The sequence below is a fragment of the Stegostoma tigrinum genome, chromosome 8, assembly GCF_030684315.1.
Source record: "Stegostoma tigrinum isolate sSteTig4 chromosome 8, sSteTig4.hap1, whole genome shotgun sequence".
NCBI lineage: Eukaryota > Metazoa > Chordata > Chondrichthyes > Orectolobiformes > Stegostomatidae > Stegostoma > Stegostoma tigrinum.
In genome coordinates this window covers 32,379,263-32,440,210 of record NC_081361.1, presented here as the reverse complement: position 1 = coordinate 32,440,210, position 60,948 = coordinate 32,379,263, and the positions used below count along the sequence as shown (strand labels likewise).

The window sequence follows — 60,948 nt, the reverse complement described above, 5'->3', positions numbered from 1 at the left end:
CAGAGCCAGTTTTTGATCCATCTTGGAAGCTCACCTCTGACCCTGTTCAACTTTACTTTCTCTATCAGTCTGCCATGTGGGACCTTGTCAAAAGCCTCACTGAAGTCCATGTAGACAACATCAACTGCCCACCCTCATTGGGTATATCCCATCAGGCCCTGAGGGCTTGTCTATGGTAATGTTTTTCAAGACCCCCAATACCTCCTCCCTTTTGATCTCAACATGACCTAAACTACCCACACACCCCTCCACCAAGTCCTTCTCTATGGTGAATACTGACGCAAAGAACTCATTTAATATCTCACCCATTTCTTCTCATTCCCTTCCCTGTCCTTGAGTAGGCCAACCCTCTGCCTGGCTACCCTCTTGCTCTTTATATATGTATAAAAAGCCTTGGCATTTTCCTTAATCCTGTTGGCCAATGACCTTTCATGACACTGCTTAGCCCTGCTGACTCCTTGCTGAAGTTTCTTTTGAATTTCCTTGTATTCCACCCTTGCTTCATGTGTTCCCAGCTTCCTCGCCTTGACAAATGCTTCTTTTTTTCTTTTTGACTAGGCTCACAATGGGATGCTAATGGGCTAACATCCCATTAATTTTTATGCTCCTTATCTTCTTAAACAAAGGTACGTGGAAACTGTTTTAAAATTCCTGCCTGAATAGGATTGGGTGGGAAACGTTTATAATGGTGTAAGACTTCTGTAATTCTGTAAGGGGCTGTCACTTTTTGAAAAGGTATGAAACTTCTGTTTCGATTGAAGTGGCCGGGTTAGTGACCTTTGTTCAAGCCAGACACATCACCGGTTGAAATTGCACCCTGTCATTATCAGTCACTTCACGAACGATCAGTGCTGTATCCTGTTGTCTTTATGTTCCAAATAATTGTTTTATGTATCAGCCAACTCATAGATTATAAAAAGCAGGGACTGTCCGCTGTTTGTGGAGAATCGCTTACGGAACTCAGCACTCTGTGCTGGGTTGAGTGCAGCGATCCTCCACAGCTTGTACTTGCTTCATAATAAAGGATTGTGTTTTTGTAGCCAGGTCAGTGTCTTGTCTTGCATCAAGTCTGTGAGGGTCTCCGAAAAACAAACCTAACAACAATATCTCTTGTTATCCAAGGTTCCCTAGACTTGCCATATTTATCCTTAATGCTTACAGGAATGTGCTGGGCCTAGCAACTTACCCTTGAAAGCCTCCCACATACCAGAAATTGATTTGCTTTCAAACATCTGCCTCCAATATACATTTAATCACTTCTTGTCTAATATTGTTGTAATTAGTCTTCCCCCAAATTATCACCTTCACCTGACAACTACACCTATCTTTATCCATCAGTACCTTAAAGCTTGCTGAATTGTGATCACTGTTCCCAAGCTGCTCCTCTACTGAGATGTTGACTACCTGGCCAGCTCACTCCCCAACATTAGGTCCAGTTTGGCCCCTTTTCTAGTTGGCTTATCTACATACTGTTCCAAGAAGCCGTCCTGGATGCTCTTTACAAACCCATCTGCACCCTTAGCACTAAGTGAGTCCCAGTCAAGATATGGGAAGTTAAAATCATCTATGACAGCAACTCTGTTACTTTTATATCTTGTCAAAATCTTCCTACATGTCTTATCTTCTATCTCCCACTAGCTGTTGGGAGGCTTATAGTAAATCCCAAACATTGTGATTGCATCCTTCTTGTTCCTAAGTACAATCCATATTGCCTTGCTGTATGAGCCATTCGAGGTGTCCTCCCGCAGTACAGCTGTGATATACTCTTTAACAAGTAGTGCAACTCCCCCCACCTCTTTTATATCCCCCTCAATCCTGTCAGAAACATCTGTATCCTGGAACATTAAGCTGCCAATCCCATCCCTCCCTTGGACAAGTCTCTGTAATAGCAACAATATCATAGTTCCAAGTACTAATCCAAGCTCTCAATTCATCTGTCTCACCCGTTACACTTCTTGCATTGAAACAGATGCACTCCAGTCCATCAAACCGACTTTGGTCAGCATCCACATGCTGCCTGCTCTTCCTCTGAGTCTTACTGGCCCATTTTTCTAGTTCCCTTTCAGTCAATTCACCTATGCTTCGGTTCCGACCCCCTGCCAAGCTAGTTTAAATACTCCCAAGTGACACCAGCAAATCTCCCAGCCGGAATATTTGTGTCTCTCCAGTTTAGATGCAACCTGTCCTTCTTGTGCAGGTCCCACCTGCCTGGAAGAGATCCCAAAGGTCCGGATATCTGAAACCCTCCCTCCTACATCATCTGCTTAGTTATGTGTTGGGCTGTACTATCCTCCTGTTTCTATGCTCACTGGCACGTGGTGCAGGGAGTAATCCCAGGATTACAACTTTGGAGGTGCTGCTTTTTAACTTCCTACCTATCTCCTTGAACTGCTGCTGCAGGACTTCATCACTCATCTTACCAAGTCATTGGTACCAGTATGTATCCACAACCTCTGGCTGTTCACCCCCTCCGTTCGGAATGCTTTCTGCCCGCTCAGAGGCATCCTGGACCCTGGCACCAGGGAGGCCAAATACCATCCTGTCATCTCTTTTACATCCACAGAAGTGCCTATCTGTACCCCTAACTATACAGTTCCTAAAACTACTGCTCTAGTGCTCTTCGTCTTTCCCTTCTTAAGAACAGAGCCATCTTGTAGCATCATTTAGAGGCACAATCTCCTATATGCTGGCATGCAAATGGAGTTAGTTACGCTGCAGCTAGAGACAATAAAAATTGAGGTGCTTGTCAGAAACAGATTGGCATCCACTTGGGGAAGTGGGTGGGGAATGATTTCAGGATCCGAGCTCCTGGAAACCCCGTAGGGTCTGATAGATGTATAGGTTAATCACAGGGAGCATGAATATCTTGGAAAATATGATCATAGTTATTTGGTGGGAGGACATGGAGAAATAATAGAGGGGAACAAAGTGGTAGTTACATGAAATGCAACTCTCAAAGGCTAAGATAACCTTTCAAAAGCCAGAATGGAAAGTGTCAAACTGTCTGGTAATTCAGGTGAAGAGATAATGCACTGCTATTCACCAACATGCCCTATTCACAAAAATAGTAGAAATCAGTTTTGTGAAGTCCTGATGGACATATATTAGGCTTTATTTCTTTAAGGTTTCTCTGTCCCTTTTCTCTTTTTCCATTAAGCTATGGCTGACAGCAGTCTTTGTAGGAGACTACTTAAATTTGACTTTATGCCTTAAATGAAACTCACATTCTACTTGTTAAAATTACCATTACTACATTAAAAGCATATTGTTACCTGATTTATTAAATTAATCCTTCTTCATTTGGATGCACTGGTTAATCAGGCAGTCATATTTCTATTTCGTTATATGATGCCCTCATTTCTGTTGATTGAACTTTATCTGTTGCAGATACAAACTGTTCTTTGTCCCAAGGACTCTCTCTCTTTCTCTCTCTCTCTATATTTTACAGGACGTTTGTTGTAATTTCAAGCTGAGCTATTCCAGAGTAACTGTAATTATCCAATTGGCATACTTCAATTGTTTTCTGTTCACATCAATCATCTTAACCAAGATAACAAAGTGTTGGGCTGGATGAACACAGCAGGCCGAGCAGCATCTCAGGAGCACAAAAGCTGATGTTTCGGCCCTAGACCCTTCATCAGAGAGGGGAATGGGGAGAGGGTTCTGAAATAAATAGGGAGAGAGGGGGAGGCGGACTGAAGATGGATAGAGGAGAAGATAGGTGGAGAGGAGAGTATAGGTGGGGGGGGATAGGTCAGTCCGGGGAGAACGGGTAGGTCAAGGAAGTGGGATGAGGTTAGTAGATGGGAAATGGAGGTGCGGCTTGAGTTGGGAGGAGGGGATAGGTGAGAGGAAGAACAGGTTAGGGAGGCAGGGACGAGCTGGGCTGGTTTTGGGATGCAGTGGGAGGAGGGGACGAGCTGGGCTGGTTTGGGGATGCAGTGGGGGGGAGGGGAGATTTTGAAGCTTGTGAAGTCCACATTGATATCATTGGGCTGCAGGGTTCCCTAGCGGAATATGAGTTGCTGTTTCTGCAACCTTCAGGTGGCATCATTGTGGCAGTGCAGGAGGCCCATGATGGACATGTCATCTAAGGAATGGGAGGGGGAGTTAAAATGGTTTGCGACTGGGAGGTGCAGTTGTTTATTGCGAACCAAGGGGAGGTATTCTGCAAAGCGGTCCCCAAGCCACCGTTTGGTTTCCCCAATGTAGAGGAGGCCACACCGGGTACAATGGATACAGTATACCACATTGGCAGATGTGCAGGTGAACCTCTGCTTAATGTGGAAAGTCATCTTGGGGCCTGGGATGGGGGTGAGGGAGGAGGTGTGGGGGCAAGTTTAGCACTTCCTGCAGTTGCAGGGGAAGGTGCCAGGTGTGGTGGGGTTGGAGGGGAGTGTGGAGCGGACAAAGGAGTCACGGAGAGAGTGGTCTCTCCGGAAAGCAGACAAGGGTGGGGATGGAAAAATGTCTTGGGTGGTGGGGTCGGATTGTAGATGGCAGAAGGGTCGGAGGATGATGCGTTGTATCCGGAGGTTGGTGGGGTGGTATGTGAGAACGAGGGGGATCCTCTTTGGGCGGTTGTGGCAGGGGTGGGGTGTGAAGGATGTGTTGCGGGAAATGCTGGAGACGCAGTCAAGGGCGTTCTCGACCACTGCAGGGGCGGAAGTTGCGGTCCTTAAAGAACTTGGACATCTGGGATGTGCGGGAGTGGAATACCTCATCCTGGGAGCAGATGCAGCGGAGACGATGGAATTGGGAATAGGGGATGGAATTTTTGCAGGGGGGGTGGGTGGGAGGAGGTGTATTCTTGGTTGCTGTGGGAGTCGGTGGGCTTGAAATGGTCATCAGTATCTTAACGACTTTCTTTGCAGAAATTTCAATTAGGGTAACTTTTCCACCTCCAATATCCAGTAATGAAATATTTGATTGATAGTTGCACTGATTCTAAGCTTTACACGAAATACCAAAATGGGAATAACTGTTTTCAAATTTAATTTTTTATATCTATATCGCTGAAAAGTAATACATTGTGCAAACTTTATCTTTCATGTGGGTCTATGTCAGTTTCACTGGTCAATACGAGTTCTAATTTTCTCACCCCAACTGTCTTAACCCAAACTTTTACAATCTGTACTGTGACCAGGGGTCAAAAGCTTATCCTTGATCAACATGACTTTTACCTCAACTAAATATTTGTCCTCAGACACTTTCTCAAGTAATTTTGAAGTATATATGAGGAGATAGTACTGGAAGCTTAAAAATAGCTTGGGAAAGCTGACTTATATTGATGCAGCTGGTAAATTAGGCGTACTTAGGTTGCAAATCCATCTCTCAGCATTACAGATCCAAGCTGAAATAGCAAATCAAAGCCAAGGCAAAAGGCTGTGGCCTTCAAGTACAAGGTTTACAGTCAACATAGAACCAATGGATGACTTTATTCCGGAAGCTAGATTTGAGATTTATTGTTGAACAAATCAACAGCCAACTGAGTGTGCCTTCTCAAGCAATGATCTTGGAACGAGGCCTACGTCTTTTATCAGACCTTACGTTGGAACACAGGGTACCTGTGCAGTTCAATAGGATCATAAAACTGTCATGTAAAGGCACTGAAGGCGTTCAAGAAACAGCTTTTAAAATCATTCTTGGTCTTTTACCATTGTTACTGTTGTAACTCAAGTGTTTCGATGGGCCAATGACCTAAGGAGTGGCAGATGTAGTTTAATTTTGATAAACAGGAGGTGCTATATTTTGCAAAGGCAAACCAGGGCAGGACTTATACTCTTAATTGTAAGGTCCTGGAGAGTATTGCTGAACAAAGAGACCTTAGAGTGCAGGTTCGTTGTTCCTTGAAAGTGGAGTCGCGGTTAGATAGGATAATGAAGAAGGTATTTGGTATGCTCGCATTTATTGCTCATTGTATTGAGCATAGGAGTTGGGAGGCTATGTTGCAACTGTATAGCATGTTGGTTAGGCCACTTTTGGAATACAGCATTCAGTTCTGGTCTCATCCTTCTGCTTTGAAGGATGTTGTGAAACTTGAAAGGGTTCAAAAAAAGATTAACAAGGATGTTGCAAAGGTTGGAGGGTTTGTGCTGTAGGGAGAGGATGAAGAGGTTGGGGCTATTTTCCCTGGAGGCTGAGGGGTGAACTTATAGAAGTTTATAAAATTATAAGGGGTGTAAATAGGGTAAATCGACAAGGTCTTTTCCATGCGGTGGGTGGGGGGGGGGGGGGGGTGGTTCAAAACCAGAGGGCATAGGTTAAAGGTGAGAGTGAAGAGATTTATAAAGGACCTAAGGGACAACCTTTTCATACAGAGGGTGGTGCGTGTATGGAATGAGCTGCCTGAGGAAGTGATGGAGGCTGTACAATGACAATATTCAAAAGGAATCTGGATAGGTACATGAATAGGAAGAGTTTAGACAGATATGGACCAAACACTGACAAATGGGGCTAGATTTATTGGTCGGCATGGACAAGTTGAACCGAACGGTTCCCATGTTGTACATCTCAATGACTCTATATCTTATCTGAAATCTTAAGAATAAACCAATCAACCATGCTTTCCTTTTGTGAGATTGCTACTGAACTCCAAACTTTTGGTTAGCCACAGGCAGATCTCACTGTCTACTAGGTGCTGTACTTGAAATAACTGCCTCAATTAAGATATAAAACAACAAGATTTAGGAATAGTCCAGTCCCATATTTCCTCTACACAATGTGCATACTCCAATGACTGTTAACATTTAAAACCTAACCACATAAAGTCCAAATATATGACACCAGGCAAGGACACAATTGAGAACAGCTATACTATTCAACAGGTTGAATAACCTACTAATGTGCATTGTCTAGGCCTAGACAAACAGAGCATTGCCTGCAGCTCCTCCTCAATGATCCGCATCTGGTGTTTTGAATGTTCCACATTTCCTACCAGTTTTGACTGATCAGGCCCAGGAAATGGTTGAAAGCCCAGGGAACCATAATGTCACAAAGAGGGAATGTCTCATCAAACTGACTAATACATGTGAGCCTGTTAAGAATCAGCAAGAAACATCTTTGCCATGGCTGCTGAACTCAAGCCTCTGCCAGGTGCCCATGGTACTTTTTATCCATTTCTCTAATTGGTTAGAGATTTTACTCAGGATCTTCTCCCAGCCTTTGTGTCAGCCAAATAACGGTACAGATTCAGATTCTGTTTGTTTTCAATCATCAACTAAATTAGTTCTCATGTGATATATTTTGAGATTCAATACCTTGAATGAGTGGGATTCTATCCACCTCTGGTTCAGCTGTCTCAATGGAAGAAACATTTCTCTAAGATCTAGCCTGCCAAGTGCAGATGCTTATTAAGGAACAAAATGTTCCATGAGGTGCTAACAATTAGTAATTTATAAACTACATGTTATTTTTTATTCATCAGTTATTAGCATGGCATTAATTAGAGTCAGGTGGATTATAAAAATATGAATTAAGGTTATATTTATTTAATAATGAATGGCAGTAAGGTGTTGCTATTGAAAATTTTCCATTGCAGTCAATTCCCGGTAAATATGGTTACAGTTTGATACAAAGGCAAAACACTGCAGAGGTTGGAAATCTGAAATAAGAACAAAAAGAGCTGGAAAAGTTCAGTAGGTCAGGGAGCATATCTGGAGAGAAACAGAGTTAGAGTTTCAGGTAGGTGGCCTTTAATTACACTGGGATGCCAATCAAGAGGGCTGCTTTGCACACAGCCGGGGTGATGGTGTTAAGATTCTGGACTTCTGATTTGTCCTTTGGAGATAGTGGAAGGCTTTGTAAAGAAAACCTAACAGTGTTTCCCTTCGCAGGCCCTGTTGGAGCTATTGAGTTTTACCAGTTTGTTCTTGGTTCTTGCCATTGTAGTAACTTATCTCTGACAAATGTGACCATGGAATGTGAGATAATATTGCTGCGTCAGAGTAAGGCAAAGATAAAGGACATTGGTGAAGACTCTTCTGGAGTACTGTGGGCAGTTCTGGTCACCCTGTAATAGGAAGGATATTATTAATCTGGAGAGGGTTCAGAGAAAATTTACCAGGATGTTGCCAGGAATTTAAAATTTGAGATATAAAAATAGATAGGAAAGGCTGGGACCTTTTTCATCGAAGCATGGAATGTTGAGGACTGACCTTATTGAGGTTTATAAAATCATGACCAGCTACATAACTGTTTGAGCGTATCCTGCCTGGAATTGTAATGATTTGGGAACTTTACCCAAACCCCGTCTGTAACATTTGAGTGGCTGAATCGGGTCATTTGAGTTAAAGCAATGGGAACCAAGAGAAGGTTTGGAGATGTGCAGGAGGCAGTAAGAGGGGTACATGTGAAGGGCCACCTGATTAAAATGGGGCTGGTGTCAAGCCATAAGTGTCAGAGATGATCAGAACAGATCTGGAAGCAGTTTAAAGGGCCCAGGCTAGTCTAATAGTCATAAAGGAAAGCATAAAGACCAGGAGAAGGTGAAGGTGAAAACTTACTTCATAGAAATACTTCCTGAGGCACAGCATAGCTGACAATCTAACCAATGACAGTAATGTTCCAGTGAGTTAAACATACAGTTATCCATTTGTAATTTGTAAATCCCAAGGAACAGGACCAAGACCTCAACCAGTCAAATCAGGTTGATATAAAGTTAAATGAAATTGGAGTATAGCATGCACGTTCAGATACCCTACAGGAGACAAACATCAAACAATGACCCATCAACTTCTAGACAGCAAAATTGTGCAATGTCTGAATCTAGTACATAGATTATAGATCTGTGCAGTTAAGGGTTAAAAGTCAGCAATCATGTTTGACTGCCATTTCCAAATCAGGCTTTGAACCCAGGTTAGGATAGAGTGTGAATGTGCAAATTGCATGTTTTTGTACAGTGTTTTCTCATATTGATCTTAAAATGGTACGCTCAATGTAAAAAAAATCAGGGAAATATAGTTTGCATCCATTATTCATGGTGGATAGGTCCTATGATTGGTGTAAAAATGCTAACATTCAGCACTTTAATTTAATACCTCAGATCTATCCTAGACACCGTGGACAATTAGCATGGCCAATCCATCTTACCTGTAAATCTTTGAACTGAGGGAGGAAACCAGAGCACAGAAAACCCACACAGTCACAAGGAGAACGTACAAACTCCAGACAGTCACTCAAGGCTAGAATTGAACCCACATCCCTAATGCTGTGGGGCAGCGGTGTGACATACTGAGCCACCATGGAAATCAGTTTTCACTCTTGCAACTCAAGGATTCTAAAAATTTAAATTGCGACTATGTTTATCTAAGCTGTCTGTGTAAAATCCGCCCCCCTTCCTTTTAAGCTTATTACCTGTGCCTGATTTACGTCAAGCTTTTATTACTTCTGTCATCGTTGTAGGTAATAAATTGTTTCTTTCTTTCAAGGTATGGAGGTGCCAGGGTTGAACTGGGGTGGACAAGGTCAAATATCAAATGACATCAGGTTGTAGTCCAACAGGTTTACTTGAAATCACAAGCTTTCACAGCGCTGCCCCTTCATCAGGTGAGATCAGCTCACTCGCTCTGAAAGCTTGTGATTTCAAATAAACCTGTTGGACCGAAATTTGATGTCATACGATTTCTGGCTGTTTCTTTCAGGGAGGTTTTTGAACTGGCTCGTTCATTTTGATCCAGTCGAGAAAGTTTTAATTTTAGTATCATAGCCATATTCTAAAAAATAAGTAAATTATTCGTTAAAACTGACTGAGAAGCTGTCAAAAAGAGAGGAGCTGACCACTCTGTATCACCTGGTTGTAAAACTAACTTCAATGAAATCTGTTAGGTTCACCATTTTCCTTTATCTGCAGATGCAAGTTAATCTACTGAGAATTGCCAGAATTCTTTTCTTTGGAGAACAAATGCTCTGCATTACAGAAACGATGTTCCTATTTACGTCTTAAAACAACTAAAACTCTGAGGAAGGGTCACTGGACCTGAAACATTAGCTCTGGTTTCTCTCCAGAGATGCTGCAAGATCTGCTGATACTTTCCAGCAATTTCTGTTTTTGTTTCAGATTTCCAGCGTCCGCAGTTCTTTTGTTTCTTTTTGAAACTTCATGTGATCTTTATTAAAATAAATGAAGTCCCAAGCTTGCCCTGGCCTCAGCAGCAGGGTGACTCTTTCAATATCCTTTTAAACAAAGTTCCTTCACAGAATCTCCTGCGCATCATTAGATGGAATTCCCATAGCAAAGAACCCTTTGGGACTGCCTTGGTCGTTAACTTACCACAAACATCATTTCTTTGCACAGGGATTTGTCCTAACCAGCTCTTTTCTTTGGGGTTAATTCAAAACAGTTGTCTCCTCTGAGGAGTATAGCAATACCTGGGTTGCGGGTCTTTGTTTCTAAAACTCATAATTCTTTGCAACTTGCATCACAGGTAGGTAGGGTGGTTAAGGGGACTTTTAAGCACGCTTGCCTTCATTGCTCAGACCTCTGAGTACTGGAATTGAGGTATCATATTAAGGTTGCACTCGACGTTGATGAGGCTCTTCTGGAGTACTGTGTACAGTTCTGGTTACCCTGTTATAGGAAGTATATTAAACTGGAGAGGGTTCAGAAAAGATTTACCATGATGTTGTCAGGAATGGATGGTTTGAGTTCTCAGAATAGATTGGTACGTTTTTGTCTGGCACCTGGGAGGTTGAGGGGTGAACTTATAGAATCATGAGGGGTATAGATAAGGTGAATAGCAAAGGTCTTTTCCCTAAGGTTGGTCAGTTCAAAACTATGGAGCATATTTTTAAGGTGAAAAGAGAAAGATTTAAAAAGGACATGAGGGGCAACTCTTTTACACAGAGAGTGATTAGTGTGTGGAGTAAACGCAGAGGAAATGTGGATGCAAGTACAGTTACAAAAGACATTTGGATAAGTTCATGAATAGGAAAGGTTTTGAAGAATATAGGCCAAATGCAGGCAGATAGAACGTAGAATGTAGAACATAGAACAATACAGCACAGAACAGGCCCTTCGGCCCTCGATGTTGCTCCAACCTGTGAACTAATCTAAGCCCCTCCCCCTACACTATCTCATCATTATCCATATCCAGTTGGTACTAGTTCAGCTTGGGAGCATAGTGGGCGTGGACTGGTTGGATCGAAAGGTCTGTTTCCATGCTATATGACTCTTATAAAGTCACCATTGCTGCAGAGAACCAATAAGACTGACTCTCATTAGACAGAGATGGCTGTTGGTGGTTTAACCTGAGGGTCATTGTGCCACCTCTAGTTAGTGTGAACTGAGAGGAATTAGCATACTATGGTAAACATTACATCCCATTGCACCCAGCGTGCGATTCCAGTTGACTGGAGTTGTCTTCTGCAAAACAAAACATGAAATGCTGCTGTTACATTTGAAACAAATGTTTAAAAGATTCTTATCTGTCTCAGTAGTCACACTATATTTGCCTGTGGTAATTACAAATTTGCAGACTAGATTCAGACACAGAAGTTAGAAAGATAACGAGCAGATACTTCATGGAAACTTTGTTTTATTACTCACGGAATATGACCAAAGCCAGCATACATTGCCCTCCCTTAAATACCCTTGAGAAGCTAATAGATATTACCTTCTATAACCATTGCAGTCCGACTGGCATAGATACACCTATAGTGCTGTCAGGGAGTTTCAGGATTTTGATTCAATGAGGATGTAGAAATGGTGCTGTATTTCCAAGTCAAGATGGTATGGAACTTGGCAAAGATTTGTAGGCAACAACATTCCCTTATCAGTGGTGTGTCTGCGGCTCTTGTTCTTTCACGCATCAGAAGACAAGTTTGGAAGGTACCATCTACCATGGTACCCACTGTTGCCACTGGAAACCACTGCTGGAGAAATTGAATATTTAAGGTTGTGGATGGGGTGCCTATCAATTGGGTTGCTTTGCACTTGGGTCGTGTTGTGCTTCTTAAGTGTTGTGGAGCTACACTCACCCAAACAATTGGTGAGTGTTCCACCACACTTATGACTTGTTCCTCAAAACTAATGGATGGCCTTTAGGATATCTGGAGGTGAGCCTCCTGCCACAGAATTCCCAGCCTCTGACCTGTCCTTGCTATCACAGCATTTAGGTGAATGATGCAGTTGCATTTTGTATCTAGCAATTAGTCCACACCAGATTCAAGCCTGATTTTAAAAAAAGACGCATTGCTGGAGAATTTCGGGAACTCTTGGTCCAAAACCACTCATTCCTTTCAGCAAGCTTTCCTTACCACAATTCAAGTCTCAAGTTGATTCACTAAATAACACTTCAAGATAAAGCATAGAATGAAATTGCATCAATTTGCATTTGAAAGGGTCGACACAATTTCCACAGTCCCTCCTTTGGTACTGTGTTCTATGTCTGGAGGGATTGAAAGTTCAATGCAGGTGGAGTGCCAATGAAGCTGTCTAAAATATTGTTTCTGCAGATTAGTTTTAATTCAAATAAAAACAAAATACTGTGGAAGCTGGGAATCAGAAATGTTAAAAAAACACAGAAAAGACTAGGGAAACTCAGCAGGTCTGGTGGCTTCTGAGGAGAGCGAAACAAGGTTAAATTTTGAGTCCTATTTGACTCATCAGAAGATCACTTCTTCATGGACTGCCGTGATTCAATAAATGCTGGCCCAGTGAGTATCACCCATGTCTCTTAAGTGAATAGAAAGAAGCGGCAGTCCTCTGCTCCTGGTTCCCTGTTCTGGTCAAGGTGAAGCGGTTTTGCATAGTTTAATTCATCTAGTCCTTTATTAAGATTAGATTCCCTACAGTGTGGAAACAGGCCCTTTGGCCCAACAAGTCCACACTGCCCCTTGGAGGATCCCACCCACACCCATCCCTCTATAACCCACACACCCCTGAACACTAATTTAGCATGGCCAATCCACCTAGCCTGCACATCTTTGGACTGTGGGAGGAAAACCACGCAGACGTGGGGAGAATGTGCAAACTCCACACAGAGAATTACCTGAGGCTGCAATCGCACATGGGTCCCTGGTGCTGTGAGGCTCCAGTGCTAACCACTAAGCCACCGTGCTGCCCCACCTTTAGAGTCTGAGAAACAGCAATGAAACAACCTCTTAACCATCTCCTCCACTGATCCCAAAGTGATTTGTTACTGTTGTATCCATGGGGCTGGAAAATCCCCTCAAAAGTTTAAATGTCAGAATAGCAGTACGGAGGGGAGAGACATTTCCTGACGGCGTTGTGTCACGAAATGAGCAAACACATGCCAGAAGAATAGGGTCAAAACCCGCCCCCGCCCCCCCCCCCCAACACATTGTGGGTCTACATACAACACATGGACGGCAGCGGTTCAGGAGGGCAGCTCACCACCACCTTCTGAAGGGGCAACTGGGAATGGGTGATAAATATTTGCCCAGCCAGTGACCATGAGTGAATACAAAGGAGACGTTAATTTACTTTTTAAAAAATGTTGTAAATTTACATTTGCTGTTTGAAAACTTGCTTCACAAAGTTACAAGTGTAAAGATTGACTGAAATAACCTAGATCATTTCCATTAGGACCGCCCAGATGGTGGAACGACATACAATATATGAGTGTTTAGAATTCTGAATGGGGAAGTATAGATTTGAAAACACAAAGGTCAGTGACTTCCAAGAGGGAGGAGACAGGGATTACTTTAAGCAAAGAATTCAGGGCGCAGTTCACTTCCCGCGAACTGTAGAAACAACGTCACATTCCAGGTTACAGTGGATAGAAAGAGTGAGTTGCATGGAGAACGATACAAATAAACAGGGTGAGTCAATGCGACGAGCAATGCTTCCGTGACGAGTCGACACTGACGGAAACTCTTAATCGCCAGTTCATTCGGATGCATTTTTGAGGAACTTTTTTTGGTGTGGCAAGTCCGTGAAGTAAATGTTGCCGCTGCAGTTTTCAATAGTGAAGTTACAGTCTCTGCAGCCTTTGTAAGAGTCACCCGGCTTGGAGTGCACTTAGAGAACTGAGAATACTTTTCATGTCTTTCTCTTATTGCTAAATCAGACCTTTTTTGTGCGTGTTAAGACTTAAAAAGATACATGTCCTACATTTGGTTCAGTCCGGCCTGACCGTGCGGATTCATTGGGCGAGTTTCCAGGCTGTAAGCTCAGAGTTTACAGAGACCGAGAGCGGCCGGAGAATGAGAGAGACAGTACGAACTGCTGATGCTGGAAGAACACTAGATAACAAGGTGTGGAGCTGGATGAACACAGCAGGCCAAGCAGCATCAGAGGAGCAAGAAAGCTGATGTTTCAGCCCTGGACGTTTCTGAAGCAGGGTCGAGGCCCGAAACGTCAGCTTTCCTGCTCCTCTGAGGCTGTCTGTTAATCCTGCTCTCCACCTCGTTATGTCGGAGAATGAGAGACCCAGGTTCGCCCCAGCCCCTACCAGTCTCGACTGTGGCTGACGTTTCTGCAGAGAAATACAAAACGGTTGCCAGGGTGGGAAACACGGAAACAAATGTGTCCGTCCACTCTACTGGGGAAAGACTGAAAGCTTGAGTAGAGAAATTGTACATCTTTAAGGCGTCTCCCTTTTTAACAAGCAAATTTAATGCCCTAAAACAGTAAGTCAAGTGCCAACGATCAAAGTTTTTGTACGCGACATGTGTTTTCTCGCTTTCAGACAAATTGTCTCAATTAAGCACTGGCATCAGCAAGCTGTTCTTAGTTTTACAAATAGAGGCTTTTTTGTGATCATACAGTCACCCCAGATATTTAAAACGTGACATTTAATGCACTCTTGCACATAACTCTCGTAAAGATTACATTCCAGATCAAGATAAAACAATGCAATTACAATTTATAAAATGTGAGGCTGGATGAACACAGCAGGCCAAGCAGCATCTCAGGAGCACAAAAGCTGACGTTTCGGGCCTAGACCCTTCATCAGAGAGCCCGAAACGTCAGCTTTTGTGCTCCTGAGATGCTGCTTGGCCTGCTGTGTTCATCCAGCCTCACATTTTATTATCTTGGAATCTCCAGCATCTGCAGTTCCCATTATCTCTGCAATTACAATTTATCTTTGCTTTTGTGGCAGGTCTGGCCTTCCTGAAATGAGCTGATACTTTAGTTGAAATGAACGTTTTGTGAATCTGAGGAGCCTCAGTAAGCTGTGAGGCTTCTTGTAGTTGAATTTCCAGGAGGTTGACTCTCAGGTGAACCGAGATTTTTGGGACAGGTTAGGGTGTGTCCTTCTCCCATGTTATAATCGTGGCTGTTGGATGCCTTGCGGTGGGGGGGGGGGTGAGGAGAGAGGCTTGGCGGGGGTTTGTTCATGGATTTTTGTGGGACTCTTGTTGTTGTAAGAAAAGGCTGTCTCATCGTGTGACCTCTTCCAAGTCCAAAGTCTTTCGGCAAATAAGTTGGATATTTGGATTGATTAGATAAGCTTTCCTGTGGATTTCACACCTTGAAGATTTAAGGTGGTCAGCGCCTTTGTATTTGAAAGACCCACTCAGCTGATAATAGATTTCTTTGTGAGTTGCAGGGAACGGTATTGAGTTAACATCTGCCTGGGACCTTCCTTCCGGAATAACATTCTATACAACAATTTGAAGTTGTAACCCCTATCCTCATTCTGTTCCTGTCATGTTTGTTTACTTTAGTTTCTTGTTTCCTTTTATTGCTTCTGTTTTCCACTTTAAATCGCCAGCTATGCGTGACACCTCCTCGAGAAACATCTTTTTGTTTATTTGTCCTTTTACCACTCTCTTTGGCCTCGCACCTTAAATCACTGACGGTACTTAATCTCCCGTGGCTGCACCAACTTGCCCTTTTGTTTTTTTTCTGACCCTCTACCCTTCCTCACAGTTTACAGAATTTTATATTTAGATTTCTGGCATCTGCAGTATTTTGCTTCAGTCTAGCTTTGGCCACTGCTGATGAAGGGTCACGGAGCTGAAATGTTAGCTCTTTCTGTTTCTCCACTGATGCTGTTATCAGACCTTCCGAGTTTAGTTCCACAACTTCCCCCTTTATTCCCACTCCCCCATCCAAGCTGTTCCAATACAGTTACAACAACAAGTATCTACCCAGCAGTGTGGAAAATTGCCTAAGCATGCTCTGTACACAAAAAGCAGGCTAAATCCAACCCAGCCAATTACTGCCCCATCAAGCTACTCTCAATCATCAGTAAAATGATTGAAGGCATCATCAACAGTGCCATCCAGCAGCATCTGTTCAGCAATAAGCTGCTCCTAGGGACACCCAGTTTGGGTTCTGCCAGGGCCACTCAGCTCCTGACCTCATTACAGCTTTGGTTCAAAGATGGACAAAAGAGCTGAATTCCAGAGGTGAGGTGAGAGTGACAGCCCTTGACATCAAGACTGCATCAACTGATTGTGGCATCAAGGAGCCCTGGCAAAACTGGAATCAATCGGTATTAGGGACAGACTGTCCAGTGGTTGGAGTCATACCTGACACATAGGAAGATGGTCGTGGTTGTTGGAGATCAATCATCTCAGCTCTAGGATATCTCTGCAGGAGTTCCTCAGGGTTGTGTCCTTGGCCCAACCATCTTCAGCTGCTTCACCAATGACCTTTCCTCCATCATAAGGTCAGAAGTGGGAATGTTCACTGATGATTGCACAGTGTTCAGCATCATTCATGATTCCTCAGATCCTGAAGCAGCCCGTGTTCAAATGCAACAAGATCTGGACTATATCCAGGCTCGGGCTGACAAGTGGCAAGTGACATTTCTGCCATGCAAATGCCACGCTATGAGCATCACCAATAAGAGACAATCTAACCACCACACCTTGACATTCAATGGTATTACCATCACTATCAACATCCTGGGGGTTATCATTGACCAGAAACTCAACTGGATTCACCGCATAAACACAGTGGCTACAAAAGCAGGTCAGAAGCTGGGAATACTGTGGCGAGTAACTCACCCCCTGACTCCTCAAAGCCTGTCCACCATCTACAAGATACAAGTCAGGAGTGTGATGGAATACTCCTCACTTGCCTGGATGAGTGTAGCCCCAGCAACACTCAAGAAGCTTGACACCATCCAGGACAAAGCACCCCGCTTGATTGGCACTACATCCACAAGCACCCACTCTTACACCACCGACACTCAATTGCAGAAGCATATACTATCTACAAGATACACTGCAGAAATTCACCAAAAATCCTCAGACAGCATCTTCCAAATCTACAACCACTTCCATCCAGAAGGACAAGGGAAGCAGATATGTGGGAACACCACCTCCTCCAAATTCTCCTGCAAGCCACTCACCATCCTGACTTGGAAATATATTGCTGTTCCTTCACTGTCACTGGGTTAAAATCCTGGAATTCTTTCCACTGATGGCATTGTGGGTCAACCTACATCGTGACCTGCAGCGGTTCAAGAAGGCAGCTCACCACCACCTTCTCAAGGGCAACCAGGGATGGGAAAGAAATGCTGGCCAGCCAGTGACACCCACATTCCACAAAATGAATAAGAAAAAATTTGGATTCTATGTATTAAAACTTAATTGTTTAAAGCCACTCAGGCCTGAATCTGAGCACTAGTTACTGTTGCTAGATTGATAACATTTTGCTGTAAGTGTGTCTTTTGAGAATTCAACTAACATGCTCCAAACAAACAAATTGCATTTGTGTAAAATACTATTCATTGTCCCAAACATTTCAATGCGCTTCAATGTTCATGAATTATTTGTGATGTGTAATCACTGTTGTAATGTTGGAAAGCTAGAAGACCATTTTCTGAACGGCAAACAACAGTAAGAACAGTGACTAGGTTATCTGTTTTACTGATGTTTGCTGGTATTATCTCTGTAAATGCTTCTTACTATTCACCATTCAAATTAGAATTTTTAGATTTATTTGCTGTTTGCATTTTACATGACCAGGTCTCTTTCTTTCTGCACCTGACCTTAAAATTAGTGTTACGCTACCTGTCTTCATTCATCCTTCCGAACTGTATCACTGCACACTCCTCTGCGTTACACTCCATCTGTCTGTTTCACCAGTCAATGTATTCCTGAAGCCTGTGACTATCTTTGTTTATTATACTTCCGAGCTCACATTGCTCACCACTTCCTACGGTTAAAAACTGGCAAGAGCTCTATTCTTCTCTTTGAATTCTATGTAAATTCAGGTTTAGTAAAATTCTGGTCCAATCACTGATTGCAAAAAGCCTTCTGGCCCCTTTTTTTAGGCTCCCTACAGTGTGGGGACAGGCCCTTTAGCCCAACAAGTCCACACCACCCCTTGGACCATCCCACCCAGACCCAACCCCCTATAACCCACACACCCCTGAACACTATGGGCAATTTAGCATGGCTGATCCACTTGGCCTGCACATCTTTTGACTATGGGAGGAAACTGGAGCATCTGGAGGAAACCCACGCAGACACAGGGAGAATGTGCAAACTCTGCACAGTTATCCGAGGCTGGAATCGAACCCGGACCCTTGGTGCTCTGAGGCTGCAGTGCTAACCACTGAGCCACTATGCCACCCCTTCTTGATTCATTTTTCATATACAGTTTTAAGAGAAGAAAGTATATCTTAACTCATTGATATTTACATACTATTTAAAGCAACAAATGGCAGTATTTGCTGAACTTACAGCCTGGTTAATTGTGGCTCCAGTCTCCTGTTCAGTCAATAAGTGGCTAAGTTCCAAGTTTCAATCCAAATAAAACTGAAAACCCAAACACACACTTTGGACTTTGTTAATGAATTTCGAAGGTTTAACAGTGATCAAATGTTAGCAGTCAGCAAGTTTACCCTAACTGCAGAATTGTTGTACTGACAAGAAGATGGACTTCACTGATCATTTTAAAAATAAAATCCTCTGTCTGTGTGGGAGTTGCTGACATGGCAGATTGATTGCATTGTAATTCCATTGAAAATGTAGTGGAACAGGGGCTTCTAAGTCAAATTATAGACATTCTCAACATTCCTTCAATTTTGAAGGAAAATAACAAATAAAAGTCTGGTTAGAAAAGAATATGAAGGCCTAAGATTTATTTTCTTCAGGACAGGGTCAAGGATCACGATCACAGAAAATATTGATTAATTTTTGGATTAATACATTCCATGGTTAGAATAAGTTTGGGAAATAGCTTATTTTATTTTCCAGCAGCAATTGCTCAATTTCTTGAAAAACTGCCCTCCCTTTCTTTCAGAAATGATTTTTCTTAATATTTTAAGTTATTTTGAAAATCATTTTGGAATCTAAGAACAGGCATGGGCTATTTATGCATGACCCATTATATTCAATACAATCATGATGGATTTTGAAGTGGATAAGAAGTTCCCTGACTGGCTCCAACCAAGTGAAGAATTTTTGTCTGCGATATTACTAATCTAAGTTATTTTCTTGTTCAATGTCTCTCAAGGTACTAAGATCAACTTTATGCAGAGACAATGCCCAATTTTGCAATGTATGTTCATCATGGAATATATACAGGTTGCCTCTACGTGTATATGTGGTGCAATTTGTTGGACTTGCTATACCACAACTTCCCAAAATGGGGATGAGGACTCAAAGGTGTCAGGAGAACAACAGCCATCAAACAGCTGTAATCTGCTTCCTTTCATTCTCTCAGAAGAAATTATTTCTATACCTGGGATCAGCTCACTGAACCTTCCCTGGACTTCTTCCAATGCCTTAGATAAGAGGAACACAACTTTTCACAATATTCCAGTTGTGATCTAACTAGTGCCTTGTATAGTTTTCTGCAGGGCTTCTCCTCTTATACTGCGTTCCCTCTGAAATAAAAAACCAAAGCTCACAACTTCAGTCAGAAAATGTGCTGTCAGGGGGCCAAATAGCAGAATGGCTCGCAAATTGGCTACAAAACAGAACTGGAATGAAGGCTATCTCTTCAGACTGACAAAAGATGGGAAATCCTTCACTGTCACTAGGCCAAAATCTTGGAAAATCCCTTCCAAATGCTGATGAATGAATAATTAAAATAATCGTGCTTCGCGAGTGTTGGCGTTAGGATCACTGTTGCTCACTGCTTAGTTTAGTAATTGGAGATTTTGTGAATAATACCAGAATGTGGGCATGGTCACTAATGTGGAAGATTGCAACAAAACACAAGAAGATATTTTATCACAGAATGTGGGGGGTGTTGACAAATTATGGCACTGACACCGTGCGACTCCTTGCAAACTCCCTACAGCAGATCTAACATTTTTTACAACCATTCAACATGTTTAAACTTAAATTCAAAGTTTTTTTTTCACTTGACCATCTATATCTCCTTGTTATTATGATCTGCCTGTACTGCTCGTAAAGAAAGCTTTGGACTGTACATAGGTACATGTGGCAATAAATAAATCAAATCAAATCAAGTTGGGAGGCAATATCTTTTGAAAGAAAGAATATGGAGAATGTGTCCTTCTTGTTCCTCTACCTTATTAAGAGTTCGTTTCCCAAACAAAAGTAAGTTACAGGCACACAATGACTAAAAGAGGTTAACAAGACCACTTAAAAAAAAACAAAGCACTGCACATCCGTAGAGATCATTTTTCACAAAAAAACAAAAATTACATTATCTTAAATAGACCAAAAATTTAAAGCACTGTGCACAATTCTGAACACCAAGTTATAGAAAAGATGTAGACACACTGGAGAAATTACATAAACAATTTGCAAGGCTAATGCCACAAGTTATATCTATCAGGGAAAACTGAATAGATTCATTCCTATTTTGCAAGAAAATGGAAGTTGAAGAGGTGGGAGTGACCTGATGAATAAATGTGTGAAAGGGCAGCAGTTTGTAAGGCAAAGCAGAATCAACAGATAAGACAGGAAAAGAATAGACTGTTACACTGATGGAGTTGGTTGAGTAGAAATGAGATGACCCTGAAGTGAAGCCATTGACATAGATCAGTTCAACTAAATGGTCTGCTCATGTGCTGTAATTTCTCATGTGATGCTTTGAAATAAAGGAATTTACATTTCAAACCAATCTTGGACTGCCCAAATCTTAACATCACCCAGCTTCAGAGTAATTGGAGGTCAACACATAAGATTTAAAAATCCCAGATAATAAGGAAATTTTGTTAGAGATAATGGGAACTGCAGATGCTGGAGAAACCGAGATAACAAGGTGTAGTGCTGGATGAACACGTGTTGTCAGTTAGTTACAATTAATGACTGTCTTAGAAGTATGGAGAGGTGGCTTGGATTTTATTTTCTCTCAGAGTTAATACTATGCTAGTGCGTGGCTTGAAGTGACTCATGAGAAGTGAGGAAAGAGCATTGGTTTATATTACTGTGCTGTATGGGAATTTGGTGATCAGGAAATGTGGAGGCCTGGAGTATAACAGCCTGGATTAAAGAGCTCTGGCGTAAATGGCCTGGTGCTGACAAGGGATGGAGTTCTGAGATATATTGCTTTGCTTCAGATCGAGTGTAATGATAAAGGACACTAGAGTTACAGAGTACATATCTCTGCTATGGAGGGACACTTAATGAATCTGAGGAACAAACTCGGGAATGTAGAAATCTGCTGTAAAAAGAGTTTGATGAAGCTAAATGACCTGATTGTCCTCCGTTGCCGCACACATTTCTAGTTTGAATTATGTGTAGTGCTGCTCTTGTGATAGTTTTCTTTATTTCCCTGTCTGCTCTCTTTCTTCCTCCCCTCCGTTGACTCAATAGGCTCCTTATGCTTTTGATTGCTACCACATGACACAGAGAGTGGGCTGCAGAACGGTGATTGATTAATAGTGCGACCTGTTGGGACCTTCAAAATGTGGCCTGATGAAATATAAATGGTAGTGTCTCAGGATTCTTGTCACATTCTGTGATTCATGACACAGCAGCAAACATATTTGAACAGTGCAGCTGGTGGTATTTGTACAGCACAGCTGGTGCTCCTAGTAATGTATTATTACAAGAGCTCTGAAATATTGCCTTGTGTATGTCGCATGGAAAGGAACAATTAATGCTTTGGTGCCAGTGCCTAATGCTGACTCATTTCAATGTTGTTTGTCTTGCTTGGTTTACCCCTTACTGGGATGAATCGCATTGTGCTGCTCACCTGATATGTTGTAGACTTCCATGGCTTTCTTCTTAAGAGAGAAGAAGGAGCCATCACCCTGATCCAACTTTAATACATTATAACATTAACTAAATGTTGCACAATCTGCAGTCAACTGATACATAAGTAATAGCAGCCCTGATATACTGTTGCAGATATCACTGCCTATGAAACAGATACTCCCTGAAACAACATTCTCACTAGCATTGTTCATATTACAACAGGAACAAATTCTATTTACACAGTGCCTTTAAAGCAATAAAGCATCCAAAGGTGCTTTACTGGAGGATTATCAAGCTAAATTTCACACCAAATGACACAAAAAATTGTTTTGGCAATGAACAAAAACTAAACGCCCTCAACTCTATCTACCGCATTTCCCGCAACTCATCCCTCACACCCCGTCCCCGCGATAACTGCCAAAAGAGAATCCACCTCGTCCTCACATACCACCCCACCAACCTCTGGATACAGCACATCATCCTCCAACACTTCCACCATCTACAATCTGACCCCACCACCAAAGACATTTTCCATCCTCACCCTTGTCTGCCTTCTGGAGAGACCACTCTCTCCGGGACTCCCTTATCTGCTCCACACCCCCCTCCAACCCCACCAAACCCAGCACTTTGCCCTGCAACCGCAGGAAGTGCTACACTTGCCCCCATACCTCCTCCCTCACCCCCATCCCAGGTCCCAAGATGACTTTCCAAAGCAAGCAGATGTTCACCTGCACATCTGCCAATGTGGTATACTGTATTCACTGTACCCGTTGTGGCTTCCTCTACATCGGGGAAACCAAGTGGAGGCTTGGGAACTGCTTTGCAGAACCTACACTCGGTTCGCAAAAATCAACTGCACCTCCCAGTCACAAACCATTTCAACTCCCCCTCCCATTCCTTAGATGACATGTCCATCCTGGACCTCCTGCATTGCCACACGATGCTTCCTGAAGGTTGTACGAACAGCAACTCATATTCCGCTTGGGAACCCTGAAGCCCAATGATATCAACGTGGACTTCACAAGCTTCAAAATCTCCCCTCCCCCACCGCATCCCAAAACCAGCCCAGCTCATCCCCACCTCCCTAACCTGTTCTTCCTCTCACCTATCCCCTCCTACCACCTCAAGCCGCACCTCCATTTCCTACCTACTAACATCATCCCACCCCCTTGACCTGTCCATCCTCCCCGGACTGACCCATCCCCTCCCTACCTCCCCACCTATACTCACCTTCTCAGGCTCCATCCCCGCCCCTTTAACTTGTCTGTCTCCTCTCCACCTATCTTCTCCTCTATCCATCTTCGTTCCGCCTCCCCCTCTCTCCCTATTTATTTTGGAACCCTCTCCCCATCCCCCTTTTCTGATGAAGGGTCCAGGCCCGAAACATCAACTTTTGTGCTCCTAAGATGCTGCTTGGCCTGCTGTGTTTGTCCAGCTCCACACTTTGTTATCTTTTGATCCAGTTGTAGTCTTTACTGAGTGTATTATCAAAGAAAGTCTGAGTTTGAGCAGATTCCAGAGTTTAGCACTTAGGCAGTTGAAGATGAACTAACTCCAGTATCCTATCATCAAGTCACCCTTTATTTATACATGCTTAGTACATGACACTGACCCAGCTAGCTCAGAGCTGGCTATGAGAGTGAACAGATCTCCTGACACTCCTGTTTGTATCTGTCAGCCAGGGCTCCCTGATTGGATCAGGTTAACACCCCTAATCAGGGAACTCATATTCTTATGAGGTCCACCTGGTTGACCTCATTCCAATCGCTACAGAAGGCACAACCAACTGTTAGTGGAGCAACAAGAATATTGGATGCTGAAGAAGTCAGAATCACAGATATCTCACAGCTGGAATGTTTATGGAGATAAGGACAGGTGAGATATTAGATGGATTTGGAAACAAGGAGGAGAATCTTAAAATTGAGGTACATCTTCACTGTGAGGCAGTGTAATTCAGAAAACAAAGGGTGGGGGAATGGGTGAAAAGGACGTGGTCTGAGTAAGTACATGGACAGCAGCATTTTGGATGAACTGAAGTTTGCAAAGGGTAGAATGTAGGAGGCTGGCCACCGGTGCGCTAAAATGGTTAAATCTAGAAATAATAGTGCCAGATGAGGGAGAGTTAGGGTGAGGCAAGGACAGGGTTTGGTGATGCTGCAGAGGTGGAAATGGGCAGGCTTAGTGATGGCATGCTGAGGCCCAACTCAATTTGCAGCCATGTGAGGTTGATTCTTGTCCAAGTTTGGAAAGCTGTGCAGGAAAATGCACGGTTAAGGAGAAAGACGGGGAAAGTGAAAGGAATTGAGGCCTTTTAAGGCAGCGGTAGCAGGAGAGCACGAGCCAGCTATTCGAAATGGCGGCACCAGCACAGCATGCCTGTAACACTCCAGGCCTGTTGCATTCTTTCTTTTCCTTCTCTCCCCTTCTTGTCATTGTTTACTTACCTTCTGGAGTTCTGGAGAGAGAGGTGGCAGCAGTTATGGCATGGGAGGAGGTGGGGGAGTTTGGTGGCGGCTGAGGGCCTGGAGCTGTGTTGGCTGGAAGTCCAAAGCAGGGAGGGACTTTGGGCCCGAACCCAACGTGGTTAGAGCAGGCCTGAAGTGTTGCTGAGAGAGGACACCCAGCATCTGCGGTGTCGAAAGTGAAAACGCAAGGTTCCCCAGAGAACAGGCCAAACAGGAGGAGACTAAGCCCTTGCAGGAAGTTCGCTCAAGAAAGATTGTTGAACCTTTACCTTTGTCACTTTATTGTTCCACTTCATGCTATAAAGAACTATAATGTTAAGTTTTTAAGTTTATTTGCTTATTTTTCTACTTATATTAATAACAGTGGTATCATTTTACTTTCAGTTTTGTTTCTCTATGTTACCATTTGTGCCTAAGTTTTGTACCTGGCTACCTTCCTACCTAAGATGGTGCCATGTGTGGTGATGTTGTACACTTTCACAACACAACTCCTACTCCTGTACTTCTGTACTTGAGTACACAAGACAATGAAGTTTAAATCAAATCAAATCAAATCAAGGTGGTAGGGAACCCTTCTTGGGGTTAAATATGACATCAAGGTTGCAAAAAGCATAGTTCAGTCTCAATCAGTTACTGGGGAGAGGGATAGAATTGATAGCTAGAGAACTGAGATGCCCGAATAACCAAAGACAATAACTTTATTGTCATCCCAATATTTAATTGCAGGGATTTGCTTCTGAATATGTTCTGACTACTGCAGGTAGACTAATCATTTAGCACCAAGGAAGAGTCAAAAGACATGGTGAATGAGGTAGAACCGGGTGTCAGCGATACACATGTGAAAATGAATATCTTTATTTCCATGATGTCACAAAGGGACAGGATGTAACTGAGAACTAGGAGGAGACCCAAGTTGGAGCCTTGAAAAACACCACAAAAATTCAGGAGGAAGGGAAGAGAGGCCATTAGCTTTGCACTGGCTATAATCAGGTCGATCAAAATGTACCTGAGCAAGTGAATGTCACAAAGAGAATTGTCTCGGTATATTCAAACATGTACAAACAGGTTGATTAAGAAATAACTTAACGAATGCAATGTGTGGGGTGGGGGGGGTAGCATGGTTAAATTATGACAGACTTCTGAAGCTCTTCATTTTCAACCCAAAATTCAATCTCTAATGGTCTCTTTAAATTTGAGGCATTGTGCACTGGCATTGTCACCCAGAGAGAATTGGACACATCACTGCACTGCACTGGATGAAGACTTGGAGCCTGTCTGCTCTCATTTAGATTTCAGTCCATCTCCTGTTGGCCCACTGTTTGTTGAATCGTGATGAACACCCTCAAATGTTTTCAATACAGCGAAATTTCAGAAACATTTTTGTTCAAAACGTTGTGATGACATGTGAAAGGGATGGTTGAAGGATAGAAAGAAGATCGAAAGTAGTGGATTGCTGCTTTGGTTGTGTAGGTATGACTTGTGGTGTGGCTGGGGCACAATATTGATCTCTTTTCTGTTATCTATTTGCAACAGTATCAATTTTTTCACAACAACAAATAAATGCAAATTGTGGGCCATGTTCTGTTGTCTCTAAAGATAATAATCTTGTGCCTTGGATAATAGTTAAAAAAACTCATGCCACCAAAATATTTTTAATGGTTTCATTAACAGAAGAGCAAAATCAAAGTACAGAAATAATATCGTTGCCCATCCTAGGACAAATAATAATAATAAGACAGCCTTGAAACTGCATTCAGCTCTGTTCTAGCTATCTGTCTGCTATCCTTAAAAAAAAAACCCAAAGACCTGTGGATGCTGGAAATCTAAAAGAAAAGCTGAGATTTCTGGAAAAACTCAGCAGGTCTGGCAGCATCAGTGGAGAGAAGCTGCCGGACCTGCTGTGGTTCTCCAATAATGTCTGTTTTTGTACCTGCTAATCATTGATGTGTTGATACTTGCTCTCAATTATTCCAGTTAACATTCTAATCTTGCTTGAGGATAGCCCTTTACTGCAGTTATAGTTCCTACATGATTGTCTGAAAAAACATCTATTTTAATGTCTCTTCTAATTGCGGGCTCAGCTACAGTTTTCCCAGACAAGTGCACTAGTTTCCCTTTCTTATGTCAACACAGTTAAGACACATTGGGCTGATTAGTTTGAACAGATTTATTCTACTTAAGGATGTTCGTAGCCGACATAGTTGAAGCAAATAGTGAACGAGGTAGTTAGACACACAAGTGTAACCTAAGTTAGAAAGCAGGCAGCTGCAGTTTGTATCAAAGGTTGCCTTTTGTTCAAACATCCAGTATCTGCTACCTCAGCAGACCTATAAAACAGTGACCTCCTTTCAATATAAACATGTTATATCAGTAATACTGATACATAGTATTGTTGAGTAACACGTGCTTTTCAAGAACTCTTAGGTATGTATGCTACGTAACATCCCACACACAATTGACAAACTGATCTAAACACTATCATTGTACGCTGGCGTCTGTCGTTCCATGTAAGTTCTGTTCAGCTCTGCTCACATGCATTATGGACTCAATGTTCCACCCTGTTGTACTTTTTTTTTCAGTGCAATTCCCCCAGTGTTGGCATAATCTGCGTTCCAATTTTATTTTTGTAACATTTAGCACACCTCTGGTTTCCATGACCTTTTGCACTAGCCGACTCACATTTTCTGGGCTCTGGATCATCACACAGATCAAGTTGTGGAGGTCCTGTTGTGCTGGTCTCCAAAAATTGCGTGGGACATTTGAACTTCTGACAGGCAATTCCTCTTCTTCTCAGGCCCCTCCGAGTTAGAGTACAGTTCTAACATAGTTATCCAAGGTACGTCAGAGGGAAGGAAACCCAGTTTAACTCCTGGTTAACAACACAACTGACCACTCCACATTTACTCATACTGTCTCCAGCCTACTTTGCAGACCTAGATCAAACTTCCTTCCTCCCCACCACTGCAACCTCAGCACTTGACTTTCCTCCCTGACCAGTCCTCTCAACCACCTGCCAGACCAGCTGACCATTGCCCCAGCTACCTGACTACCCACTAGACCCAGCTGCTGTCCCACGCACCTGGTATCATGCCCATCTGCTGCCTCACCCACTATCCAACTCACCCGTCCTATCTCCACCTACATTGCTACCCATCCCATTCATTAATTCATCCTTTCCCCCACTTACTAACATTCACTCTGGCCTTTAAAGTTTACCGCTTGATAGATGATGCTGTCCTGGTGTATCCTGTCTCCCCATGACTCTACTCCAGTCTAAAAGGGCTCTTTGAGGAATAGTTGCACTCCTTATTTCTGGGGAAGACTTGGAAGGTCTTAGGAGAAATGCAGTGCAGTGTTCAATCTGTGGGATGGGGTAAGGCAGGCCAGCATGGACATAATGAGTTGAATGGTCTTCTCATCTGCAAGGACTACAACTTTCTTTTGGTGTCTTGATACATTTTTATCCGATGGAATTTTGAACTAGTGGCTGTTTGCTTTGATAGGTGAAAATGACGAAGCGAGTTGCCATAATTGGGGCTGGTTCTAGTGGCCTAGCCTGTATAAAGTGCTGTCTGGATGAAGACTTGGAGCCTATCTGCTTTGAGAGGAGCAATGATATTGGAGGACTGTGGAACTTCCAGGTATGTTCTTGTGTTTTCTGGGGTTTCATTTGGTGCGATTGAAAGTCGCAATGTTCCAACATAATTTCTTTCTGTTGTTGCCACTTCATTCAAAGTGGAAGTGACCCCAAATAAAAAGATAATTCTATTTGTGTGCACTTAGTCTTACCTTCTCTACATTTGGCCCACCATGGTGCTTCATTCGACCAAAAGGGAATAAGTGCTGGACTTTGTTACACTGTCCCTTGGATATTACAAGGATATAAATCCTGCTTTGGATACTGATCCAAATCTGAAAGTCATTTGATAGAAGTGGATGCTCCCTTACACTGTCACGCCTTGGCACAGCTTGCTGTGTAGCACCAATGGGGTGTTGGTCAAGGTTTAACTAGACCTCAAGGGTGCATAAGATTTCCTCAGCTCAACTTGTGCACTCTGCAGTCGAGATTTTATTTTGTAATAGTGGACATTTGCAAAACTTGTGTCAGCAGAGATCCAGTGACTGCACAATACATCCCCTTCGCCTCATCACACATTATGAAGCAGTATTATTTTAGCCGTCAAGTATTTCATTAGTATCACCCGCACCATTTCATGCAGCAAAAGACAAAATCCTAGGTGTTAAGAAATTGACTGATGAGTTTTTAAATTTATTTCAAGCGTAAGCCAATATTGAATGACAATTAGTTAAGAAATTGACTGATGAGTTTTTAAATTTATTTCAAGCATAAGCCAATATTGAATGACAATTAGTTATATATAACTGGATAGCTTTAAAACCAACTGTCAGAACTTTTACAAAAAAATCTTTTACATCATCTAAAAGTGCTTTACAAAAAATAATTTGGGACATTAGACTACTGATGTATATTAATGTTTCTGCTCCACACAAGCCTCCTCCCTCTTCAGCTCGTACAATTAGCATATGATAGTATTTCTTTCTGTCTCGACCTTCACTTAAATACAGTTTGATTATTCACCCCAGTCACGCTGTGCAGTAGGTGAGTTGCAAATTCTAACCACTGTCTGGGCAAAGGCATTTCTCTTGAAACCCCTTTTGGATTTACTGGTGGCGAACTTGTCTTTTTGATCTCTAGCTTTGGTGGGCCTCCACACATGGGAACATCCTTTCTATGTATAACCTCTTAAATATCTTGACAACCTCAAAGATATCTGTACAGTCATCCCCTCAGCATCCCCTTATGTGCGCACGCTCAATGCGACCACTACTGCTCAGCAGGAGACTGTAAAGACAATAGGATGCTAAGTTGCAAAGACAGTACACTGGAGGAAAAGAGATAATGGGAACTGCAGATGCTGGAGAATCCAAGATAATAAAGTGTGAAGCTGGGTGAACACAGCAGGCCAAGCAGCATCTCAGGAGCACAAAAGCTGACGTTTCGGGCCTAGACCCTTCATCAGAAGGCCTCAAACATCAGCTTTTGTGCTCCTGAGATGCTGCTTGGCCTGCTGTGTTCGTCCAGCTTCACACTTTGTTATCTTACACTGGAGGAAAAGCTTCAGTTTAAACTCTGCTGTGTTCCTCAGAGACTACACCTTGTGGGTTCACTGAGAGATACATGGATTGAAACATTGCAGGCAGATCAGAGAAGAATTAGGAGGTTGCGGCTTGGTGTTTGAGGTATGGGGAAGTGTACAGAGATCTCAAATGTGACTTTACTGAGGCATGTAAGACTGGTAAGTAATGGGTAGGTGGCAAATTGGGAAAATATTTTAAAATTGTGTTAAGACAAAAATTCTCCGATTCAAATTAGTCAGTCAAATTTAGGACTGCCCTTCTCAAAAATAAGCTAAGGGAGGATTTTAGAATGTTAATATTCATGCAAAAATCTCCTATAAGATTATGTTTTAATCTTTTTTTGTTCAGGAAAATATAACAGATGGTAGAGCCAGCATTTATAAATCACTGATCATTAATACCTCCAAAGAGATGATGTGCTACAGTGACTTTCCAATTCCTGATGATTACCCAAACTACATGCATAACTCTCGGATTCTGGAGTACTTCCGCCTTTATGCCAAGCATTTCAACCTGTTGAATTACATACGGTTCAAGGTATGATTTCGATCTGACTTTGCAAAGTTGCAGCATGTGTCATTTTGAGGCTGATTCTATTTGGGGAACTAAAAGACCTGTTCAATCTTAGAATAGTGCACGGTTCGATCGAAGCATTTGTACACAGTTGTTTGGCTGCAGGTGATCCAACTGTTCTTGCTATCTCCGCAGCCTTTGACAAGGTTGACCACACTATCCTCCTTTAACACCATTCCATTCCATTGTCATGTAACCGGATGGAACCATACTTAACTGGTCCCATTCTTGTCCATCCAATAGTAGCCAGAGTACCATTCCAATGGATTCTCTTCAAGTTTGTAGACCATTGCTGCTGGTATCCTCAGGGATCTATCCTTGGTCTTCTCCTGTTTATTTTTGTTATCTATTTACTGACACTGAGCAAGAGCACCTGAAAGCACAGGCTTTAGTACTCACATTACTGCTGAAGCCACTCATCTCACTTATCTCACCTCCAACTCCATCGTGCTCCATTCCTTATCTGATATCCAGCACTGGAGGAGCAGAAAACTCCTCAAATCCAACCTTAGAAATATCAACCCTCAGTTTGCAATCCCTGCTTTAAAATCCACTCCTCTCATCTGGAAATTGTCTGAAAATAGACTTGACTGTTTTCAAACTTAGTGCTAGATTTGACCCTGAAACAAGTTTCTAATTACATAGTTGTGCTTTCCCTAATGTAAAGTATCTGTGCGCTATCTATATGTGACACAAGTGAGGTATGTAGGGCTGATTCTTATGTAGTTCTGGCTAAATCTGAGTTCAATGAATTTTTTGGATGGTTTTTGCTACAAGGCCTAGCGATTTTTTTTGCTGTATCTTACCAAACTCACCACATTAATTGCCTACTCTGCCTCTGTGGAATCCCTCAAGTCTGATTCTAGCCCCATCCTACCATGTGCTGTTTCTAGAAAAGTCTGCCGCTCAGCAGTTACCCACGGAAAGGCCAGCATGCTGAGTGTCTATGTCATCTTTAAAGTCCTGCTGTGTGCGCAGATGAGCATTGGCATTCTGAAGCTGCCCTACTCAGTCAAGGACAGAGTCGAAACATGATGGAGAATGGGGATATGGCAGAGGCAGAAACATGGAGATCCTGGTATACTTGGTGGTTTGCAACAGGGTAGAGGAGAACACTGAGTGTGCTAGGGTTGTAAAAATGGAGGCCAGGTGAAATATGCAAGCCTAGATACCGAAAGGATGAAGGGCATGGAGGAATTTGAAGATGTGCACCAGAACATAAAATTATCTGGGAGTGGATGTTTGTTTGAAGCTATGACAGTAAACGTCAACACTCTTTTCAGACATTATCCTTTCAGCTCCCTCTGTAGACAGATGGTAACTGTATCGTTGGGCTTAGTACAGTATTTTCTGGAGCTTGAGAGTGCGCAACTCAGAGAAAGGTTTAAGCATTTCAAGCTGTCTAGATCCAATGTGATTTTGACTCAGAAGCAGATGTTCCAAATATAACACGTAGAAATAGTTTTGGTTTTCCTGTTCTAATTGCCCCAGTCTGGTCCATGGCAATATGTGCAGATGCTGGAAAGATGCAAAAAAAAGTTGCTAGGTATATTCAGCAACTGATCAATGGGGAGAGAAATACAATTGGTACTTTAGATTGATGACCTTGGGAATATCCATACTAGTCTGACTTGTCTTGTATACCTGAAACTGGAACTCGAGTGCATTCATGTTCCAGTTTTACTGCTCTTTTCAACTGTTTATTTTTCCCTCTGCCTATTCTGCTTTCAGGCATGGGGAAGAGCAAACCATCTTCACAGAATTGCAGCGGTTACTATGAAAGTGGGAATAAAGCCAGCAAGGTGTTTGCAGATATGAAATGTCCATCAAAGTTCACATTCTTTGATGTTACATAATTTCCAGGGACTGCGACTACTTGTATTCCTGAGGTGCTGGTCTTAGCTGGAAAACCAGGGAGTTGCTGAGCAGCCCACAGTGCTGTCTCACATCACCACCTTCTGGGAAGAGATCCAATAGACATTTGTCACTGAAAACAGGGTTGGAGGTGTCACCTGCTTAACTAACAAATATAGAGCAGGGAAACACATTAATATTCGCTTTGCTGCTGATGGAAAATCATTGAAAATGTTTCATCTTCTCAGTCAGTTGGTGTGTTCATTAGAGAGTTTCATTCAGGAGATGAGGGAATCGATGGCTGGGCCAGTATTTATTGCATTTTCCTAATTACACTTGAGGAGGTGGTGGTTAGTTGCCTTTTGGAGCCACAGCAGTCCATGGCGTAAAGGGACATCCACAGTGCGGTCGGAGAGGGAGTACCAAGACGTTGATCCAACAATACTGAAACAAACAGGGATATATTTCCAAGCCAGGACGATTTGTGGATTTGAAGGGAACTTGCAGTTCGTGATGTCGTCACATATCAGCTACACTTGGAAGCAAAATAGGGGAGCAAATAGACTCTGTTTTAAAATGAAATAAATGACTTTTGCTATCTTGTGCATATTTCGGGAAGTTAATCATCAAACCCAAAAGATAGACTGTGTGGATCAAACATAGACGACTGGACAGTGTCATCAAGTCATTTACTAAGGGAATGAAGCACATCTTGGGAGAATCCAAAGAAAGACAAAGACTGAGAAGATGAAGTCTAGAAAATTAACAGCTTGATATTATTCATCTCAAAAAGCCATGTTAAAGTCTCAATTTGATCTGTGCCTAGTTCCAGTCTCAGAGAGTACTATAGGAATTGAAAGGGTACATTTCGTTAGATCTCCTAAACTATTCTCTCTTCATTCCATTTCCGCAGACTATGGTGTGCAGCGTAAGTAAACGAGATGATTTCTCCATGACGGGGCAATGGGATGTTGTGACAAGAGATGCAGAGGACAATTTGGAATCAACTGTTTTCGATGGCATTCTGGTCTGTGTTGGTCATCATGTCAATGCCCATTTGCCTCTGGATTCTTTTCCTGGTGAGTTGATACTGAGTTTGGTCAGTAAATAAGTTGCATGTTGTGAGTAATTAGCATAAAAAGATTTTTTTTTATATAGAGATTATAGTACATTCCATGACATGTTACAGGTCAACTCAACTTCTTTTTACACAGCACCTTGCATGACTTTAACCTGACAATTATGTTTTTCTTTGGAGAAATATGGTCACTGTTGCAATGAAGGAAATACAATAGACAGTTTGGTCACTATTGGTGATAGGAAAGTGACCAAACTGCAGTGACTGGAACAGCCAGGTAGAATTTATAGAATGTGAGTTCCCCGATTGAGGTTGTTAACCTGGTACAATCAGGGAGCCCTGGCTGACAGATGTAAACAGGAGTGTCAAGGGTTCTTCTCACTCTCGGAGCCATCTCTGAGCTAGTTGGGCCAGTGTCACGTACTATGTATGTGGAAATAAAGAGTGATTTGGTGACGGGATACTGGCCTCTGTGGAGTTATTTCATCGACTTTCGATAAGGTGCACCATAACATATAAGTGAAATAAGCACAAAGAATGTGGAGTCATTAGAATGGACAGTTAGGTGCCTGTAAGACAGGAAGCAGAGAGCAAGAGTAAAGGGTGTTTACAGTGACAGAACATTGGAAGTGGTATCTTGCAAGAAGCAATGTTAGGAACATAGTCGCTCCCAATTTATATCAATGGTTGAGACGTTGGAATCAAAATTACAATTTATTATATAGCAGGTGACAAGTTGGGAGTGGGTGTCATAATGAGGAAGGCTGAAAGAAGAAAAGAATCTGCAGAAGGACATGTCATTGCAAATGAATTTAAACGCTGATAGGTGGGAGGTGTTTCAGTTTTCTTATACAAAGGTCACCCACCTTACTTGGAAGATAAGGACTTGGATAAGCAAGAGCAACAAAAGAATCTAGGGATGTAAATCAGGGTGAAAGTTGTAACCTGTAGTCATTAGGTCATAACAAAAGCAAACTGAGAACAAGTGTTTATTTCTGAGGGTAGACTAGATCAGATCTTGTGAATTTACAAACAGTCTGTGTTTACCCACATTTGGAGCAATCTGTACAGTTTTGGTCATAATGTTATAAGAAGAATGTTATAGACATACTGCAAGGTGTCAAAGCAGATTGGCAAAGCTGAAGGAAGAACTGGACCTTATATCCATGAGTAAAGGATGAAGAGCCAGGGTCTTTCCTTCCTTGAAATGGAAGAGTGACTTAATAGAGCTCTTCAGAATTATGATCGGATTAGATACTAAGGGAGGGGTTCCACTTGTTTGGAAGAACAAAGCTAGAGATCAGTAAATTAGATAACCACGAAGAAATCAAACAGGTAATTCAGAAGAAATGTGTTTATCCAGAATGTGCTGTGACAAGTTGGAAATCAATGTCATGGAGAGGTGATAGTGTGGAGAAATTTAAGGTGAATACACATCCACCCCACAGTTGCCAAATGATGACGTCTCCGACAAGAGAGAACCTGACCATCACTGCTTTAACATTTAATGGCATTATCGACACTGAATTCCCCACTATCAACATGCTGGGGGTTACCATTGTCCAGAAATAGAACTGGACTGTCCATATAAATTCTGTAGCTACAAGAACAGGTCAGAGGCTCAGAATACAGCAGCGAATAATTCATCTCCTGACTCCCCAAAGAGTGGCCTGTCCTAGCCTACTGGGCACAAGTGAGGTGTGTGATGGAATACTCCACATTTGCCTGGATGGGTGCAGTTCTAACAACACTCTAGAACCTGGCCACCATCCAGGTTGATTGGCACCACATCCTCAAGCATCTACTCCCTCCACCACCGATGCTCAGTGGCAGCAGTGTGTACTATCTATGAGATGCACTGCAGAAATTCACCAAAGATCCTCAGATGGCACCTTCCAAACCCACAATCACTTCTGTCCAGAAGGATAAAAGCAGCAAATACGTGAGAGCACAACCAGCTGCAGGCTTCTCTCCGAGCCACGCACCACCCTGTGTTGGAAATACACTGCTCTTGTTTTGCTTCAACTCCCTCCATAATAATATTGTGAGGTTATAGGGACTGCAGAGGTTCAAGCTCACCACCAACTTCTGAAGGACAGGCAATAAATGTTGGCCAACCATTGATGCTCACATCCCATGAATGAATTTTAAAGAAAGGAAATCAGATTCATGTTGATTATGTTGAATAAGGAAGGCTGAGAGGAAACTTGGATGAAGTAGAAATTACTCAAGGCTATTTAACCTTGGATTACATTTCTCTCATGACTTAGTTACTCTTTGGGATTTTCCAAAAAAAAGCGGCATGCCCTTAATTTGCACAGAGAAGGATTCCCTGTGCAAATAGAGGTGGGAAGATAGGCTCATGGAAGGCCGGGCATAAACTTACTACCTTGACAGGAGTGAGGGGCTACAGCTGGTAAGTCACTTTAACATGAAGGCATCCTTTTTAAAGCTCCACATATTGTACACTCAATGGTTACACCTCCCACGCAGGCAGACAGGACCTTCAGTTGGCCTGCATGTTCAGTACTGGAGCACTGGCCCTGAACTGACCTGACCCTCGACAGCTTCTGTTGGCAGGCCAGCACAATCTCCATTCTCAACATGGGCGGGCTGGAAATTTCAGTCCAAGGTTACACATGTTCATCTCCAGCTTTGTGAATACCTGAATAGTAAGAGGAGGGATCTCTTTTCACCTCAAATACACACCCAGAATGTGGTAACCATGAATAAAATGCTTGGTGATTTCTTTTTTTCTCCCCCACCCCCCCCGTATTTTTGATTGTCGGTAAAATTTCACAGGCATTGATGAGGGAGTTATTATACCTTCTGCTCTCTGTAACTGTTTAGACAATGAATGTGGAATGTCCCACTAGCTCCCATAGTAACAAAGTTAAGCTTGCATTTTTAAAGCTGGGTCCAATCACACATTACCCCGGCACTTGCTTGCTTTGTGAACATCGCCCTCTGTGTTTGGGTTTGTTTTCCCTACTCTAACACAGGTCTTATAGTTCTTGATATGCACGTTCTCAAATGCTCTGTTGTCTCCAACAAGTATTTGCAGTTGACGGAAGTGACAGATTTTCAATGGGAGACATTTTTGGTGCTATCTCCATTTATATGAATGAACAATTTGAAATAAACAGATTGAATGAAAATTAGCAGATTCATGCAGAACAATAAGGTGCCAGACTTGATTTGATTTGTTGTAGTCACGTGGACCTAAGTACAATGAAAAGCTTTGTTTGCAAGCAGTACAGGCAGATCATATAAACAACTTGCTTCTGGGTGAAGGACAGGAAACTGAGAATTACGATGTAGGTTTCAAAAATCTGTCCAGTTGTAAAATTGGACTTGCACGTAATATAATGGATGTAGCTCGCAGATGAATTGTTGTGTAGTGGCATTATTGCGGAGATATTATTTTAAATCCTACCAAGGCAGATGGTGAAACTTGAGTTCAATGAAATCTGGAATTAAAAGCTAGCCTGATGGTGACTGTGTAACCGTTCTCAATTGCCTGCACACACCTTGGAAAGCAGTGAATTCCCGATACTAAATACTAGTTGCATAAAAAATTATCTTCCTCATTTCACCAAAATTTTGTTGTCTATCACCTTAAATCAGTGCCATGTAATCTCAACTCTTTTGCCAAAGTTCAGGTCTTGACGTCTCATGATTTTGAATATCTCTATCAAATGTCCTGTAAACCTGCCCTCAACAATGTTGTCAACAAACAATGCTTGTAGTGCGGCAACAGCATTTGTCACTATCCTCAAAGTTTTTTTTGGCCTGTAATCGTCTAACAGTCTCCATGGCATGCTATCACATTTCCTGGCTTCAGTTTGGATCTGGTGCAAAGCTGAGGAAATCTCCAGGCATACCTCCATCAATGATGTCTTCAAGCAAGTTAAGCAGCCAATCATAGTGAAGTATGTTCACAGACAGCAACGCTGGAAGGAAATATCATTAAAATCTTCCACTTTAATTATTAAATGATACAGATTCTGGAAAAATGGTTAGGACATGCACATGGGATTAAGGTAGAAGCTATAATCTACTAAATTGACTTTAACTTTTAAATAAATATAAAAATACAAGGAGATATTTGACATTTAATCTGCAAAATAACTCTTTCAAAGGTAGTGAGGCTGTTTAAGAGTAAGTAAGAGCATGGTGTGCTGTCAAAAGCCCAGTTACATCGCATTAAACAAGATGTAACTTCTCCAAAAAGTAACAGAGAGACTACAAGCATAGGAATAGAAATTTTCATCAGCTCAGTAATTTCTAATTGTTAAGCATTCTTGGGGTGTGCCACAAAAGTGAACTCTGTGAAGAAATTTCAAATCATTGACAGCAACTTCTGTGTTTCTGCATTTAATTGTGCACACAGGGTTCAGAAGTTGTTACTATTTTCAGAATTGTGAACCAGCATACAAAAATGATTTCTATTAGAGAGGAATATTATAAATTTAACGTTGGCAATTCAGAAGAAAACCAGGAGAAAAATATAAGAATAAGACAGGGAAGAGAAGCAAATCAAGAAGATTAGAAGACAAAAAATGAGGAATATGAAAAAGACTGATGATCAAGACAAGTTTAATAGTAAAGATAGTATACTAAAGTAGTATAATAAAAATAGTAAAGGGTTCTGAGGAAGGGTCACCAGACGCGAAATGATAACTGATTTTCTCTTCACACATGTTGTCAGACCTGCTGAGCTTTTCCAGCAACTTCTGTTTTTGTTCCGAATAGTAAAGATAGCAAGAACTGCAGATTCTGGAGTCAGAAACAACACAGTGTGGAGCTGGAGGAACACAGCAGGTCAAGCAGCAACAGATGAGCAGGAAAGTTGACATTTTGGGTCAGGACCTTTCTTCAGAAATAGTAAAGCTTTTGAAAGCAGATAGGTCATTTTAAACAGTGGAACAGGATTGTATAAAATGCAGAATATCAAGACATATCTGACACATTTTTGATCTTAATTTCATGGGTAGTTGCAGGAAAAAAGCAGAGAGACAAGAGAACAATGTTGGGAAGTGAAGCATGAAAGGAACTATTTGAGGTATCCCAAATGAATTTCAGATTGAGAAGTCATCGAACGAGGATAGGTCTCCCACAGACGAGTTGGGTAGGAATTAGATAAGGACCAAAAATAACAAATTGACAGGATCAGAGTAGGCCATTTGAATTGGAATGATAGAGAAGCCATGAGCAATGAGCTAAATAACTTGCTCCTGTGCTGAAATTACTATGACACAATGATTATTTCGTACATTAATTAAAACACATATGCACAAATTATTTTAGTCTTTCTATATGATAATTGATTTTTGAGCAAATAACATTCCTTTTCTCTTTCCTGTTTCGCTAGGCATAGAAAAGTTCAAGGGTCAATACATGCACAGTAAGGAATATAAAGGTCCGATGGTATTTGAAGGAAAGCGAGTGGTAGTAATTGGAATTGGAAACTCTGGAAGTGACCTTGCAGTTGAAATCAGCCGACATGCTGAACAGGTAAGGGCTAGCACAAAATAAGGTATCTTGCTCTTAGGAATTGCTGAAAATATGATGGTGAGCAACTGAATTGATTAATTTTCACTGAAATATTATCTGTCTGTCACGTAGATCTTCTCCAAACCTGATCTGGTGCAGTCTGCAACAGCAGAATGTCTTCTGTATCTCCCCACAATGCTACTTAGTAAACAATGCAATCATAATGTGATGACAAATAATTATGGACAAATATACAGGAACTGAGACGTGCAATTCAGTTGCTCAAGCCTGTACATGATCTTGTGAGATTATGGCTGCCACTCTCTTCTGAACCCCATCATTTCGCTGAGGCTCCATATTCTTCGGTTAATCCTCATCTTACAAAACGTGGGTCAATTTCCAATGTTAAATTCTCACTATAGCTGTTTTTACTTTTGTGGATGAGTTCTACCAATGACTTCTACCGGTATTTACATGAAAAAAAATGTTTCCTGAGTTCACTCCTGATTGACCAGGTTCTAATTTTAGGGTTATGTCCCCTTCCTTTTGGCTCTACCCTGACCAGAAAAATATTTTCTCTCTCTTTCCCGTCAGTTCCTTTCAAAATCTTGAATACCTCAATCAATTCATAAGGCCTGTTTATATAATCTCTTCTCTAACCATCAGATTTAACCTTCTCTGTGTGGGCAAAGGGCTGTAAGGCAATTGGAAATGTGCCCAGCAAAGGACAAATATTATGTGAACAAGCTGCGGTTCTTTGAAGGTACATGCAGCATTGTGGTGGGGCAATCTTAAAGGGACAGGTACAAACAAGCTTATTTGGTGATCGCAATCCTTCCATGACCAATGTGCAATTGGTAAGCAATAGAGCGCACATGTGCACAGAGTACTCCAGATGTAATCTAACCATTGCAGATGTAATGAGAAACCATTAGATCTAAAACTCTGCAGTTAAAAGTAGAAAGAACGTAATGACCAAAATGGCTGCTGGCTTTGTGTTGTCTTGTGCTCACACCATAAAATGAGGTAGCTACCGTTTATCCAGATTCAGAAAAGTAAGGATTGCTAGGAATTGGTTTGGCTTAGAAATTGTAAAGAAAGTAGGCAAATACTAGTAGTCTGAGGTAAAAGCATAAGATGAGAGAAATGAGGAGCAAGTTTGAACCAGTTCCTACTTCTCTACAACCACTGTTGTAAAAAAATTACTCTTTTTCTCAATTTGATTACAGTGGTATTTTCAAAAATCCATTTGCCAAGTGTTTGGTATTTCTGACAGTCCACCATCCTGGCAAACTACTGTCCCCTCTCTGAACCACAGTCCCCTTCAAAGCCTCGATGCTCCCATATCAAAGCCCACATTTCTTGAATCTGTATGTTTGATTCCCTCCAATCTGGTTTCTGCCTTTTCCACAGTTCCAAAACAGCTCTTTTCAAAGTCATAAATGACTCCCAATGTGTCTGAGACCAGATAAATAGTCCCACTTCATCCTTCCCAATTTGACATCTTTGGCTATACAATGCTTCTTTAATGCCTCTTCACAGTTGTTCAATGGCATTCACCTAGTTTGTTTCTAAAGAGAGTTAGACAGTTATTTGGGAAGGAACAATGTGCGGGGTTAAGGGCCAAAAACAGGAGAATGGTATTAAGTCATTGAGAGAGTTTTATTTATTTATTCGTGGAATGTGGGTATCAATGACTAGGCCAGCATTTATTGCCCACCTCTAATTGCCCAGACAGCAGTTAAGAGTCAACCACATCACTGCGGGTCTAGAGTCACAAATAGGACAGACCACGTAAGGATGGCAGTTTCCTTCCCTAAAGGACATTAGTGGACCAGATGCAGTTTTCCAACAATTGACAATGGATTCACGGTCATCATTAGATTCTTAATTCCGGATATTCATTGGATTCAAATTCCACCATCTTCCTTGATGGGATTTGAACCCAGGTCCCCCAGACATTAACTGAATTTCTAGATTAATAGTCTTGTGATAACACCAGTAGGCCATCACCTCCCCAGGTCAGGTAGAAATACAGGGGTCTGAGCTGCCTCCTTCTCCATTGTAATAATTCTGTGATTCCATGACCTAGTTGAACTGTTTTTCCTTTCCCCCTTAATCTACTGTATCAACTATTACATAGAGATATATGTATATATATATTTGTGCACGGGAATAGGAGTTGGCCATTCAGCAGAGAATTTATTGAAATTAAATTCTTGAAAATAAAATGCAGTACTGATATTTACCTGTGCATTTAGATATGAATGTACAAATACGGAGGAGTGGGCTGTTTGACCATTCATGTCAGCTCTGTCAATCAATAAGATCATGGCTGATCTGTTTGCCTTCCAAATCCCACATGCCCATCTTGCTCTTGATTACCTTTGATTCTCTCGCCTTACAAGAATCTGTCCACCTCAGCTTTAACAAAATTCAACAGTCCCACTTCTCCCACCTTTTGTGGCTGAGTGTTCCAAAAGACACACAACCATCTGAGAGAAAAAAAATTCCTGTAATTTCTGACCTAAAAGGACCACTAATTTTAAAACAGTGCTGCCTGCCTCAAGACTGACGTGCAATCATAGAATCTGTACAGTGTGGAAGCAGACCATTTGGCCCATCAAGTTGACACTGACCTTCCCAAGCACATCCCACTCAGGCCTGCTCCCACTACCCCATCCTCATAACCCTACATTTCCCATGACCAATCCACCTATCCTGGGCACAATGGGCAATTCAGCATGGCCAATCTCCCTAATTGCACAGTGGGAGGAAACTGGAGCATCTGGAGGAAACCCACACAGATGCAGGGAGAACATGTACTCTCCCTGCAGACAGTAACCTGAGGGTGGAATTGAACCCATGTCCCTGGTGCTGTGATGCAATGGTGCTGACCACTGAACCACCATGTTGCTCCCGCGTAAACATCATTTCTACATCAACAACAAAATCAGAAATTGCTGGAAAAGCTCAGCAGATTCGGCAGCATCTGCGAAGGGAAAAAAACAACAGTTAACGTTTCAGGTCCCTCCTCAGAAATCTTTCAGTTCTTATAGTTTCTATATCACTTGTTAAGACCTTTCAGGGTTTTATAACCATCACTCCTTGTTTTTCTAAACTTCACTTGAGAACAAACCAATCTGTCCAACCTGTCATGAGAAGATAATCTGCTCATTTCATGTTCCCATCTAGTAAGCCTCCCTGGACCACCTCCAACGTAATTACATGCTTGCATTAAAAAATGGAGACCAAAGCTGCAAAAACGTGGAGCAGAATTTAAAGCTTGCTGTCTTTATGTTTTTGGAATGTCCTGTAGGTATTCCTCAGTACGAGACGAGGTGCCTGGGTAGCAAACCGTGTGGCTAGCAGAGGATTACCAGCTGACATGCTGTTCAACTGTCGCATTTATAACTTTCTTCCGACATCTGTTCTTAGCTGGTTTGCTGAAAGGAATGTGAACCACCGATTCAATCATGCAAACTATGGTCTGCAGCCTAGCCACAGGTTTGTAGAACCCAGTGACATTCTGTTCCAAGAGTCTGAACATGTCGTGTAATTGTCTCTCACTCCATGCTCTAAAACCTACTACTTTGACCAAGCTTGTGGTGACCTATCTTAATGGACCAGATTTTGTGGTAAATGAATGGCATTTATAGTAAGCTTCATACAGTCAGGAAGGATTGATTGTGTTCGGAGTTAGGCGCAGCCTGAGTGATTATATATTTCTGGGATTTTCGAGCAGTGGGGTGAGTTCAGTGGAGAGGGCAAGATGTGCTTTTTGCTTGCATTTTTGGCTTACAATTTGTAAGATTTTTTTTTAAATTGAAGCCCATGATTAGAAGCCCAGCAGAAAACAGAAAGTGAAATTTGGAAGAAAACACAAATTAAGAACTAAGTCAATAAAATAGAGGTGCAAGGCCAGGAGGTTTGTTGTACAGCATGTATGTCACAGAGTCATACAGCATAGAAACAGGCCCCTTGGTCCATCATGTCTACACCGACCAACAAACTCCAAACTACGCTAATCCCATTAACCTGCACTTGGTGCGTAACCTACTGTGCCCTGGCCATTTTAAGTGCTCATCCAGATGCTTCTCAAATGTTGCAAAAGTACCTGCCTCCCCTGCCCTCTCAGGCAGCGCGTTCCATATGTCTACCACCCTCTGGGTGAAAAATCTTTTCCTTAGACATCCTCTGAACCACTTATTCCTCACCTTTAAACTTACGCCCTCTGGCCTTAGACATGTCTGCTACGGGGGCAAGATTCTCATGATTTGCCCTATCTGTGCCTCTTGTAATTTTGTACACATCAGTTGGATTCTCCACTCTGCCTCCTGTGCTCCAGGGAAAACAAAGTGGAGCTGTAGTGATTGCAAGGCAATCAGCCAGCTAGGCCTCATAGAATATGGGTTCCCTAATTGGCGCTGTTAATCTGGTCCCAATCAGGGAACCTGACTGATGTAGAAAAAGGGTGAGTGTCGGTGATATCGACTCTGTATGAGGCATAACTATAGTCAAGGACTGTTCATGTCAAAATAACAGGTGACTTGGTAACGTGATATTGGCCTCAGTGAATATATTTCACCAGGCTACCCAGTTTCACCTCATAACTAAGACTTTTCATCCCAGGCAACATCTTGGTAAATTCTCTCTGCACTCTCTCCAGTGCAGTCACATCCTTTTGACAGTGTGGTGTCTCGAACTGCACACAGTATTCCATCTGGGGCCTAACCACTATTTTGTAAAGTTGTAACATGATTTCCTTTATCCTATTGACTGTGCCCTGGCTAAGGAAGGCAAGCATCTGTATGCCTTCGTCACCACCCTGTCTACACCTTCAGGGACCTACAGATTTGTACACCAAGGTCCCTTTGTTCCTCAGTACTCCATAGGGAGCTACAATTCATGCTGTAAATCCTTCCCTTAATAGCTCACCCAAAATGCATCGCCTCGCACTTTATCAGGATTGAACTCCATCTTCCGTTGCACCCAGTTTACCAGCTGCTCAATATCAGACTGTAGACTGCGACCATCCTCACTGTCAACAATTTTCATGTTCTCTGCAAACTTACTAATTATACCCTTTACATTCGCATCCAAGTCATTAATGTATATAACATATAGCTAGGGTCCCAGCACCAATCCCTGTGGTGCACCACTGGTCATAGGCTTCCAACTACAAAAACAATGATCCACCATCACACTTTGCTTCCTAGTTGTAAGCCAGTTTTGGATCCAGTTTGCCAACTTGCCATGGAACCCATGACCTCCTACCTTGTGGACTATTTCCATGTAGAACCATGTCAAAGGCTTTGTAAACTACATTGTCTTCACTATCCTCATCAATATATTTAGTCACCATTTTAAAAAAATCTCAACTAAATTAGTCAGACAGGATCAGCTTCTAACAAATCTGTGTTGACTATCCCTAATCAATTCCTATCTTTCCGAGTATTGATTAATCCAGTCCGTTAGAATTTTTTCCAATAATTTCCCTACCACTGATGCCAGACTAACTGATCTATAATTACCTGGACTATCCCTGCCATCCTTCTTGAACACAAGGAACCACATTAGCTATCTTCCAGGCATCTGGCACTTAAACTGTGGCCAATGAAGTATTAAATATCTCTGATAATTAGAACTGCAGATGCTGGAGACTCCAAGTGCCACAATGATGCCACCCGAAGGCTGCAGGAACAGCAACTCATATTCCGCTTGGGAACCCTGCAGCCCAATGGTATCAATGTGGACTTCACCAGCTTCAAAATCTCCCCTTCCCCCACCGCATCCCAAAACCAGCCCAGTTCGTCCCCTCCCCCCACTGCACCACACAACCATCCCAGCTCTTCCCCTCCACCCACTGCATCCCAAAACCAGTCCAACCTGTCTCTGCCTCCCTAACCTGTTCTTCCTCTCACCCATCCCTTCCTCCCACCCCAAGCCGCACCTCCATCTCCTACCTACAAACCTCATCCCAACTCCTTGACCTGTCCATCTTCCCTGGACTGACTTATCCCCTCCCTACCTCCCCACCTATACTCTCCCCTCCACCTATCTTCTTTTCTCTCCATCTTCGGTCCGCCTCCCCCTCTCTCCCTATTTATTCCAGAACCCTCACCCCATTCCCCTCTCTGATGAAGGGTCTAGGCCCGAAACGTCAGCTTTTGTGTTCCTGAGATGCTGCTTGGCCTGCTGTGTTCATCCAGCCTCACATTTCATTATATTAAATATCTCTATCAGGTTACTAGCAATCTCCTCCATTAACTCCCATAGCAGCCTGGGATACATCCCATTAGGCCCTGGGGATTTATGCATCTGTATTCCCACAAAAAAATCTAATCTTTCCTCTTTATTAATCTTAACATGTTCTTGAGCCTCACCGTCCCACCCAAAATCTCCAGCTACAATGTCTTTTTCCTTTATGAAATACAAATGAGAAATATTCACTTAAGACCTCACCCACATTCTTTTGCTCCACATAGATTATCCCTTTGGTCGCTAACAGGTCCCACTCTTTCCCTGGTAATCCTGTTGCTGTCAAAATGCTGACAAATGCCTTGGGGTTTTCCTTAATCCTATCTTCCAAAAATATTTCATGACCCCTCATTGGCCTCCTAATTTATTTTTTAAACACCCCTTACACTCTATACTTGTTAAGGGGCCTCCCCTGTTTTTTAATGCTCAGTACCTGACATATGCTACCTTTTTTTTCTTTATTAATTTCAATATCCCTTGACATCCAATTTTCCAGGACTTGCTGCCCTTGCCCTTCAGAAGCACGCTGGCCCTGAACTTTCGCTATATTAAAAGATTTCCACTCTCCAAGTGTACACATACCTGCAAGTAGCTGCTTCCAGTCTCTGTTTGCCAAATCCTGTCGAATGATATTGTAATCAGACTTCCTCCAGTTTAGGCACTATTTGAATCCCTTTCCATAATTACCTTGACATTTGCAAAGTTATGGTCAAAATGCTCACCCGCTAACTCTCTAACTTCCTGTTGCAGGACCTCCTTTTTTAAAAACTGATATACTTAGCACTGACATGTACCACAGCTGCTGGCTGTTCATCCTTCCCCTTCAGATTACTCTGCAGCTGCTCAGAGACACCCCTGACCCTGGCACCAAAGAAGCACCACACCATTGAAGAGTCTCATTTGTGGCCATAGAACTGCCAGTCAATCCCCTTTACAACTGAGTCCGCCATCACAACGTGGGAGTTGATAGATCCCCACTGTGGTTCATAGTGACTGCAACTGTTGGTGCTTTGAGGAGTTTATGAGCTCACAGTTTATGAGCTGGAGTCTGAGTTTTGAACACTGCGAACATCAGGGATAACATCAGTTATCCGGACATTGCGTTTCAGGATGCAGTCGCACCCCATAGACTAACTACCTCAAATTTGGTCAGTGTTGGGGGACAGGAGGATGTGATCACGAGTGAAGCAGGTAGAGGGATCCAGGAGGTAACTTTGAGAAACACTGAAGGAGCCTCAGCCCTTGATGTTTTGAGATTCTTGCTCCTTGTGTGGATGAGAGTGGGGAGTGTGGGGAGAAAGGGAAAACTGACCTTAACACCACAGTACAAGGAGTCTTCCAAAAGTTGGGAGAAAAGAGAAATGTAGTTGTAATTGGTGATAGTATAGTCAGGGGAATAGACACCTGTGGCCAGGATCAAGAATCTTGGTGGCTGTGTTGCCTGCCTGGGTTCAGGACATCTTATCTGGGCTGCAGTGGAACTTGGAGCTAGAGGGGAAAGTTCCAGTTGTCATGGTCCACGTAGATACCAATGATATAGGTAGAATGAGGAAAGAGGTTCTGCTGAGGGAATATGAACAAGTAGGAGCTAAATAAAAAACAGATCCAAAAAGGTAGTAATCTCCAGATTAATGCCTGAGCCACGAGCAAAGGGACAAGATTAAGACATAAATACGTGGCTTAGAAATTAGTGTAGGAGGAATGGTTTCAAATTCATAGACCAGTACTGGGGAAGGAGGGAGCTGTTCCAGTACAATGGACTTCATCTGGATGATGTTAGTGAATAGCATAATGAGAGCTGTGAATAGGGCATTCAACTAAATAGTGGGGGGTGTTCAGTAGTATGGAAAATTAGAAAATCAAATGTATAGGCGAAGGTGGGATTTCAGTTTAGTGTTGGGGCTGATTGTTACCAGAAAATTAAAAGAAGGGACAGAATGTGTGAATGTGATATTGCACCAAACAGCCATAAAAGTATAGGAAAATTTGATAATGGAACAAACTTAAAGGCTTTGTGTTTTAATGCATGAAATATTTGCAATAAGGTAGATGAACTGGTAACATAAGACAAAGTAAATGAATACAATCTTACAGTCATTATAGAAACATAGTTGTATTGCTTCCACACCAATGCTTTCCACCTCTGGCTGCAAGGAGCAGGACTCCACAATTTCATTACAGAAGGGTCCTATTTAGGACTTTCTAGAGCATAAGTCATCAAAATGTGATTTCATGTTTTTATCGGGCTGGTCAAAGTTGAAAATAAGGTATCCAACCCTAAAGCAAATTTCTGACCCCATATATTTTTAAAATCTCAAATAATTAATATCTGAAGGAATGACACTCCATATTTGTTAAAGTAATTATTCACTGCCAGAGATGTTCTTGCAGAGTGTATCTTGTAAGTATTGCAAATTCACGCCCTCATGCATTTTAATGCAATATCCATTGGCAAAGTGTTGGTATAGCAAAACCTGTGATGGAGTAGGGCAAGTCAGACACTTTTGCTGTCACCAGAGGTTGGTGTCTGAGTTACGTTGCGATGAAGCTGAATGCTGATATCCTTAACATAAAATCCAGACCATTGTTTCCTTTTGTGAGTCAGGGCCAGATATTATCCAGCACCAGGGATCACTGTCTAAGGATATGGGTAGGTTGCGTAGGACTGAGATGAGGAAACATTTCTTCACCCAGAGAATGGTGTGAGCCTGTAGAATTCTGTGCCGCAGAAAGCAGTTAAGGGAGAAGCATTGAATGCTTTCATTGTTTAATCAATGCAGTGTGGAGCTGGAGGAATGCAGCAGGTCAGGCAGCATCAGAGGAGCAGCAAAATCAATGTGTCAGTTGTTGACTCTGACTCCATCATCTGCAGTTCTTGCTATCTCCAAGGCGCATTTAGTTATAGGTTTTAGAGATAAAGGGTATGGGGAGAGCGAGGGAACAGGATATTGGGTTGGGTGATCAGCCATGGATCATAGTGAACAGAGGAGCAGCCTAGACGGGCCAAATGACCTCCTCCTGATCCTATTTTTCATGTTACTATGTTTAACACTCTTAGAAAATAGTCTGGACGTTTTGCTATGTTAAAGATGGTATACCAGTGCTACTTGTCATGGAGATAGATTTTGTTCAGCGATTACTGACATGTTTATCATGCTTTTTGCAGGATCTCAGCTTTAGTCATCCTGCCAGTTGCATTCTTGGTTAATTCCATTTTTTCACATGCTTCTCCGTGCTGCTTTTGAGAGTGTTTCCTCTGACTCATGGTGATGTCCCATAAATCTTTAGTACCTGGAATCATGGGTACATCATAGCAAAGACCATCCTTGTGCATGTTTCCATCTAGGACAGGAACTCTGACTATACGTCTCCTTAATCCAAAGCCACTGCTGCAAATGTGGCCCTATTACTCTGGCTCAAAATCAAGCAAATTCTACATAGACCTTGGATTGTATTTAGGAACTTATATATAAATCGAGTCCTGACCAAATAAACTCGCAAACCTTGAGCACATAGTTTTCTGAAAAATAATTAGCCGTATGACAGTTATGTCTTTCACCAGAGCAGATTTAGTCAATGTATTTCACTTGTCAGACTACGAGTGAGACTGCATAACATGTGAAATTCAATGCCTTACCTTACTTTGCTTCTCAGTTTATCCTCGTTTATCCTCTTCAAATTTTCATCTTTCCGTATGTGCTAATATGACATCTGTTCTCTTTACACCACCTGGGGAAAACACATTAAAGGAACCTGCACCCTGGTGACCTCCCAGTGACCAAATTTGGTTACATTTTTTGTAATTGGCATCACTCTGTACACCCACAAGCCCGTTCGCTATTATTTTGTAAACTTGGACTGTAATTTCTGAACGTTTGATGACCCGAGCATACTCCAATCATAATTGATGGGGTGTCATTTCAATTGCAGGTTTTTCAGCCAACATCCGACAATCAATGATGATTTACCAAATCGCATTATATCTGGAACTGTACGTGTGAAACCTAATGTGAAGCAATTTACCGAAACTGCAGCTGTCTTTGAGGATGATACAGTGGAAAACATCGATGTGGTTATTTTTGCAACAGGATACAATGTCTCTTTCCCATTTCTGGATGAGTCTGTTGTTAATGTCAACAAAAATCATGTTTCTCTGTATAAATACGTCTTTCCACCCCAACTGGAGCAGCCAACTCTGGCCATCATTGGCCTTGTCCAGCCATTAGGAGCCATTATGCCGATATCTGAACTTCAAGCGCGTTGGGTCACAAGGGTCTTTAAAGGTCTGAAAATCTTATCCTTCATACTTTTTCGCCCTCATTTTAATTATGTGATTTCCAAAGAGCTAAGCAAGTAATATAGAGTGTGTTGCTGAGGCAATGTCACCGTCCACGTGAAGATGCACACCTCCTTAAGTTTGATTCCTTGCTAGATACTAAGAAACTTGCAGGATCAATCCCCAGCATGAGCTGAATTAAATTTAATCTCTTTGAATGATTTTTTTTTGCTTTCTCTGTTGGAGAATGCAAATACCTTCAGATTATGAAGAGACATAATTAGCCAACAGTCCTTCCTGTAAGTTTGCTAATTGAAAACTCAGAAAGGACTTTGCATGGATGCTGAATAAGAATATTGATGATGTGGAGGTGTCAGTGTTGGACTGGGGTGGACAAGGTCAGAAGTTACATGACACCAGGTTATAGCCAGCAGGTTTATTTCAAATGACAAGTTTACGGAACGCTGGAGTCCACCTGACAAAGGAGCAGCGCTCCCAAAGCTTGTCATTTCAAATAAATCTGTTGGTCTATAAACTGGTGCCAGGTGACTTCTGACCAAAGAATATTGAGGTCACCGTGCTGGCCTGCAAAGTAATCCACAAGTAATTACTTGTCTCAAATAAAACATGAAGAAAGCCCCTCCTGTTTGAAGCTCCAGTGGACCAGCAACAGTAATGCACTTCAAAAGGGAGATTAAGGAGGAAAAGAAGTGATTGTTAGCATCCCACCCTGACCATTCCCTATAACCCCCAAGTCTACCCATCCCTGAACACTATGGGCAATTTAGATGACCAATCCACCCAGCCTGCACATCTTTGGACTGTGGGAGGAAACCCATGCAGACACGGGGAGAATGTGCAAACTCCACACAGATAGTCAAACCTAGGTCCCTGGTGCTGCGAGACAGCAGTGCTAACCGCTGAGCCGTCATTCCTCCCAAACGATAGCACGTGAGATAAGTGGAAACAAGGAATCTTCAACAGAAAGCCAAGATACCACCATGATTCGAACCCAGGATTCCCTGCTTATAAACCAATTGATTTAACAAATCAGCCACAACAGCACACAGGGTCTCAGTTTGCTTCCAAAACTTACTAGACTTTTAGATAATAGTCCTCTGTCCTTCGATCAATACATTACAAAGGAACGAAAACAAGCAAAAGAGAAGTACAGCACAGGAACAGGCTCTTTGACCCTCCAAGCCTGTGCTGACTAGCATGCCCTGACTAAACTAAAAAACAACTAATATCAGTCTCTCTTACACTTTTCAACTGTAGTTTGTCCTACATCATGTACTTTCGCCATTCATGCTTGTTTCTGATTTTTTTTGAGAAAGCTTAGCAGTTAATCTAGTAAATTCGAACAGATCCTTTATTGATCCCCATCATTAAATCAGTTCTGGATGATTCAATCGCTGGTCAAGCAGCAAGTTAAAATGTACTAATTTCTGCCAAAGCTGAAACTGCATGTGCTTTTATGAGATTAATGAGGTAAACCTAACCCATAAATTCCATATGGGATTTACTTTTACTTTTGTGTTTCAGGTTTGGCTAAACTGCCTTCTGTCAATGCCATGATGGCAGACTTAGTAGAGAAGAAAACAAAAATGGCCAAAAGGTAATGTAGTACAAAGAATTTGCAGCATGAAAGACACCATTTGGCCCAACATGCTTATGCCTGCATTTTGCCCCATCCTAACCTCTTCCTTTGCTTTCTCCACTAACACTGTAGCAAGACTATCCATTCCCTTCACTTGCATTTGTTTATGTAATGACTTCTTAAATAGAACTCCTACATTTGTCTCAACCACTCTTCGTGATGGCTCCCGTCACATCACATCACACTCTGGGGAAAGATGTGTCCCTTAAATTCTCCAGAGAATTTATTAGTGACTATCTCATATTGATAGAATCTTTATAGTGCGGAAGCAGGCCAATGAGTCCACACCGACCCTCCGTACAACAACCTTCCCCGACCCACCCCCTACCCTATTCCTTTAATTCTGCCTCTCCCATGATTAACTCACCTAGCCTGCACCTCCCTGGAAACCACAGGGCAATTTCCCATGGCCGGTCCACCTAACCTGCACATCTGTGGACTCTGGAGGAAACTGGGTCACTCGGAGGAAACCCACACAGACGCAGAGAGAATATGCAAACTCCAGACAGATCGTTGCCTGAGGGTGATATCAAACCGTGGTCCCTATTGCTGTGATTTAGCAGTACCACCCAGTTAGCCACTGTGCTGCCCCATTTATGTCTTCAAGTCTTAGACTCCTTCATAAATGGAAAGATATTCCCTCAATGGCCTTCCCAAACCCTTTCATAATCTTAACAGATCTGTATCAGATCACCACATAGCCTTCCTCTTTCTAGATAAGAGCTTTTTTCTGGTAATTACATGCTCCCACTTTTGGTGTTATTGTCTAGTCTTTTTTCTTTTCTATTGTCAGTGATCCTTCATAAAATGTGGAGACTGTACTGTGGGGAAATTACAACAGTTGGGGAAGAAATTACTTAGCATGCAAGAAGTAGCAGCATGTTTGAACACATTGTCAATTTTGTATGCCAGTTAGCTTGACATCTGTTAATGGGAAATTCTATGATAAAGGATGTGAAAGCAGAGCATTTAGAAATACATAATATGACCAAACAGAGTCAGCATGGTTTCAAGAAGGGAAATTAATGGCTGAAAAGTTATTAGAATTTTTGAGGAGACACCAAGCAGCATTACGGGGAACCAGTAGGTGTAATGTATTTGGATTTCCAGAAGGCATTTGATAAGGTACCCGTAAGGCTACTTAATAAGACAAGAGCTCATGATTTGGGGGTTAGTATATTAACATGCATAAAGGGTGTGCTGACTAATAGGAGGAAGAGAGTTAGAATAAGGGGGTGCAATCTATAACTAGTGGAGTGCCACTGGGATCAGTGCTGGGCAATGTTCCCTCTAAGTTGCGCAGCCACTGGGAAACTCCACGCTTGCTGTTTGGCATGCCACTGAATGGCTTCCACTTCCACAAGCCACTGCCTTGCACGGACCTTGGAGGTTGGTGCAACAGCAATTGGGGAATGTTGGTACTGGGGCTGCTAATATTTATCATCTATATTGGATGAGGAAAATGAATGTACTATAGCCAAGCGTGCAGATGACACAAAAATAGTTGGCAAGGCAAGTGATGAGGACGGCATTAAGAGCCTACAGACAGATATAGGCAGGTCAATGAAGTGGGCAACAGCTTGACAGGTGGAATATAACATGGGTAATGTGAGCTTTTGCACTTTGGTGGGAAGAATAAAGCAGCACAAGACATAGACAAAGGCTGCAGAAAGCTGCAGCACAGGGATTTGGGCATTCTTGTCCATGAATGACAAAAATCTAGTGTCGAAGTTTAGCAGTTAATATGCAAGCAGAATGGACAGTTGTCTTTATTTTGTAGAGCATAAAAATAGAGAAGTCTTGCTCAAACTATGCAATGTATTAATGAGAACACAACTAGAATGTTGTGAACAGTTTTGGTCCCTTTGTCTAAGGAAAGATATACTAGCATTGGAAACAGTCCAAAAAAATTCTCTAGTTTGATCCTGGGTATAGAGGGATTGTCTTGTGAGGAGTGGTTGAGCAGGTTGGATCTATATTCATCGGGGTTTAGAGGAATGAGAAGACAGCCTATAGAAACTTACAAGACTCATAGGGGCCTTGGCAGGATGGATGCTAACAGGATGTTTTTCCATGTGGAAGAGTCGAAGACCAGAGGGCGTATCTCAGGGTAAGGACCGAGATGAGGAGGAAAATCTTCTCTGATGGTAATAAATCTGTGGAATTCTGGACCTCAGAGGGCTATAAGGGTTGAGTCACTTAAGTATATTCAAGGTAGAGACGAACAGATTTTTAGTAAGTAAGGGCTCAAGGGTTATTGAGTAAAGGCGAGAAATTAGAGTCATGGATCATAAAATCTGGCACGACCTCATTGAAATGCAGAGCAAATTTGATGGGCTGAATAGCCTACTTTTGCTCCTATGTCTTATGGTTTAGTAGGGCACCAAGTGTGATCTAACTAAGGTTAGTATTCTATTTGCTTTCCAATTCTATGTTTATGTACATCACTACTGAAGATATTCCACTTGATTTACCATGTTCACTCATTGTTATTTTATTTTACAAAATATTGTTGAAATATCTATTTTCCCTTGCTTTTTTGTTGTTCATGACACATAATAGAACACAATGAAATAAAGTCATGGGAGAAAAATAACCCATTGGACTTGTCAAACATCTGAATCATAACAGATTAGACTATTGGATGGGGGTAGAAGATCTGTCAAGGGTCAAATGTTGAGATTAAACACAATCATCAACCATTTAAATAGCATAATATAAAGAAAATGCAATTTCTGAAAGTAACATTTTCAGCTTTTTTCTGAGCATACAATGAGGAACAAGTAATTATCAAATGCTTTATTCTCAGTGGAATATTGTGTCAACTTGTCAGAGTTATGCATTCCCTAAGGATGCTGCCACAGTTGGGGGGTTTCAGCTATACAGAGAAGTTGAATAGGCTGGGTCTATTTTCCCTGGAGTGTTAGAGGCTGAGGGATTACTTTATAGAGGTTTACAAAATCATGAGCGGCATGGATAGGGTAAATAGACACGGTCTTTTTCCCAGGGAGGGAAGTCCAAAAGGAGAGGGTATAGGTTTAGGTGACAGGGGAAAGATTTAAAAGGGACGAAGGGTCAAGTCTTTGATATAGAGAGTAGTGTGTATATGAAATGAACTGCCAGAGGAAGTGGTGAATGCTGGTACAATTGTGACATTTAGAAGGGATCTAGATGAGTACATGGATAGGAAAGGCCTAGAGGGCCAAATGCTGGCAAATGAGACTGGATTAATTTAGGCTATCTAGTCGGCATGGACGAGTTAGACTGAAGGGTCTGATTCCATGCTGTACAAACCCATGACCCTATGAGTGTCATTCCTCAGCTCTTCTGACTCTCTGGTAGGTTTCTCATGCCCACCTCCAATTTGCACATTTTGTATAACTGTTCTTTCAGATTAAAGATGGTAAAGTATAAAAATATTTTCTTTGAAATAAGCAGATTTAAAGACACTCCATTATGCTTTCCATTGAATAACGTACATTTACACTACTTGATCCCAGTAGCATCAGGAAAAATCACAATAGATTCAGGTAGAAAAGGACTGAGATTTAACCTAATCCCAGTTTTCTTCTGGCTTACCACAATTACAGCCATGAATTGTCCTCCTAGTAATGATATAAAAACAGGAGAGAACGTAGGACTTTAAATGAAGGTGGCTAATATCTGAATGCCATTGTCTAATTAACTGTTGTGCGATAAACTTGCTTCAACGAACCTTGTGTTTTAGCATATTGCGTTATATTAAATGTTGTCGATCATCTTAAGCTCACCAAATCACAGCTCGCATTGCCAATGTTACAGAATCTCAACTAATAGTTTTCATATCTGAGAAAATATTGATTGTTCCTGTCTTGAAAATTACGTCATCTTTAAAAACACTTATGACTACAGGAGTTTGTTACTGTTTGTGACCAAGATCATTTTGTGTTAATGTTGGAGCCTGTAACATAAAGGTTCGATCAGAATGCTTGCTTGTTGATCATATACAAAGGAGCGGTGGACATGAAAACTAGTGGAAAATGCTCACTGCCCAGTGACAAATGTTGGAAGATGAGTACATATGTGCACATCTGAGTGAGGATAAGAGTTGGACTTGGCTGTGATACCTTTGTGACGTACACTGCCAAAGATCACATAGCACGGATCCCCATTGCATTGAAGGCTGGCAGCACTTTTGGAACAATACTGTAATATGAGACTGACCTTCAGGGAGGTGGGGCTTTGAGGTAAACTCAAGCATTTTGTTTCTAAAGTTGGCGTGTCTTTCTCACTCTCCTATATAAGGTATGTCAGCTCCCAAAGGCACACTATTCAAGTTGATTACGTACCCTACATGGATGAATTGGCAGAGCAGATTGGTGTGAAACCCAGCCTGAAGGAGCTCCTCTTCAGGGATCCACAGCTGGCATTTAAGATCTTGTTTGGCCCCTGCTCACCATACCAGTTTCGATTGACTGGGCCCGGGAAATGGTCAAAAGCTCGGGAAACCATTTTCACACAGTGGGAGCGCATCATCAAACCAACTAAAACACGTTTGCCTGCTAAGAATCAGCAAGAAATGTCTCTGTCAGTGCTGCTGAAACTCATAGCTGTGCTAGTCACCCTTGGTGCTGTCTATCTGTTTCTGTAATTGGGTGGAAGATTTTCCTTAGGGGATCCTTACAGCCTTTTGGTCAGCCAAATGATGATTGATTTCAATGTTAATTTTAATTACCCTTCACATGATATATCATAAATTCATTGAGTTTTACGGGACAGAAATAGGCCCTTCAGCCTTTGGTGTCCATACAAGTCATTATGCTCCTGTCTACTCTAATGCCATTTCCAGCACTTGGTCCTTAGCCTTGTATGAATGGCACTTCAAGTGATCATCTAAACACTTCTTAAATGTTGTGATGTTTCCCAGCTCTGCTGCTGTTGCAATACCTACCACATTCTGGACGAAAAATATCTTAAATTTCTCTAAACTCCATTACATCCTTTACTTTAAATCTTTGCTTCCAGGTTATTGTTCCTTTGATGAAGGAGAAATGTTTCTTTCTATCTTTCTACGCCCCTCAAGTTCGTACATCTCAATCAGGTGCCTCTGTTCTGCCTTCTCTGCTCTAAGGAAAACAACTCCAGCCTATCTAGCCACTCTTCATAGCAGAAATGCTCCAGCCCAGGAAACATCCTGGTGATCTCCTCTACACCCTCTCTAGAGCATTCACATTCTTGCTATTGTGTGGCAACCAGAACTGCACACAGTATTCCAGATGTGGCCTTAGTAATGTCTTATATAGCTTGATCATAATTTTCTGTGAATTTCAGTGTTGTGACTAACTTATCCAAGTATTCTGTAGCCTTCAAGGGTCTGTGGACATGCACACTGAGATCCCTCTGATCCTCTGTACCTTCCAATGTCCTACCATTCATCATATAATCTTTTGCCTGTAAATCCTCCCAAAATGTAGTATGTTATACATTGCAGAATTAAATTGCATTTCCCATTGCTCTACCCATTTGACCAGTCTATGTTATTCTGTTGTCAAATACTTCCTTCCTCACTATTTACCACACCATTAGTTTCCATGTGATCTGCAAACTTACTGATCTAACCATCAACATTCATGTCTAGATAATTAACGTACACTACAAGCAGCGAGGGACCCACCACTGAACTGAGTGGTACCACACTGGACACAGGGTTCCATCGCTCTCTGCCACCTGCCACTAAGCCGATTTTGGTTCCAATTTGCCAAATTGCTCTGGATCCCTTGGGCTGTAATCTTCTTGACCAGTCTCTTGTGCATGACCTTATCAAAGGCCTTACTAAGGTCCACGGAGCCAAGCGTCCACTTCTTGTTTCATGTGGAAATTATTCTTCAAGATTCAATACCTTGAATGAATCAAGTTCTGTCTATATTTGGTTCAGCTGTTGTGTTAGACTTAAGGAATATTTTGTCAAAAAGCAGCCTGCCAAGTTTGGGTGCTTTAATTAACAAAATGTGCCAGTATGGTGTGTTTTGTGACATTTATGTCCAGACTGATGAGGATAGTCACTTTGCTGACTCTCGGGTGCTTGTGAATCTGCCTTCCATCCGATACTTGCAACTTCAGACAAGGAAGGGTAGGAAAAGCAGTATAATTTTTGCATCCTATTTGATAAGTATTTACAACATATTTCTTAAAAGTCATTGAACTTAATTCTAGGAGCTGAACAAAATCACATATCCGACAGACCCTCGTATAGGTTCCATTGATAACACTGACAACTCTGCTCAAAAGACTGGGCTGTGTAATTTAAAGAATTTAAACAGTAAAAGACTGAGGGATATCCACTTCCCATTTCTGATAATTTTGATGGATGTTGAAGAAGTATAGTTCCCGAGGTTTGCTAACCAACATTCTTCCCTCAACTAAAACACCCAAAAAGGTTTGAGATAACAAGGTGTACAGCTGGATGAACACTGCAGGCCAAGCAGCATCAGAGGAGCAGGAAAGCTGACGTTTCAGGTCTGGACCCAAAAAAGTTTATTTTTTAAAAGTTCTGGTCATTCACCTTGGTCCTAATTTTGGGATTTTGCTGTGTGCAGTTTGGCTATGTGTTTACTGACAAGCTGATTCATTTTATAAGAAATGTTCAGACAATTCTAGAAGACTTTTACCTGGTAAGTGCTTAGATCTGCAATTATCTAACGCCTGCAGCTCTTTTGATTTTATTTTGAATTAAAACAATTGGTGCTGTTTGTGTGGTATACAGTTGATATTTTCCTTTGTGTAATTATGAAACACACAGGTTGTTATAAATAATAATTAGTAGCTTCTACGATTTCACTCGGAATTTGGCTCTGTGATGAATGTGCAGTTTACCAGGAATATGATGCAGCAAATTATTGGTCATGGACATAGAAGCAACATGTCTTCAGGCAAACTGTAATTGTTGTCATAATGTGAATTAAACTCTGTTTGATCCCAAATTGTATGTGTCCCAAAAGCTCATCCTTGGTGTTTTAACATACCAGAAAATATGAGAAATTAAATCAGTTGCACCACCCATCAAACTATAGCTTTTTTTCCAAACATGTTCATTGACATTTTATAACATAAGTTGAAAGTCGGACTGACTGCAGATTTGTTTAATAGTAGATGTGTTGTAGTCTGTTGCTCATTTACAGTTGGAAAGCTGTCACACTGGCATCCCAGGGCCAAAACAAAAGGTGAGAGTAAACAGTTACTTTGCTTTCACTATAATTGTCTGCCATCGTTCATCTGAAGTGCAAGTTTCTGCTGGCTTTGATGTCTTTGCATACTAGCAGCTCACACCTCTTAGTTGAGTGGGGCTAGGCATACAGCTTACTTTGGGGTGCAGAAGGAGCAAAGTCTTACACCCCTTTTTTCTCTTTGCCCCATCACCCCACATTTCACATGGCTAACCCACCCATCCCTGGACACTACAGGGTAATTTAGCATGGCCACCGCACCTAACCTACACATCTTTGTGGGAGGAAACAACAGCTCCCAGAGGAAACCCACACAGACACAGGGAGAGCATACACACGCCACGCAGACAGTCCTCAATCGAATATGGAATCGAACCCAGGTCCCTGTACTGGGAGGCAGCAGTGCTAACCACTGTGCCACCCTGATAATGGTGGATTTCTCATGAACCAGCCTTCATTTAGCTGGTGTTGCTGAACAATGGAGTCACAGTGGACCTTCTCAAAATGAAGACATCATGTTGTCAGAAACTCTGTATGATCTTTTATACAAAGGTACAAATCAAGGGCAGAATTCGGCCACTCTGCCCTTTGAGCGTGCTTTGCCATCCAATACGATCGTGACTGATCTGATTTTAACCTCACTTCCTCAGTCCTGCCTATTCGTGATAATCTTCCACTCCTTTGCTTAACAAGAATGAATACCTCCTCCTTAAAAGTATTCAAAGATTATGCCTCCACTGCTTTTTGAGGAAGAGCGTTTCAAAGATTCATGGCCCCAGGAGAAAATATTTCTCCTTATCTCTGGGCCAACCCTTATAATTAAACATAGACCCCAACTGTAGATTTTCTCACTGCAGGAAACCTCCTTTCCACGTCCACCCTGTTAAGTTTCCTCAAGGTCTTCTATATTTGAATCAAGTCAGCTCTTACTGTTCTAAACTCCAAAGCATACAACACTAGCCTTTCCTCAAACGGCAATCTTCCCATTCCAGCCATTAGTACAGTAAGCCTTCTGCCTCCAAAGCAGTGCATGCTTAATTAATAAGGCCAGGGCTGTATGTAATACACCAGATATGGCCTCACCAAAGCTCTGTGTAACTGAATAATTTCCCGTAACATTATTTTTTAAAATTACAGTTTAACAATACAATAACATCAGCTTAAGTAAGAAGGTAAAGGTGAGAGAATTGCACTAAGGGAACTGCACATTTGGATAACCACCACAGAAACTGGAGGCCTGTTACCGACAGTGATCCACAAGGTTCAGTGCTGGGTCCACTTTTGTTTGTCACTTATATGAATGATTTAGATGAGAATATAGATGGCATGGTTAGTAAGTTTGCTGATAACACCAATTGGTGGCATAGTGGACAGTGAAGAAGGTTAACTAAGGTTACAAGTAGATCTTGATCAATTGAATCAATGGGCTGAGGAGTGGCTGATGGAGTTTAATTTGGATAAATGTGAGGTATGGCATTTTGGTAAAACAAAGAAAGGCAGGACTTATACAATTAAAAGTTCCACACCTACTTACCTACCCAATCAAGATCAGACTACATGCAGCAATGGCTTCTGTTTGAGTCTCACAAAATTACCTCTTGAGTCTCCCAAGGATATATGATTGTATTCTCCCTCTTCTTCATCCACATTTTTTACAAACTTGGGGTCAGTTCCACCTCTCAATCTCCTTCTGCATTGTCAGACTGCCTACCCATTAGCCATTATCCATGAAATTGGCAACTTCTGCCCATTGTGCGTGCAAATAACTTCGCTCTTTCATCGTCTTGTGTCTCAGACTGCAGCAGAATGTTCACAATCTCAGCATCTTATTTGACTATAAAGGTGAACTTATTCCACCCTACCCACCCATATCATCATCATTAAAAACACTGCCCACATGCACCTATGTACATCTCTTTGCCCCTCATCCCCACCTCAGATCACCTGCTATTTCCAACTACACCCACATGATTGTTATCACAGAGATTCTTAATCAACCTGTTCAGACACATCGCAACATGTCTGGGGCAGTTGGGACTTGAACCTGGACCTTCTGGCCCAGAGGTAGGAGCACTACCGCTGCAACAAGGTTCTCAAAGGCTTTCGTTATATCAGTGCTCCTTGGACATTTCTCCTGTTCTCCAATCATTGTAAATTTCAGCTCATCCAAATCTCTGCTGCCCATGACTGCTTGCCTGACATCCCACTGTGTCTGCTGACCTACACTAGTCCACGGTCCCCAGACATCTAAAATTTAAAATTCTGATCTTGTGTTTAGATCTCTACTGAGTTTTATCCCTGGTTACCTCCGTAACATTCTCTCGCCCTAGATCTTCCAGTTCCTCTGATTCAGGTCTTTTCACCCTTCCTCTGCCCCACCATTGGTAACCTAGCCTTTAGCCACCTAAGGGCCATCTTTGGAATTTCATCCATAAATCACACCTTTTTAGTTATTCCTCATCACATCACTTTCTTAACGTTGGAATATATTTATCATCTTGAATTCATCTCGGTGAGGCCGAGAGGGTTTTGCACATTTCAGATGTTTTATAAACATACAATTCCCAGTGGTGTTACAGAAGGCATGGTTTGTCTACCCTGACAGATAAACGTTTTTTGGCCCAAACTCAATATATTGAATTGGGTTTTATCGGTTCAGTTGGAAATGAACTGATGATTTTCCCGAAAGTGCAATTGCACATAGAGTCATAGACATGTACAGACCTTTCGGTCCAACTCATCCATGCTAACCATGCTAAATTAATCTAGTACTATTTGTCAGCATTTGACCGATAGCCCTCTAAACCCTTCCTATTCATGTACCCACCCAGATACCCTTTAAATGTTGGTATTGTACCACTTCCTCCGGCAGTTCA

At 42.0% G+C, this 60,948-nt stretch overlaps 1 protein-coding gene across 1 annotated transcript; it reads left to right on the top strand.

Annotated features, from left to right (window-relative positions):
- The first annotated feature begins 13,607 nt into the window (after nt 1-13,607).
- LOC125456437 (flavin-containing monooxygenase 5-like) lies at nt 13,608-57,918 on the top strand. Its single transcript, XM_048539540.2, has 9 exons — nt 13,608-13,782; nt 28,016-28,153; nt 30,021-30,209; nt 33,013-33,178; nt 38,552-38,694; nt 41,993-42,180; nt 48,865-49,217; nt 50,756-50,828; nt 55,155-57,918. Exons 2-9 carry the CDS (start codon nt 28,022-28,024, stop codon nt 55,498-55,500), a joined length of 1,590 nt encoding a protein of 529 aa, XP_048395497.1. The 5' UTR covers nt 13,608-13,782; nt 28,016-28,021; the 3' UTR covers nt 55,501-57,918.
- Nucleotides 57,919-60,948: the final 3,030 nt, after the last annotated feature.

What these genes read in the sequence shown, in the direction of transcription:
- LOC125456437 (XM_048539540.2), top strand. Translation starts at nt 28,022, where the DNA reads ATGACGAAGCGAGTTGCCATAATTGGGGCTGGTTCTAGTGGCCTAGCC. An exon ending in TCAGCCGACATGCTGAACAG is followed by an intron (nt 38,695 to 41,992) that starts GTAAGGGCTAGC and finishes AATGTCCTGTAG; the next exon opens with GTATTCCTCAGTACGAGACG. An exon ending in GGTCTGCAGCCTAGCCACAG is followed by an intron (nt 42,181 to 48,864) that starts GTTTGTAGAACC and finishes TTTCAATTGCAG; the next exon opens with GTTTTTCAGCCAACATCCGA.